Here is a 72089-nt window from a genome sequence, read left to right as displayed (position 1 = left end):
GAGTCAGGTATTATTTTGGCATGTCAACCAACCTTTCTATACCAACAAAAAGGCTTGATAAATAAGTGGTTGTGTAATGTGAAAGATCATCATATTTTAATTTTCTCTTCACTGGATAATAAAAGAAAGTGTTTCTTTGTGGATGTAGCCCATATTAGGTGGACCACGCTAAATCTTTGTGCAATTTGGAATTGTTATTTTTTTTTGTGTATTTCATTCATTTGGTAGAGATTTAATATTTGAGTGGGAGCAATGACAAAATAAGGCAAGCTTAAGGTTGAGAATGGTTGAGAAGTAAGGAGGCATTGCAACTAATTGTTTCATTTCCCATTATTTAACATATCCATCTCTAATTTCTCACATTGTAGAATATTTGCATTGTTCTTGATGCAATCAACACAAAAATATGATTTTCTCTCACCTGAACAGAATGAGGCTTGCTATGTCGTGTAGTCATGACTCGATACAAACTTTTAACACCATTAATTGTTTGACAATTATAAGGATTTGATTGATCAACATATAAAAATATGAAAACAAATTTATTTAGTCTTTAATATTAAATTTTAGGTTTCATCTAATTAACACTTGTGTATTCAAAATTGTATTCATACATACTTGAATTTAAATAATTAAAACAAATGTAAAATTTAAGAAATATAGTGTACCTTTAACTTCCCAAAATGAATTTTGTACCATCCAATAATTTCATTTGCATTCTATATGGTGTTTCTTGTATGTCAATTTTAGCAAAGTCGACCCATAACCAAGCATATAAATCAATAAACCATCATACAATACAAGAAGGTTTGTGCATGTGTGCAATAATTTTAAAACAATGCAAATATCCCATATGTTGAACAAACCTACAAGTTCATATTGGTGAAGTGCACACTTCACACATGCTCCAACTCCATCATGATCTGCCTTTCCATGTCCTCTCTCGATAAAATTTCACAAAAAAATTATGTTACATCTATCATGTTGCTATGATAACCAATTAAATGGTCTTGCAGACTTAAATTGTCTTGTGAAGTTATAAATAAATCCATTTGAAAATCACATTAGTTTAAAAAACTAAATACATACATGCATACATACATACATACAATTAAAGTTTTAATTCATATTAATTAAATTTATAAATTAAAATAGATTTGTACTTACTAACACATGCATCTGACCAAATCCAATGTTGTGAAGCGTCCATCCCATGTTGTCTCATATCTTCAAAAAATATTCAAGAGCAATGAGCTACATGTTGCTCCTATCATTACTTGTATCATTACTAATATAAAAGTGAACCTCCTTGATGATAATGCATTTGTCTTTGCTACTTTCTACACCATGCATACAAAGCTCAACATGTCTATAGAAAACTTATACAAAGATGGCAACTTGCTCGGAATGATTTTGACTTTAAATCTCAATTTGAGGACTAAATGTATAGTTGGAGAAATCTACAATCGAGAGAATACAACCTAGTGGAAAGAAAGTAAAATATTTCTTGCTACTACTTCTAGATTAGATCGTGTTTGTTTATTTTGCATCAAAGTTTTAGATCACACTCTGTGATCTATCATCGGGATGATAGAAAAGCTCCAAAAGCAAAAAATTAAGACAGTTGTAGATCTGAGGGATATAAAAAGAGGGAGGAAAGAGAAAAAAAGTATAAAATAATAAAAGGATAAAGAACCAAGCAACTAGATAATTAAAGAAGGAAAAAGACTCAAGCAAGCTAAAGAAAGCCAAAGAAAGGTACAAACCAAGAGAAAACAAAGAAAATAAAGAAGATAGGATAAAATAAAATAAAAATGAAAGGTTGAAAAATAAAGAAAAGAGAGACAAAAAAGTAAGATGAAATTAAATTAATAATAATGGGGTTCACCCCATAGGGCAGCGGTATAGCTGTGAGCCTCCCGTAGTGGAGGTCATGAGTTCGAAGCTCAAGGCTTGGCCCCTCTCTGCCCCCGCCGGCCCCCGCCGCTGATCGCCCCCGCTGGCCCCCACCGTTCATTGATGATCGTCCATTCTGTTGACTTGGCCAGAGAGGTTATTCACTGTTGGTGCACACCGAGGAGTGAGTGAATGATAAATTTGGAGCGTGCTCTTGGTCCCTCTGATGCTGGTTGGTCAATTACTCTCCGTTCGTTGGTTAGGAAATTAACAGTTGTGCTCTCAAGCTGTGTAGGGTGCTTCAAAGAGGATGCCTAGACCCTCAATTCGGAGATGAGGTCCTCCTTGTGATCTCACTGGTTCATAGCTCCAGTCAAAAGCGCTTGATCTAAAGAAATTTTTTTTAAAAATAATAATAATAATAATAACAACAAGAACAAGAACAAGAACAAGAACAAGAATAAAAAGAAACCCAAGATGGAAACATCAAAGAAAAATAAGACAAAAACCAAAAACAACACACAAAAAATAAAGAAAAAGGAAAGAAAGAAAATAAACCACAAAAATATAAAAATAATATGTAAACATATATGTATGTAAATCTCTCTCTCTCTCTCTCTCTCTCTCTCTCTCTCTCTCTCTCTCTCTATATATATATATATATATATATAGTACAAAACAAAATGAAGATCAAAATGTTGGAATCAAGGAACACTGAGAGGAGGTGGGGGGTGAATCGGTGTTCTGCAATTTTTAATCTTATTAACTTGTTCTTTCAACCACTTGATGCAAATGAACAAAAGGAAAATGCAAAAACACAAAGAAATCAACAACAACACCATACCACCAAGATTTTTATGAGGAAACCTGGTTAAGGAAAAAACCACAGTGGGGATGAGACCCACAATATCAATATACTCTATAGAAGTATAGAAATATTACATAGGGGAATGCACACTACCTAGAGATCACTGCTCAAATGAAAGATGGGCAACAACCGCGAAAGGCTCACTGTCGTACAATATCTTTTACAAAAGATAATTGGAATGTATGAACTGAAAAATAGCATCTACAGATGCCTAGGTATAGTTTCGGTTAAACACAAAACTCTTGATCTCACAATGCTCTGTTTTGCTTTATTTTGGAGTAGAAATCCTTCACTTGCGCACGTGAAACTGCGCACAATCGATCTTTAGCGTCCTAAAATTGTGACGCTTGCAATTTCGACTACATTTGGGTCTTCACGATGGCGACGCAACGTTGAACCTAAATGGAGACCCCGAAACCTGTTTACGACATCAAAAACTGCATCTTTTTGCACCTTGGCCTGATTCTCCTTGCACCCTGCTGTCCTGGGAGGTGGGACCATGGCGCCCAGCGCCCTGGTCCCTCAGGACCATGGCGCCTAGCACCCTGGTCCCTTAGGACCATGGCGCCTAGCGCCCTGGTCCCTGGCCCTATTTTGGGCCCGGTCTCTTGTTGGGCATCGGATCTTTAAGTTTGCAATTTGGAAAATAATATTCCTAGGTCGGCCTAAGGTCAGAAAAATCAGTCTCCTAACCCTAATTGACAAGTATATAAACTACATTTCCCCTCCCAGAAAAGGGGAGGAAAGATATATGTGTGCAAGAGGTGGAAGCGCTAGGCAAACATTCAAACATTCAAGCATTCAAACATTCAAGCATTCAAGCATTCCTTCAAGCAATTGAGCATTCTAGGTCTCCATTCAAGGCTAGGTGTTGCATTCAAGACAAGGATTCAACCATTGAAGAGGAGATCACCTACAACATACAACATACAACATCATTACACCTTCACATGTAAGAATACAAACATTCTTACAACAGGGTATCAATACTTGATTACATTACAAACACTTACATTTACATCATTCTCATCTCTTGGTTAATTCCAAAACCGGTGTTTGACCTGAAGGCAAACCCCTAATCCCTAACCCCCCAACTGTCCTCTCTTTTCTGTGTGTAGGTTGCAGGTACGCGGCTGTAATTGAAGATCTGGAATCCTTGTGCAGAGACAAACAGATCCCCCTTCGTTTAGCGGATTTTTCGGAGGACCGTGTGCACTCCGGGCGCCATCGTCCCGTCAACTTTCGCTCAAACTTGTAGGACAACGTCGTCTCGACATTTTATTGCTAATTTCAGGTTCGTAGCTTCATCCCGTGTCCCTATCTCCGTTTATAAGAGAATCTTCCTTACTTTACATGCATTCCTAGTTCAATCCTTCTATCTACATTCTTTACAAAAGAGGGTATCCTTGTTGTCTCAACCCTTGAAACTCATTTAGAATTCAATCTTGCATTGTGTGGGATTGGATCTTGTGGGTTTTAACCCCTCTTTTGAATGTAAAGTCTCTCCTAAGTGAAAACCGTCAATCCTAGTGACCTCCTTTCTCTCTCCATGGAGTGGGGGAACACTTAGGGTTCGATTTTCCGCTTTGCATTTTGGTGAACCCGACGTGAACATCCTAATTTTGATTATTCATGGTTAGATCTGAAAAAAAATTTGCTTCCTTAATTACATTTCCATGTTTGAAATTTTGCAAATTTTAGAGGTTAATTGCATAAAAAACCCTAAATTTTCTTTTTAGTAATTGAGCTTGTGAAATGTTTAATTGTTAATGCTTGTTTCAGATCTACCCGTCTATTGCAAATTGTCAAATCATATTTGTGCTTTAATTCTGAAAATTAAGTGGTTAAGTGTCAAAACCCTAATTTTTAAAACCCTCTTGATTCAACCTTTGATTGACGATTTCACTGATCAAAACACCTCCAAATCGACTGTAACTTTGGATTCCGCAACAAAATCATAATATCTCTCATCCCTGAAAATTTTGAAAAAAGTTGCAAGGACCGTGTGCACCCCGAGTGCCATCGTCCTCGACATTTTTTCTGAAATTTCGGGAGCTAGATCTTACTGTATTTTTCTGCTAGAATCCAGAATCTTGCTTGATTCATCAATTCTAACACTTTCAAAATTAAAGTCAAAGTTGGTCTAGTAATTGCTTGGATTAAGGCTTATAATCATTCAAAAATTGTTGAAATCAAAATTTTGTGTTAAAATTGTGTTTCTTACAGTCCTAAATCTGAAAAGTGTGTTGGCATTCATTCAAAATTTTAGTGCTTTATTCAAATTATTGCAGTTTGTGACTTTTGAAATTAAGTGTTTAATTGCAACAACTTTGATTTCTGCTTTCAAATTTGAATTTTGCATGAAATTGAGTCAACTTTTAAATTTCAAAGCTTGCATTGCTTTCAGTATTCCCTCTAAAATCATAAAATTCAAAATTTCAGTTTCCCTCTCTTTTTCAAAAGTCAAATTTTGCATTTTTCAACAATCTTGGTAGGGTTCAATTTTGAGATTGCAACTTTAATTTGGCCTATCTACAGATCATAAAATCACTCAATTTTTTCAGATTAGCTTTAAAATCACCACAACTTTCATCTCTAAAAATTTCGAAAAAAGTTGCGAGGACCGTGTGCACTCCGTTCGCCACGGTCCCTGACATTTTTTTTGAAACTTCGGAAGATTGTTATGATTGCATTTAACAGCTTAAATCTAGGAGATTGGCTTATTTTATTGAAATTTGCTACCTCTAAATTCAAAAATAAATTCAAAAATTCAAGATTTCAATTTTCAAGATAACAATTAAAATTAAGTGCTACCCCCTTGGCCCTAATTTTCATTTGTGCCTACCTTTCTTGGAAGTTGTGCATGAGTTTTACAACAATAAGCCCTACTTACACTATTCCCGTTAGACGAAGCCTTAGAATTAAGTCTTTCCAAAATTTAATTACCGAGGAGATGGAACTTAATTTGAATGGCCTTTTTAACGAGGACATGGGTAATTCCTCTAATCCTCTTAATGATGAAGAAGCTCTCCATGAGGTTTCTGTAGAACAACTTTCAAAATTGGATAACCAATTTGATGATTTTCAGCAATGGATGTCTCAAGCATATCCCGATAGTCAAGCTCTTTCATTAATTGAGGGTCTAAAACGTATGGTTCAAAGTGATAAGAATGGAATTGATATTTTGCATAGTATTGCACACATCGTGGATTCGAATGTGATGCCAATGAAGAGTTGTGCTGAAACTTTAGGTTATACACAACCTCCTACTCAAGTCAACCATTCTACCCCTTTGACAACTTCTATTGCTAGTATACCTACTTTTACATCAAACATAATGACTACTTCAATACAAAACATTCCACCTATGATCACCAGTCATGGGGGCAATCCTTCTTCTTCAATCAACCCTCTCCCTTCATTCAATCCGACTTCTTCATTCATTCCTTCAATGAGTGTCCCTATTACATCTCCACAAATGAACATGACGCAAGGGGGCAATTCATTTAACCATTCCATTCCTCCTTGTAGTGTTCCTTCTTTCCAATCATCTCCTATGACTAACTATCATAGTGTCCCGCCACCTTACTCTCAATCAATACCTTCTTTCAATAACATAATACCTCCATCACAATCTTACATGTCTAATATGAACTCATCGACTGAAGTGACCATTAACAATCTTGCACAAACTATCTCTTCTTTACAACAACAAATTGCCTCTATGAATCAATCTGAGTTTAGTGTGCCCACATTTGATGTTGCGAGCCCACTTTCTCTTGACATTGTTCAAGCTATCCCCCCTAAGCATGTTGAAATCCCGCAATTGGAGCTTTATAATGGTAAAGGTGATCCTCTAACACATGTTAAGACCTTTCAAACAATATGTACTGATTTTGCTCATGACCAAAGGTTGCTTGCAAAACTGTTTACTAGAACATTAAGAGATAAGGCTCTACAATGGTATTGCTCGTTGCCTTCCTATTCTATTACTTCTTTCCAACAACTTGCAAATGCTTTTATTCAACAATTTCAAAACAATATAAGTCCTAAAGTTACTTTGATTGATTTAATGCATTGTAAACAAGGTGTTAAAGAAAAAGTGACTGATTTCATTGGTAGATATAAGCATTTGTGTGCTCAAATTTCTTTTCCAGTACCTGACAATGATATTCAAATAATTTTTATTTCTAATTTACAAAAAGATATTAGAGAAAAACTTCTGTTTTCTGAGTTTACTTCTTTCCAACAGTTGTGCGCAACTCTTCACAATTATCAACTGACTGTGAGTCAAATGGAACAAGCAAATCCTATGGCTCTGAGTGATAAGGGTGATAGTAGTCAACAACCATTTGGGAAGTTTAAACCGAACAGAGAGTTCATTAAGCTCAATGAAAACATCACCAACAACAATGTGAATGCAGCATCAGGTGTGCCTCCTATTTCTAAATTTTTCAAGAAAGAAAGAAAGTTTACTCCTTTGAATGAATCATTGCATAGTATTATGAATAAGTTATTGGAACAAAATGTGCTCACTCTTCCTCCTATAAAGCAAATAGATCCTACAAAGATTAATTCACCCTATTTTGATAACAAATCTTTTTGTCAATTTCATCGTCAACCTGGGCATGATACTGAAAAATGTTTTGCTTTAAAGGGTAAAATTCAAGATTTGATTGATAATAATACTATCTCTGTTTTAGGTGTGAATGATAAAGGCAACACATCTGTAGCTCCTCCTAACCAAAATCTTAAGATTTTTACTGATCCATTACCTTCTCATACCTCTAATGTGATTGAGACTAATGATTCCTCTTTCTCACCTGATGGTCTTGTGTCTATGACTCCGAATGTGATTAACTTTGTAGAGCAGTAGAAAATCCCTAAAGAACCTTCCATCACATTTGATTCCAGTGAAACTATCAGGGCACCTGATGGTCCTTTATATATAGTTGCAAAAGTCAAGAATACACCTTGTCGTGGAGTGCTTATTGATCCTTCTTGTATGGTTAATGTCATTACTGAAGAATTTCTTTTTACTTTGCAATTGAATCAAGAGATCTATGACAAAACAAATGTGGTTGTGAAATTATTTGATGCATTTTCTTCTCCTGCAATTGTTTCTATTACATTACCTATTGAGGTCCATAACAAATCCCTTGATGTGAGCTTTGCTATTATTCCATCATCCGAACAATTTCGTGTGAAGCTAGGCTATCCTTGGCCATCTTCCATGAAAGCTATTGCTTCTCCTATTCACAAGTGTTTGAAATTTCCCCATAATGGTGAAGTTGTTACTGTCAATCATAGTCTCTTTAAACCGGCTGAAAGAACTTCTAGCGTTCCTATTGATTATTTTTGGCCTAAACAATTTCAATCTCTTCCACTGCGAAGTGATCACCTTTTCAAATCTTATCAAAAGTGGAAAAAAGATATGATCCTATCTCTAAGTGAACCTAGAACACCCAAACTTGATATTCCTATCATTCTTGAGAAGGAAGTTCTTCCTTTGAAAGATAAAACTAATGTCTTTCCTCAAGAAGATTCCCAACCCATCCCTATGGATGTGACTACGTCTATGTCTAATAAACTTTCTAAAGGTAGACCTATACCTCCTCGTCATGATGGACTTGGTCTCCTTCCTAAACTAGATATTCCTCCTTTATATGGAGTAGTTCCTCCTCCTTCCTCTTATAGAGAGAAGAGACCTTCCTCTTCTCCTATTATTCAACCTAAGAGACCACAACCTAAACACCCAAGTGATAAGGATGAGAACATTCCTCCTCCTCAATCTTCTCAACTTCCTACTAAGACTAGATGAAATCGTTCTGCGCGTGAACACCGACGAAAGCGTCGTCTTAGAGCTTGTGCAGCAGCTTCTCAAACTTTGCAATCCCCAAAAACACCTTCAGCTAGTATTATTCCATTTTCTCCTCAGCCGAAATTGAGCCAAAATCTCCTAAACATAAGATGCATGATGGTTTTGATCCTTTGTGAGTTAAAGATCCTATTTTTATAAATCTTGATGATGATATAGATGAAAATGTTATTCATGATGAAAATGTTACTTCTCTTTCTTCTGATAGTGAATATGAATATGTTGATGTTGATAACCATTTATCTAACGCATTTTCTAAAGCACTTATCCTAGCTCCTAGACAAGAACAACGTGGCTTGGAACACGAACATAGCCCTTGTTTGGATCTTGTGATAGCTCCATCTGCTGTGTTGGATGTTCCTCCTCTAGCGTGTTTCCTGCCTTCCCGAAATTTTGATCAGCAAGATCGGGGGGTGGATGACGTGCTAGACTAGTTTCATTAGCATAGCAGACTCTCTCCTCCTCTCTTGATCTCTTTTGTTACTTCTTCTATGTGTTATTCTCATTCTTCTATTTGTTGTCCTTAGTGTTGTTTACTTGAGGATGATGCAAAGCATTGAAATCTCTTTTGGTCTCTCTCATGTTGACTCAAAAGACACAGGTGTTCTCTTCTTCTAAGTGACCTTCGTTGATTGGGGAATGAAGAACAATTATGCATACATACATATGATATACATGAATTATCATACAACATACTGACCCCAAGGAAAGCGAAGTCACCTCGTGATTTGTGTTTTGTGTCTATTATCCTTGGGTTTATCTCACACTTGGGGGCTAAATCTTTGTGATAACGTGCTCCTTTACCTTCTCATTTCTTATGTGTATCACTACCTTAAAGCCATCACCCCCGATGAGGTGTGTGCAATCACTTTAACGTAGGGGGCATACACTCCGTTCATATCTCTTCAAGATACTTAAAAATTTCTTGGCGAACTTAGCTTTGCCTTGAAAATTTTTGGTATGTTTCTTGCATAACTCATAGTGAGGGAACCTTACTACTGACAGTCATGGTTCTCCGTCGTGATCTTCCCTTTTACTTTGTCAATCAAAGTTGTAAGATCCTTAGTCCACTGGGGGCTTGGTGTATCTTGCCCCCTTGACATAGTGAAAGTCTTTCAATGTTGTTTCCTTGTACTTTACCGAAAGTATGGGCGTACACTTATACTCCTGCTAAAGTGGGGGCTAAATGTAGCGTCCTAAAATTGTGACACTTGCAATTTCGACTGCATTTGGGTCTTCACGATGGCGGCGCAACGTTGAACCTGAATGGAGACCCCGAAACCTGTTTACGACATCAAAAACTGCATCTTTTTGCACCTTGGCCTGATTCTCCTTGCACCCTGTTGTCCCGGGAGGTGGGACCATGGCGCCCAGCACCTTGGTCCCTGGCCCTATTTTGGGCCCGGTCTCTTGTTGGGCATCGGGTCTTTAAGTTCGCAATTTGGAAAATAATATTCCTAGGTCAGCCTAAGGTCGGAAAAATTAGTCTCCTAACCCTAATTGACAAGTATATAAACTACATTTCCCCTCCCAGAAAAGGGGAGGAAAGATATATGTGTGCAAGAGGCGGAAGCGCTAGGCAAACATTCAAACATTCAAGAATTCAAGCATTCCTTCAAGCAATTGAGCATTCTAGGTCTCCATTCAAGGCTAGGTGTTGCATTCAAGACAAGGATTCAACCATTGAAGAGGAGATCACCTACAACATACAACATACAACATCATTACACCTTCGCATGTAAGAATACAAACATTCTTACAACAAGGTATCAGTACTTGATTACATTACAAACACTTACATTTACAGCATTCTCATCTCTTGGTTAATTCCAAAACCGGGGTTTGACCTGAAGGCAAACCCCTAATCCCTAACCCCCCAATCGTCCTCTCTTTTCTGTGTGTAGGTTACAGGTACGCGGCTGTAATTGAAGATCTAGAATCCTTGTGCAGAGATGAACAGATCCCCCTTCGTTTCACGGATTTTTCGGAGGATCGTGTGCACTCCGGGCGCCATCATCTCATCAACTTTCGCTCAAACTTGTAGGACAACATCGTCTCGACATTTTATTGCTAATTTCAAGTCTGTAGCTTCATCTCGTGTCCCTATCTCCGTTTATAAGAGAATCTCCCTTACTTTACATGCATTCCTAGTTCAATCCTTCTATCTACATTCTTTACAAAAGAGGGTATCCTTGTTGTCTCAACCCTTGAAACTCATTTAGAATTCAATCTTGCATTGTGTGGGATTGGATCTTGTGGGTTTCAACCCCTCTTTTGAATGTAAAGTCTCTCCTAAGTGAAAACCGTCAATCCTAGTGACCTCCTTTCTCTCTCCATGGAGTGGGGGAACACTTAGGGTTCGATTTTCCACTTTACACAATCACAAACACTTTTCACACACACACACACACACACACACACTGATATCCACAATGATCATATTTATCGGTCTTTTATATCTGCATCATCAAATTAGATCTTCTACATGTTGGCTTCAAGAACACTTTACAAATAAGGAAACGTGTATACCAAGTTGGCTCAATTCAAACTCCAATGTATATGTGGACCAAAAAGAATTGTCCACACACTACCAAAATTGTCTAACAACATGCCATGATCACATAATTGAACACCAAAATCAATCCACACAACGATTATTTACACAATACTGCTAAATTGCTCTGACAAACTCAGAACCAAAACACCGGATCATCTAACTCAACCATGAGTCAACACAAAATGCCACAAACTTTGAATATGGTAGATAACACATCCATAATGCTTCCCTAAGATCCGCAACACAAGATATAAACTTGTATAGAAGTATGGATCGATCAACCTATTCTCTATCAAATAATTTGTTTTCCAATCTGTCGGACTTAACCAAAATCAATCACTCTTCTGGTATGAACAAACTGATCTATGTGGATTGGTGCATTAGCATTAGTTGCCATCAATGACAACATTGGATCATCTATGCAACATCTCTTGCCAACAATCTCCCCCTTTGGCATTGATGGCAACACTTAGTGGAAAATGACTAAGTGTCGAAACCAAAACCAAAACACTACACATTGCAACCAAAAATCTACCAATCGGACTCCAAAAGTAAAAAATTCCCCCTAAGATCAACATTTTGCACTATCCTACATTCCCGCTTTGACATCAATGGCAAAGATGGGGTTCTAGAAATGAAAGATCTCATCAACAGACTGTGTATATTTATATGAACTTAAACAAATCAGCAAAAAGATTATTCAACAAGGTATAGTCGCTATCCCAATTCTTCTTCATGCCTTCTAAAATGGACATGACCATTGAAAAATAAATCTTGTAACTCAGTTGTTTGCAAATCTTTCGGATCAGATGTGATTGCTACATCATTAGCTTCGCTTAAGGCACTCTTCATTGTCTCCAATTTAGGTGTAATAAGACACCTAAGTTCACTTACTCTACTAATCATCTTGTCCTTCTCATACATTAGATTCTTGATTTTGTCAAGTATTGGAATCACTTGACTCTTCTGAGTACTCATTGATGTTGTTGACAAAGGATCAAAGGATTGTGATATGGATGCCAATTTGTCTTCATTGTCCTTGATCTCCTTATCAAAATTGCCAACAAACTTAGATAATGACAAGCATGACTTATATACATTTCCAGCTTCAATCAAAATTTATTCAATAGTATTAATTAATGTATTCAACAACTCTCTATCATTTACAATTTCATTTTTCATCATATCAAACCATTTGATGTCAAAATCCTTTCAGACTAAGGCTTCTGCTGATTTTTCAAGTGCTTCAAAATGTGTATTTATAGTGCTAATCAAGGATTTCAATTGGCCAGATGAAAACTTAGATGGATCCTTTACAAAGGAGGGCACCAGTTTCCACAAAATATTGGATGCTTGACTCAATAGTTCACTATCCTCAATGTGAGATTTTAAAATCTCTTCTCTTGCTTTAGCCTGTGTAAAAGATGCAAACTTCAACTTTTGGATTGGAGGGAGAGAGAGGCCAAATTTACCAAACCCTATGAGAGTTCAGGATCAATCATCCAACATCTCTTTATCCTTCTCTAATAACTCCTTTACTGCATCGACAATGTCTCTTGCCTTAGTGACTTTAGTCACTTCATCATCATCATCCTCAGCTGGAATGCTGGTCATCAGAGGCTGTACGGGAGGATTTTGTGTATCCTCAACTTTGCTTTCTTTAACTGCCTCACCTGCTTTCTTACCTTGCTCATCCTGCGTCCTTTTATCTGATCCTTTCTCTTTCAGAATAGAGGAATCAATTACATCAACCCGTGCATCATGTGCTTGATCTTTTTGCACTTTCAGAGCTGATGACACAACATTGTACTGATTTTTTTGCAAAATTGGTGTAGACACCTAAAAATGTCTCATTAATTCTACACTAATTATTCGTTTATTTAATTAAGAATTCTTTAATTATTTGATTAAATTAAATATTTCTTCTGATCAGAACATTTAACATTTCTAATTATTGAATTTCTATCATTTCATCATTTAATCAATTAACCCTATCTCAATTATTAATTAAATATAAATTATTTAATTAATTGTGATATTTTCCTTAGTTAAATAATCTTTATTATTTAATTAATTCAATTTCCTATGATTAAATTATTTCATTTAAATTATTTAATTAATTAATTTAATTCTTCCAATCCCCAAATTCTAATTCCAATTAATTTCATTTCTTCCAAATTCATATTTCACCAAATCTGAATTTCAGTTAATTTCACGTGCATTTCAGCATTCGAAAGTCCAAATTCAAATCCAAATTGAAAATGAAAATCAAATTCAATTTCAAAATCCTACAACACACGGTAAAATTAGAACTGATTGTTCAAATCAGCTATCTAATTAGTTAACTCAGTTAACTCATCAATCTCCCATTTTCACTCAAAATCAACTTTTTATGACTAATCAATCATTTCAGTCTTCTAATATGTTGACTCTTAATTTTACCTTAAACGTTAACAACCTTATTGGAAATTCAGTGATGGGGAACTTTTTGCACAAAACTCACTGAATGACCTCCGGGTTTAAGAAGCCGACTCTTCATATAATTGGGGAAGAAAAGGGGAAGAAGAAGACTTAAGATAAATGATCTACACTACTTAGGCGATACACCAAAATATTTTGGAAAATCATTAACAACATATAAAACCCAGAGACATGAGACTTTAAAGCTCATTCAACAATCTACATGCTCAGAATCATTCGAGAGAGTAACTCAACAAAACTCTTTCAACATAAAACGATATTAACCATTTATCCAACATATAACAAGTCTCGAAACATAGTTTAATCCGTGGAGTCTCACAACAAATATCATAGAAGTTATTGAACTTGAAAACAACACAGAAGTCAATATATTAAGCTTCAAATAAAATAATCACAAGGGCCATAGGCACAATCTGACATGCCTATCATTCACTATAATAAATCAATATAAAGGCTTCTTTAATGAGCGAAAGTTTTAAATCTCTCTAAAAGTTTGAACCCCTCTAAGCAAGGAAAAGAAAGCATAAATAGAGCTCTCAGCTCCTAACTAACAACTCGCAACATCAACAACATCCTAGAAACCGCTTCTGACAATTAGACCTAGCATGGCACACTGCGAGATACTACCCAGCAAAACAACCTTCAAAGTTGTTATCTCCACCGTATCGTGGTGATCCCTGCACCTGCCCAACAAGAAAATCGCAATGCAAACCACATCCTAGTTCACAAACTACCATGGAAGACATGCGGCGGCTCGAGGGACATCCGAAGTCGAGCACAAAAAGAGAACCAGATCGGGCAACGCGTGGACACCAAGTGTCTTCACCTTAACATGATGGATGGTGGGGCCAAGAAGCGTGCAATGCTATAAAAACCCAAGCCACGTGGCAACTCTACGTTCTCTCAACTTTGAACAAGAAAAGCGAGCGCCTAAAGGCAACACCAAGACGCCACCTGGTGCTCAGGCTGGCGAACGGGAAAATGGCCGAAAATAAAAAAGAATCGCTGCCACTTGATCAAAATGCCACCTACGAGAAATCCCAAAATAATGTTAACATTTCTTGGCAACTAAATGGGGAATTCTGCCTGTGGAATGCTAGAACCCAAAATTGTTGGTTTGAAGACCAGACTTCATGTTAGAATGGGGCAAAGAAAATCGAAGACCTACTAAAATGGAAACCATTCATCTTCAAAGGGCAACACCTGCGCTTCCAGATTCTGGTAGTGTTGATCTAAACAAATTACTTCATTGAAACGGAAACCATTCATCTTCGAAGGGCAACACCTGCGCTTCCAGGGGATGCAGGAGATGCTCGAGCTCCTCCATCGAAATAGGATTGTTCAGGTGTTGTAGGAAGGTCCTATCTTGCTGTAATTTCTCTATCTGGTTCAACACTTGTTCAATCCCTAACACAGAACCATCCACAGAAAAAGGAGAAAGCAGACCCAAGGAAACAAACCTCTTTATGCATTGCTTGATATTTGGAACCGAAATCTGTAAAGGCTCAAGCGCTACTGATACATGCATGATCACCCTGTGTTGGTTGATGAAGATATTAGTCCTCTTGATTAATTGCTTGCGTTCTGTAACCCCTTTCTCTCTCAACTCTTCATCTTGAGTAGCATACAACATCTGAATTAAGCCCTGGGCTACGGGGAGCTTGGGACCAATAAAAAGCATAGAGTTGTTAATGAGAGTGCCCACTTCAGTATAGAGAGATTGCGCTTCTCTTAGAAATCTCAGCACAGGTTGTAGCGAAGGGCAATACTGCTTAATTCTTTCCCAATGGGAAATGTACAACTCCACCAAATTTGGAGAAAAATCTTGAGGAACCTCCATGGGGGGGGGAGTGATTGACAACCATGAGACTTCCTCATCCTTTGTTGTTATCTCATATTGCAGCTCCTTGCACTTGTCTTGTTCAAGGACCACTTGAATTTCTAGAGTGAGGATTCTGGCACTTCCATCTTGTACAACTTGTTGAAGTCACGACATGTGATCTCGTTCTTGCTGCAACAAACCTTCCATATCCAGGAATTTATTTTCGACTTGCTCCAGGCTACTCCCTTTTTCATGCAACTCTATTTCAAACTTTACTTTCTCCTCTGAAAGCATGACCTGTGCATCACTCGGTTGCTGAGCATACGCTTCTTTTAGGTGGATCTCCTCACACAGCTATGTATGCATTTGGGTAGCATCTCTGGAAGCTGCATTTAGCTACTGTATTTCTCACTCTCTCTCCTACAATTCTTTCAAGGCCACATTCCTTGTTTCCTCATGTCCTTTCAACTGAGAACTCACATTGTTCAAGGCAGACTGAAACTTTCCTTTTTAAGAGTTAGCATGTGTCAACAATCCCTACAAGCGGTTGATTTCAGCATTCCTAACTTTGTCTTCTTTTCTCTATTGGTCCAAATATTCTTGGAGATTCACATTCTCTGCTTGCATTTTCTCTAGGTGATGACTCTTTTTGATGAAATATGAAGACACAGCCTTCAAAGTTTCTTCCATCATTTCAACTTTGTCAGATGTCGTAGCATTCAGGAGATTGACCCTGACAACATGCAAAGTGTAATTGTTGGGTCTCATTTGGGCCTCTAGCTTGTCAACCTTGGGGAACATGGTCGCAAACAAAAGACTATCTTTTTCCTCACTAAAATATGTCTGTATGTGCAGACGGGCTAGCCTGGCACCATCTTTCTCTTTTCTCTTACCGGTCCTGCCAATACATGCAGTCTTGGAATAGGTAACCTGTTGTTGATAAGCATCTGGGTTTACAATAGCTTGCCCCGCAAATGCTGTACCAAGAGGGATTGCAAAGGGGAATTGGGAAATAGGGCCACCAAAAGAGGTCTGAATGGGGTGTGCAAGCGTGGTTGGAGAAAACAACGAGACGAAAGGAGAGGCTTCTAAAGAAAATGGATCAGTGGATGCTGCCCCAATATTTTGGAGAGGAGTGGACTCTCCAAAACCAAGCCTATGCGAGACAGTGGTTGCATCAAGCATCTGCGAGGAAAATGTTGTAGGGATAAAATTGGGGGTGGGGAGTGAAATGGAGACCTGCAATGATGCAACTTGAGGGTCGATCGGAGCCTGAGTGGGTGCTAATATGAGAGCAGTGGGAATTTGGGTAGGCATAGCTACGAGATGGGGAGCAACAAAAGGTAGAGACTGAGCAGAGAGAAAGGGAAAAGAAGGGCATACCTGAACCGTGGAAGTCACCGATCATTAAGAGATTGAGGGAACCTTTGGGACCCGAGAAGACGAGCCTTTCTTTGCATAACCCAAATATTTATTTGTACTAGAAGGGGAGTCAGGCGCCTGCTTCTCAGTCGGTGTCTTGGCAGTTTGGGAACGAGGTCTTCAAATTGAATTGGTAAGAGGAAGAGGAATATTAGGCTTGGTCTCTTGCTCTTCTATACTTATAAGTTCTACCTCTTACTATTGGGCCACCTCGGGGGACGAGTCACCACGTGGGGACTCATCACTTGTCTCTTCATCTGACTTATTGTGCTGATGCCAATCAATCTCAAAATGCTCATCAAAAGGAGTGTTCCCGATGTTAGCTCTATGCTGATTCACTTCCTGACGGTAGATCCAGAAATCCTCCCTCTTTTTCTTAGGCCATGAATCCAACCTCATTGCTTCTATCATACTTTGGGGAATGGGCTTTGTTGGATTGTAGTTTTGCATGATAGAGTAAAAATTCAACCATGAGGGTCATTTTAAAATGGGAAAAATCATTGAGACCCACATAGATATTTTGGTCATCCACTTGTGGGTTAGTGTGTTCTTCCCATGAGCTTTGTGGTTCATGCTTAACTACATTTTTCCTCTTAGACAGGCACCCATCTGGATCATAACTCCACATATCATCAATCACTACCAAGCCAAGTTGCAACAGCTTGGATGTCAGGACATTTTCAACAATGATTCTCTGAACGAGAGTAATGGGGCCAATAGATTTGTGGTCCTCTGAAATGGAGGTATCATATTTTCTTGCCCCTATAGATTTGTCGATCTTCACCAACTTTCATGAAATTTAAAGGGCGAGGGTTATTTCTATGACATAGGTAGGTAGGTGGAAGGGCTCTTCTTAGAAGCCATGCACTCAGATAAAGGAAAAGTCACTACCTAAAAACTTGTCACAAGGAGGGTGCTCATTATACATCCAATTCATCTGTATCTGAGAAAAGTGGGGAAGAGGCTCCTCGGGGATTAAACCAAGATCTCTAAGGATGGGAGTTAAGAAATAGTCTGAAAATGGGTAGGCATCGTAAGAAGCCAACATGATGGGTATCCAGGGCGATACAAGCATCTTGTTTCCTAACTCATCATAGGTAGCGAATCGCATGAATTGGCTGAAAAAAGCATCATTTTGGTGCAAGAAAAGGTGAACTAGGACTGAGGCAAACTTGAACTGCTGAAAATGATGGAATTCAACTAGCTATCTTACCATCTCTCTAGCTATAAAAATAGAGAATTCAAAATGAAATGGCCCTTTCTGCTTCTGGCATTTGAACAAGAAGCCCATCATAGGAGCAGTGATCTCCCGGTCATTGTTGTGACTGCATAGTCATGCAATAGTCAAGGAAATATCCTTGAGGTCATCATGCCTCAAATCACTATAAGACAGAGGGAGTCTTGGAGGTCCAGTAGATGGACTTTGATTCAACGGGTCGTGATAGAAAGAGATAATATCTCTTCTAGTGCTCCAATATTTCTCCATGGCACTTTTAGTGAGCACCTCCCTCCCATCAAAAATGGGACAACATATCATATCCCTCATAGCCTCTGTGGTTATAACTACTTTCAGAAAAGTGCCCTTAATTGAAAAAGAAATGGGGTCAAACCTGTTAGCGCACGCAGCCACAAACTCTGGATAGTGAAGGACCATGGGGACCATGAACTGAGGAGCGCCACTATTCCAGAAATTAACTATTGTAGATTGCAGCTCCATTATTTGATTTATCATTATGTTGCAAGCAGCCTCTCTGAGGTTCTTAGGCTTCTTGTGAAGTTCGGGCTCCATAACATTTTCTAGAGAATCTATCACCGTTGTCGGGTTGTAGGTGGCCGTCTTCAATTTAGCTTTAGTCCTTTGATATTCCAGCTTTGAGGGAATGTCGTGAGAAGAATATGAGAGCTCCCCAAATACATCCACCCACAATCTTCCTTGGACAGAACCTGGGGGAGTTTCTTCTATCTCCATCTTCTACAGGAGAACTTCTCTTTCTGACACTTCTAAAGATTTTCAATGCTCTAGGTTGTAAAATGAACAATATGATGGGCACTTGGTGACCTTCTTCTTTAAATGCATCGCATGCCTAGATCTTCATGAAAGAAGGCATTTAATGATGAGTACCCATTTGCATGTATGCCAATTCATTTTCTAGTTGCAATTAATTCTAAAAAAGGATGAGCGTCACCATCTATGATTCCCAAGAGAATACCTATTCAGTCCACTATTAATTAGAGACACTTGAGATGATCTTCTTGTCTAAACAAATCTCCCCATTAAGGAGAGTATTAGCAACCAGTGGGGCTCACACAAGTTATAACAGACCTGTGGGTGTTATGGCTTAAACATGATGTACCTATACATATGTGTGGCATTCGAGGACATCACTGCTCTTTTCGAGGCACAGAGTAGGACATTCGCCACCTTTGAACCAGACTTTGCCTACTTGTGCGAGTTGATGAGGGAAGATAGATGTGTCAAAAATCAGGAGCACTGGATTTTACTTCAATTATCATCTAGAGCTGAAAATCCACTATAAATATGTCTTTTCTGACATTCCTTTGTACAATATCCAGCTCAATGATGAAGTTTCTTGAAGAAATGGATACTCCCGTCAGGCTCACCAGCAGTAAGGAACAGGTCCCTTTTTTAGGTAATATTTCAGATCGGAGGCTACGAGGGATGACACGACGGAAAAATCCCTTGATCATTGCTGCCATCAAATGGGTGCTTGGCGAGGATTTTATTGATGACATGGACAAATATCGTGTAAACATGGATATCTGCTTAAGTTTTGTATAGCTTCGTTACTAGATACTTGACCTCAAAGCTATCTAAAGCTCTCTTCTCCCTAGATTATCTGGGTGGCTTAGAAGATGTTGTGGGTACCACGTCTCTTTCAGAAGCTTACCTTTGGCCTTAGATTTATGACATTTCATCACCTCTAGTGAGGAAGTGACCTGACACCCGCTTATCAGTGGTTTGAAGACCATGTCACTGTCATCTCATCGCTTCCAAGCAGAGCTTGCTGCGGAGTTCCTCCTCCGAGTCCATTTGATAGTGCCAATTTCGACTAGCACTGAATGGTATACTAAGTTCAGGGACTATATATTCCCACGGATCTTGATGCCACATGTCCAACCCAACCTGGTGCTCATGTCAATAGCTCAGGAGCCTGGCAATGACTCTTGCCATGAGTGGTCAGAGGGAGAAGATGTCGAAGATGAACCTGACGACTCCGATTTCCAGATGGATGAGGATGAAGATGAAGAAGATTCTTGAGAGAGTACCACCCTGTCTTTAGAAAGCTTTGTCTCCCTCTTTTTCTTAAAAACTATGTCGTAGGCCTTCTATATGTATTGTAACAAGATACCTATAATATAATGATTTCTTTTTGTTTGATCAAGGTGTATCTTATGATTCATTTTTACTTCAGGAAGCATGAAGAAACATAATTAGATAAATAAGGCACACAAAATAAATACCATTTACATTATGCACATTAGGAAAAAGCTACTAGTGAAAAGGTTTAAGGTGGAACCCGTTGAACGGGATTCTGAGAGAATCTCCCTGCATACCCTCAAGATCAAAAGCATTGAAACCTTTGCAATTTATAATGCGGAAGGGTCCCTCCCATAAAACATCAAATTTGGCATGCTGATCGGGCTTGGCTGCCCTCTCATTGTATTTCAAAACAAGGTCACCTTGTTTGAATCCTGGGTCAGAACTTTTCTTATTATCAAACCACCTCTTGACAGTTTGTTGATAGTTTTGAAGGGACGAAAAATGTTGATTCCCTTGCTTCCTCTAGTTCCATAATTTCCACCAATCTCACCTCCATGGGACCATTTTCTGCCACCTCAATAGATTTGGGTAATTGTAAGGTGGATATCTCCAAAGACATAGGGAGTAATGTGTCCTTGTCGTAGACCATCTTGTATGGAGAATTCTTTATGACCGGTTTGGGTGTTATCTGGTCTGCCATAATGCACTCCTCAAGTGGTGATGTCACTCCCTTTTTTGCTCAGATCCCATCCTTTTAATGAGCCTTATGAGATTCTTGTTAGTGGACTCAGCTAGGTCATTTTCTTGTGGATATTAGTTTGAGGAGGTCTTCAGGTAGATACCTCTACTGAGAGTGAACTAGGTGACTTGTGAGCCTATGAATGCTCGTGCATTATCTGATATTGTGGTCTTTGGCGGACCATATCGGCACACTAAGTCTTCCAGAAATGTTAATATTTTGGCCTTTGATGAATTCCTCAGGGGAACAACCTTAGACCATCTGTGAAGTAGTCAGTCGCAATTAAGATCCACTTGTGTCCAACTGAGCTTGGGGGGTTGATCATCCCTATGAAGTTGAGACCCCACTGAGAAAAAGGTTCTTCCACCATTATGGGCCTGAGCGGCATTGCCGCCTTTCTGTACCTGCCATAGTAGTACTGGCATTCTTTGCACTCTCTTACCAGGGTGTGCACATCTTTAAACATAGAGGGCCAGAAGTACCCAACACAAGTGATCTTAATGATGGTGGTTTGTGCTAAAAAGTGGCCTCCTAATGAACCATAATGAAATTCATGTAGAATCTTACTAGCTTGGCCCTGGTTCATGTAGCGGAGCAAGATTCTATCAAAATTTCTCTTAAAAAGCACTCCATCCACTAGTCAGAAGCCACTATGATGCATCCTGTAAAATCTCCACTTTTTGGGAGGGAGGCCTTCAAGAAAAATCCCAGTCTTCATAAAATGTTTCCAATTCTCCATCCAACATGTTTCTATTGGTTCGGAGGTGACCATTACAACTTCCCCTGTAGCAACCTTAGTTTCTTGGGGTTCAAGCTCTTGGGCTATGTACTCACACAAACCTTTGTCATGGGTTACCTTGGTGGGTTTGACATCAATGTCATATTCTAGGATTTTGGTAATCTAGTTCGCCCTCTTCTCTGTAATGTCGCCTTCTATGATATATTCTTTGACTGAAGGGTGGGCGACATACACAGTAGTCTTATTATAGGCGATAAAATGCCTAAACTTTTTTAGGCCTTTGACGATGGCTAAAGCTTGCTTTTCAACAAAATTGTACTTAGCCTCATATTCCTTTAGAGTTTTGGAATGGAAAGCTATGGGGTGTTCACCTCTTTTGTCTACATCTTTTGTTAGGACCCAGAGGCAACTAAGAGGTGGGGGGGGGGGGTTAGTCAATGGTTTATTAATTTCAACCCAAATATAACTTAACCAAACTTAGTGTATAATACCGGTGAACCAAACTTTAATGTCGGTAGACAGTTTAGCAGTTAATAACAGTAACAGTAAAGTTTACTACATGAAATAGAAAGATAAATAACATACTCAACACATAACATAGTTATTTGTACGTGGAAACCCTGTAAGGGGAAAAACCACGGTGGGAAACCTTACCCATAATTAGATGATACTAATGCAGATAGTATGTGTGTACAAATGGGGTCTGCACATGCAGAAAGGCCAACTGCCTAGAGCTCACTGCTCAATCACAAAATGGGAGTCACACTAACTACAATTGGATAGTTAAATCCAATAAAAATGTACTGCTCAAAATAGCATCTTCATATGCTAGATTCAATACCGGTTAAGCTCTGATTGTCTTCCTCATACCTTCCTTGAATCTTCAAATGATGTTTGTGTGTATAGCTCTACTTATATTCACATATACCTTATTACAATCCTTTTTCACACTCCTCTACATAATCTCACAAATGAGATCTTACATATATACCACAACCTAAGACCAAATGTGTAGGTTGGCTCACTAAAATATTACAATAAAATTAATTACAAATGAATCAATATGTGATGCATGATGTCGGCTCAATGCATTTACAACAATAACAAATCATCTCCATAATGTGTCATGCTGATCTAGAATAGATAATACTTGTCAGTCCATAACCTAGACCTATTTGCCGATAACAACAAATATGCAAACTCGATTGTACCAATAATCAAATCACCAAAACCAAGTGTCCAAACAATGTCTTTGACATAACCAAGTAATCTCCAGATGATAATAGATCATCCTTAGTGACGGTGAACAATATAACCTGCCGGTGAACCAGATATCGGTGACTGTGCATAAGTCACTGAACATGCCGGTGAACATAACCAAGAATCTCCACAAGGTTAAGTGTTGACAAGTGTTGACATCAATGACAAAACCAATGCAACACATTCATAATACCAATAATCTCCCCCTTTGGCATTGATGGCAACACAAGATGGAAAAACCATCTAAGTGCCAAAGCAGAAATGCCAAAAACCAAAAACCAACAATCTCCCAAAGAGATCATTAAAATACAGATACAGAGAGTAACAATCTCTCCCTAATGAATAATCTCCAAAAAATAATGTGTTTTTCCATAGATATCTCTCCCCCTTTGACATCAAATGCCAAAGCAATACAAAACCAAATACAATCAGTTCATAGAACTTGTTACAAATACCAATTGTTATAACCAAATTTATTCAATCTACTCCCCTTGAGAAGTAGCTCTCCTTCATCAAAGCTGGAAAAAGGTTTCTCTATTAATTATGTCGGTCTGATGCCATGCTCCAACTGTCTAAGTTTCTACCGGTGAGGGTATAACTCCAAGATGTTCTCTTAGATATTCAAAAGTTTCCTTAGGCAAAGGCTTAGTAAAGATATCTGCAATCTGCTCTTTAGTATTCACATAAACCAATTTCACTTCTTTTGCTTCAACATTCTCTTTCAGAAAATTGAATTTGATAGAAACATGTTTAGTTTTAGAGTGAAATACCAGATTCTTTGATATATCAATTGCTGCCATATTATCACAGTAAATGATTATAGGTTCTTTGCATTTTACCTTTATGTCCTTCAACATTTGCTTAATCCATAATACCTATGTACAATTAGTTGTTGTTGCAACTTATTCTGATTCTACTGTTGATAGTGATGTACAACTTCGTTTCTTGCTCAACCATGAAATTAGTCTGCTGCCAAGAAAAAATGCTTCACCGGTGGTGCTTTTTCTGTCATCTACATCTCCTACCCAATTTGCATCTGTGTATGTACATAAATCAAGATTTTCATCTTTAGGATACCATAAGCCAAGATTTGTTGTGCCTTGTAGGTACCGAAAAATCCTTTTCACTGCTGATTCATGATTTTCCTTAGGATTACTCTGAAATCTTGAAACAATACATATTGCATTCATAATATCAGGTCTTATTTGTGTCAAATACAATAAACCTCCTATCATAGACTTGTATCTTGTTGGATTAACAGGTTCTGATTCATCCTCAATGATAGTTTGTCAGTTGTAGTCATAGGTCTACATACCGATTTAGAGTTTTCCATGCCAATGTTCTTAAGTAATTCCTTCAAGTACTTTGATTGATTTATGAATATACCTTTATCAATCTATGAAATCTGCAATCCTAAAAAGAATTTTATCTCTCCAATCATAGATATTTCAAATTCTTCCTGCATCTTATTAGAAAAGTCTTTACACAATCCATCTTCTCCTCCAAAAATGATATCATCAACAAAAACTTCAATAACCAAGATGTCATCATTAGTCACTTTGTAATATAAGTTGTTGTCAGCATTACCTTTAGTGTAACCAAGTTTCAAAAGATATTTGTCCAATCTAGCATGCCAAGCTTTAGGAGCTTGCTTCAATCCATATAAAGCTTTCCTTAACCTACAAACCATATCTTTGTCATCTGTCAAAGAAAATCCATCAAGTTGTTCAATGTAGACTTACTCTTCAAGATCACCATTCAAAAATGCACATTTAACATCCATTTGATATGCTTTATAGTTCTTGTGTGCTGCAAAAGCTAAGAATAATCTGACTGCCTCAATTCTAGCTACTAGTGCAAAGGTTTCATTGTAATCAATTCCATCTTTCTATGAATATTCCTTACACACTAATCTTTCTTTGTTTCTGATTACCTTACCATCTTCATTATGTTTATTTCTGAATACCCATTTAGTTCCAATTACATTTTAGTTTTTAGGTCAAGGAACCAATGTCCATGTGTTATTCTTTTCAATTTGTTTCAATTCATCTTGCATAGCCTTAATCCAATGTTTATCTTCACATGCCTCATTAATAGTTGCTGGTTCAATTTGAGAAATTAGACATACCTCTTCATTTGCCAACCTTCCTCTAGTCATAACTCCTTGATACTTATTCCCAATTATCTAACTTTCAGAGTGATTCAATCTTACATACCTGGGTGTATTCACTTGCTATTGTTCTTCAGTCACTGTGGAAATCTCAGATGATGCCGGTGTGACTAGATCAAAATTCTATACCAGTGTACTCATAGTAGGTTCATTTGTGATTATCTCAACTGCTGGTTCAAAGTCTATAGACCTTCTAAACTGTTCATCAATCTTCACATTTGCACTTTCAATGATTTTCTATAATCTCTTATTAAAACATCTATATGCCTTGCTCTTAGATGAATAACCAAGAAATATTCCTTCATCACTTCTAGGATCAAATTTTCCAATATAATCATCTCTCCTAATATAACATTTGCTTCCAAATATTCTAAAATATTTAAGAGTAGGAGTATTACCAAACCATAGTTCATGAGGGGTCTTATCGATTTCACCTTTGACGTGAACTCTGTTGAATGTATAAACAACTGTATTGACTGCTTCTCTCCAATACACATGAGGTAGGTTTGCTTCTGATATCATGCTTCTAGTTGCATCCAAAATAGTTATGTTCTTTCTTTCCACAACTCCATTTTGTTGGGGTGTCTGAGGTGCTGATAATTGTCTTCTGATTCCATTCACTTCACATAATGTATTAAATTCCTTAGATGTGAATTCACCTCCTTGAACTGATCTCAAACATTTGATTTTCTTACCAGTTTCATTCTCTACCATCACTTTGAATAGTTTGAATTTCCCAAAAGCTTATGATTTCTCCCTGAGAAAAGTAACCCAACACATTCTAGAATAATCATCAATGATTAGCATAAAATATCTATCTCCTTGTAAACTTCTAGTTCTTGCTGGACCACATGAATCAATATGAATTAAGTCAAGAACATTATTGGATTTTTTTGGAATACTCTTAAAAATTGCTCTAACTTGCTTTCCAAATCAACATTCCTTACATATCGGATTGTGAGGTTTAACAATCTTAGGCAAATCCCTTACTGCCTTAGTTGTACTGATTTTTACAATGCAATCAAAATTTACATGACACGGTCTCTTATGCCATAACCAACTTTCAACAATATGTGCAATCAAGTATATCTTCTCATTGTTTATTCAAATGAAAGATATTACCTCTAGTCTAATTACCAGTTGCAATTTCCGAACCAGTTCTATTCATGATTTTGCATTTACCATTCTTGAATTGTAATTGAAATCCCTTTTCAACTAATTGACCAACACTCAAAAGATTATGCTTCAAACCTTCAACATAGTAAACATTATTAGTATTTTGCTTACCATCAAAAGATATAGTGCCTTTTCCTCTGATCAAACAAGCTTTGTCATCTCCAAATCTTACTAGACCTCCATTGTATTCCTAAAAAGTTAAGAATTTACTTTTATCACCAGCCATATGATGTGAACATCCAGAATCAATGATCCATTCATCATTTTCTTCAATTTTAGATGCTAGGGCCTACTCTACCGGTTGCATAGTAGGTGTCGGTTGATATTCTGTTATTGCAACAAAAGGCCATCCATTGTCTGTCGATTCCTCATCAGAATCATCAGTAACTCCTTCATCAACATAGTAACATGATTTGTCTCGATTCTTCTTAAATCTGTACCTTTGATATTTAGGGTTAGGCTTATATGTTCTTTTAGCTTCTTCTTTCAATCTTGCATGTCTATCAGGACACCTAGATGCCATATGACCAATTTTATTGCAGTTAAAACATTTAAATGGTGCTTTACCTTCATACTTACTTCCAACTGGACCTTTAAGCATTTTCCTTGAAAATAGTGCTTCAAGTTCTTCAAGCTCTTCATTCTCTCTTCTGATTTCTTCAAGTTCTCTAGCATAGAGTGCTTTCCAATTAGATCTTTCAGATGATGATGATGATGATGTTGCAGATGATGAAGCTTTGAAAGCCAAATCTGTCTTAATTGTAGCAATAGGACCAAATTCCTCAAGTTCAAAAGCTGAAAGTTTTCCAACCAAAGTATCTCTAGATACTGATGCATTAGGCATTGTTCTCAATTCATTAATAGCAGTTACTTTCATTTTGTATGTCAGTGGCAAAGCTCTTAAAACTTTAGATACAATTTCATCTTCACTTAAGGATCCTCCACAACATTGTATACCAAAAAAAATTTCATTAACTCTTTCCATAAAAGTAGAAATCTTTTCATCTTCTTCCATTTTTCAGGTTTTCATACCTAACCCGGAAGCATTCCAATTTTGCAACTTTGACAGTGGTATCACCTTCATTCAATGTCTTTAATTTATCCCAAATAGCTTTAGTAGTAGATCGGTCTAATTATCCCATGATTTGTTGATCTGACAATGCACTCAAAAGTACTTCTCTTGCTTTGCAATCATTCTCCTGATCTTTAGCCAAGGTTGGTGGATTAGGCTAACTTTGTGTAGGACCAACATAGCCATTCTTTGTAACATCCCATATGTGTTTTCCAATGCAATTTAGATGAGTCTCCATTCTGATCTTCCATATACCATAGTTAGTTCCATCAAGCTTTAGACCATCCTTCCTAAAATAGTTAGTTGCCAATAGAATCTCCTCAAGCTGTTAAACTTCTGCAAAAAGAGGACTAGGCTCTCATACCAATTGTTAGGACCCAGAGGCAACTGAGAGAGGGGGGGGGGGGTGAATCAGTTGTCTATTAATTTTAACCTAAATATAACTTAGCCAAACTTAGTGCATAATACTGGTGAACCAAACTTTAATGTCAGTAGACAGTTTAGTAGTTAATAACAATACCGGTAAAGTTTAATGCATGAAACAGAAAGACAAATAACATACTCAACACATAACACAATTATTTGTATGTGGAAACCCTGTAAGGGGAAAAACCATGGTGGGAAACCTTACCCACAATCAGATGATACTACTGCAGACAATATGTGTGTACAAATGGGGTCTGGACATGTAGAAAGACCAACTGCCTAGAGCTCACTACTCAATCACAAAGTGGGAGTCACACTGACTACAATTGGATGGTTAAATCCAATGATAATGTACTGCTCAAAATAGCATCTTCATATGCTAGATTTAGTACCAGTTAAGCTCTAATTGTCTTCCTCATACCTTCCTTGAATCTTCAAATGATATCTGCATGTATAGCTCTGCTTATATTCACATATACCTTATTACAATCCTTTTTCACACTCCTCTACATAATCTCACAAATGAGATCTTACATATATCCAAAACCTAAGATCAAATGTGTAGGTTAGCTCACTAAGATATTACAATAAAATTAATTACAAATGAATCAATATACGATGCATGATGTCGGCTCAATGCATTTACAACAATAACAAATCATCTCCATAACATGTCATACTGATCTGGAATAGATAATGTTTGCCGGTCCATAACCTAGACCTATTTGCCAGTAACAACAAATATGCAAACTCGATTGTACCAATAATCAAATCACCAAAACCAAGTGTCCAAACAATGTCTTCGACATAACCAAGTAATCTCCAGATGATAACAGATCATCCTTAGTGACGGTGAACAATATAACCTGTCGGTGAACCAGATACTAGTGACTGTGCATAAGTCACTGAACATGCCGATGAACGTAACCAAGAATCTCCACAAGGATAAGTGTTGACAAGTGTTGACATCAATGAAAAAACCAATGCAACACATCCATAATACCAACATCTTTTTGGGTTAGAACCACAACAATGCTATAGTGGCTAGAGAAAACATACATTATAAAATCTTAGACATATCGGGGTTGGATAAAACGGGGGCTGAAGAGATGACATCTTTGATCTTCTCAAAAGCCTCTTTAGCTTCAGAAGTCCATTTAAAATGTGTTTCCTTTTTAAGCATTAGAGTGATAGGCCTCACCATCCCAGCTAAGTCTAAGATAAAACAGCTAACGAAGTTAACCTTGCCTAGGAAGGACTGAATGGCCTTTTTGTTGACAGGAAGAGGAATCTCCTTTATTGCCTTCACTCGATCAGAATCGATGGAGACTCCTTCCTTTGACACTACGTGCCCTAGTAATTTTCCTCATGGGACCCCAAAGATGTATTTCTTTGGGTTTAAGGAGATGCCAAACTCCAGACACTTCTTGAACATTAGCTCAAGATGATCGAAGTGATCTTCTTTGTGTTTTGAAAACACGGTCAATTCATCCAAATATATGAGGATGATTTTATTAATGAGCTCCTTGAAAGCCAGATCCATAGCTCTTTGAAAAGTTACACCACCATTTGACAACCCAAACGACATTTTCTGATAAGCGAATGTTCCCCATTTGGTTGTGAAGGTTATCTTATGTTGATCTTCTGGCTTCACCAATACTTGGTTGTAACCCGAGAAACCATCCAACATTGAGAACATCTTTGACCCTGCTACCATGGTTAACAACTATTCCATTGGTGGCAAAGGATAATGGTATTTTAGAGATGCTTGGTTTAGGTCCCAGAAATCTACACAAAGTTGAATATCTCCATTCTTTTTTCCTGACAGGCACCAAATTGGATATCCATGTACTATGCTTGATGGGATAGAGGATCTTTTATTCTATCAGCTTCTTCAATTCTTGAGCAATAAGGAACTTAATTTTTGGATTGACAGGTATCTGATCTATCGGATCAGCTTGGCCCCATCAGTGAGCTCAATGGTGTGTTGAATGATGCTAGAATTGTACCCTTTCAAATTTTCATATGACCATGCTAGCATGCCCACATATTCATCACAATATTGAATAGTATCTATAGCATAGGAAATTAGGAATCATCACAAACAAATCAAAATACTAATCATTATCTCAATCACGAAAGCAAAATTGCAATGATCTATCCTAGACACACTCAATAGAGACATAAAGACAAAACATTCAAAAGTAAATACTATGCAAACCATATGTAGATCTGAATGCTTCCTTCATGCGGCTCCATTGTTCTTCTTTCCTCTCCAAATAGTTTTTGTTGTGGATCTCACCTACAAGTGCACACACATAATTGAAAGCAAGTAGACAAGATTTTTGATCAAGAGTACTAGAAATGTGATTGACTAGAAATTCGATAGTCTGATTACCAATTAGCTTTGATTGATGAAGATCATCCAATTTATAGAAGAATTGGAGAGATGACAAGATTAGCATGATTCAATTCAAATGGAAATTGCAAATCAATTATGTCAATTATGACAAATTATGACAAATTATGCACTTTCTATGCAAAATTTGTTGATTGATAATTTATGACAAATTATGACAACTTCTATGTCAAAATTGATTGATTGTCAATTATGACAAATTTATGACAAATTGACATGTCATTTCCATGAATTTAGGAGAGAAATAGGAGGAAATTGAAATTAGGAATTAGAAAATTAAGAAATAGAAAATTAAGAATTTAGGAATTAAGAAATTGATGAAAATTAGAAATTAGGTAAATTAATTAATAATTTGTCATTTATTAATTAATTCACAAAGAGGAATAATTAGCCAATTAAATAAAAATTTAATTGCGATGAGAAGACTTAGGATAAATAAATAATTTATTAATCCTAAAGGAGGAAATGACAAACCAGGTTAAATGATTAAATCACGAAACCCTAGAAGATGAATTAAGTCTTGATGAAAGATAATTGACTCGATCATGATTTGATTTTGGATTGATAAATGACCAATGTGATAAATGATTTGATTGAGAAAATGTGCCAATTGATGAGGAACAATGACAAATTGATCCAAATTGACATAATTGAGACAGACAACGATCGATGACAAATTAATCGCAAAATGACAAGATTGACAAGATGACAAGGGTTGATGATAAATAGATTGCAAGATGACAGGATTGAAAATGACCACGATCGATGACAAATCGATCGCAAAATGACAAGATCGAACATGACAACGACCAATGACAAATCGATTGTTAATCGACAAGATTGAAAATGATAAGGATTGATGATAAATTGATCGCGAGAGGACAGGATTGACAAGAGGACAACGATCGATGACAAATCGATCGCAAGATTGACAGGAGGACGAAACCCTAATTAGGATTGACGATGTCCAAAATAATGACAAATGAGCATGCACAATGATGCAATAAGATAAAATCGATTAAAATCATGACTGGATAGCGTTGTCGACAAGACCAAATTCAAGAGCAAGATGAATGAAGAATGTAGAAGAATGACTCAATGCTCGCAAATGATAAAGACCAAATGCGAAACATGGAAGAAATGTTAATGCGACGCAAAAACCTAAAATGAGGCAATGCGCAAATGTTAAAGTATGACTCCGCAAGCGTTGACCATTTTTAGGTGTCTACAGTATCTCTTGGTCTTCCAAGGGAACTTCCTTTTTGACCTTGAGTATTCTCCTGTTCCCTACTGATATTTCGGTGTACTCATCCTTATCAGTCGTAAGTTTTTGCCTGTCATTTTTGGCATCATCATGGTCAAACAAATTTTCTAGGGTGATCAATCCATTTGGGAGCTTGTTGGATTTCAGTTGAATGATCTGATCCCCATAAGCTTCCTTTACCTTAGGTTGCAATTGATCAACAAACTCTCCCGAGTTTTGAATGAATAAAGTGATTTTCTCTTTGCTTTCAAAAACTTGCCAGTGGGTGTCATTGTCAGGAATAGCTGGTCAAATGATCACACAGACAACCTATGGATTGGTGAATAGGTCCATAGCAGGATCAAATTGTGATCCAATAGTAGCCATCCGATCAGTGAATGCATTTGTCTTTTGAGGAATCATTTGGATGTTGAAAGCATCAAAGATTTCGATCAAATCCCATGTCCTATGGCGGTAGGATCTCATACGGACGTGTTTGGTGCTACAAATTCCTCGGACCTAGTGTACGATCAACTCAGAATCACCCAGAACTTTCAACTACTTTATACCCATCCTTTCTGCCAAGCTTAAGCCTTGGATCAGTCCTTCATATTCTACTTCATTTTTGGAGCAAGCAAACTACAGGTGAAAGAATTCAGAATCTGTTCACCTGAAGGTGAAGTAAGGCAAATCCCAGCCCCTGAACGTACTTTGCATCTTGCACCATCAAAGTGTAAGGTCTAGAGCACAAAAAACAACTCTTCTTTGGTCAACGGTTCTTTAGTTAGTTTTGGGATGACTTGATCTTCATCAAACATGTAGTAAGTACCAAGACCTGTGGCATGATAGTTGGAGTATGGATCATAATTTATGAATTCATTGAGAAAAACCTCCTGCTTTGGTGGAATATCCCCAGTCACCTCCTCATCCTCAAGAAGTTCTACCATTTTTCTCTCTTCATTACAGATGGAGGCATGAGTTGCCTCAAAATTGAGCATAGCCTAATCCGCTACGTGCTCGGTTTGAAGGGGTTTTGAAAGAAGTTTGAGTTTAGCACTACATTGGGTTTGAAGGATAAGGTGGGACTAGTCTAAGGATAGGTAACCTCCTATTTTGGCGGTGAAGTCTTGAGAAAGGCAGAGGCCGAAAATAGGCGGGATGTCAATAACTATTACTTCTTGAGACACGGTGACACTAGGACATGCGAACAACATCAATGGAAGGTTTTTGATAAGATCCACAATTTGGAGCTTATTCCTGTTTAGTTGCATAACACCCCTATTTAAAGGCTCATATTTGATATTCAAAACCTTAACAATTTTCTTAGGCATGATGGTGGTGCTGGCACTAGAATCTATCATAGGATTGTGTAAAAGATTATCTCCTACTATGAGGGTCAAATAGAAAGGATTTGGTTTAGGTTTACCTTCCACTTGGGATTTAGGAGGTGTAACCTCATTTTTCAATACGGTCAGTGAGCACGATCTTTCTGCAGGAGGCTGAAATCTTTCTTCGTTGACCCATAGAGGATTAGTAGCATTTCTGCCTGTAGTTTCCCCACCTCAGACAGAGCTTCTTTCAAACAATTCTTCTTCTCTGGGATATTAAGGAGATTGTCGTGCCCAAACTTTAGGGCACAAAAACAGAACAACAAATTTTTTTTTGACATCAAGAACTCGCAATATACCCTAATAATAATATTAACTTTATTAGAGTTTTGTCTTATCTAGGGTGAAAATAAAATTGTTTACTAAGGTTGGGTTAATTAACCAACTCGAACGAGTGACTATTTTAGTGAATATTAAATTAGTATCACAGATTATTGGCTAGCTCAATTACCTAACTCAAGTTGTCGCTAATTAAAAACAAAGGTTAATTGGTTATCTTCGTGAGTTTAATCATTCCCATTCATATAATGAGAATACCAATAATTAATTGATGCTCATGCAAAATTTATTATTTAAATCCAACCGATGAGGGTTCGAATTTCTATAAGGTCATTTGCCCACTAAGACTGACAATAAGCTAAAGCCAATTCTAATTTTTCTAACCCCTTAATTATGATGATTTAATTAAATTCAGCCCAAACTGGTCACCAAGGGCTTATGGTCCATAAAATTAATTCTACAATTTCTCCTTTTAAATTTTCCTAACGTCCAAATATATTGGGGAAAATCTATTGATTAATTAAATAAATTAATCATTTTAATGTATGGTGTATCCAACTATAATAACCCCTTCATTTTTAAATCCCTTTAATTTTACTATATTAAAATTTTAATCCCCTAAAGAATAAATGGACATATAATAATTCCATTATTAAAATAACCCCAAATATATATATTAAAATCAAAGTTTAAAATTCCCATTAAATAAACTCCCCTCTCTAATTTTAATTTATTTTTCCCCTTTAAATAAAGAAATCCTTTATTTAAAAATGCCAACCCTAACCCAAAATTGGGTTAGGGTTGCATTTCTATTTATTTACCCTTTGTTTAAATTTCTTATTAATTTATACCCTAACCCGAAATGGGTTAGGGATTATTATACTACTTTTTTTTGTTTAGTATGAGTGCAGGTACGGAGGCGGATTAGGGCACGACAGCCATGGCAAGGCGGCGGTTTTCGCAGAGGGGGGGGATGAGTGGAGGAGGCGGCACGGGGCTCTCCCGGACGCAACTGTGTTTATACACAGTGACGGCGGTGCCGTCCACTGTGTATAAGCACAGTGGCGGCCGCGGACCGTCCACTGTGCTTACACACAGTGGCGGCACCTCCCGTGCCGTCCACTGTGGGTAAGCACAGTGGCGTGGCCCAAGCGCCGTCCACTGTGTTTACACACAGTGGCTCAGCATTTCCCGTGCCGTCCACTGTGGGTAAACACAGTGGCACGGCCCGAGAGCCGTCCACTATGTTTACACACAGTGGTTCGGCCAGTGCTACGATCCCTTTATTTTTTAATGATATTTCTTTTTTTTTTTTAAATTTATCATTAGGTAAATATAAATATATATATATATATATATATATATATATATATATATATATATATTTATAAATCAATACACATATTTTTATATATGTATTTGTATATCTCCATTGTCATGTTTCAAGTCTATACATATATTTCTCCCACGCAGGGATATATATATATATATATATATATATATATAGGGTTAGGATTAGGAAGTTTATTCTGAATTATTTTTAACACAGCAGTATATAATCTTTTATATATTCTGTAACAGGGATGCACAAGTTCAGAATACATCTCTTCTTTTGTTGTTGCAGGGGTATGCACATATAGCAGTTTATATATATATTTATATATATATATAGGTATATATTTTTCAATATATATACTTATATATTTATAGATATATATAAATAAATGTTGAAATAATAGGGCTGAAAACCCTTATATGGTTTGAGATTTTAACCATTAAACATTCTGTTCTTAGTCTTCTAACATCATTAAGAATAGGTCTTGTTTATCTTCTTATTTAGCAGTCTTACATACTACTTTCTACAGCAATAAAAATACTAGTTCTCTTTTTTTTTAACAGTAATTTGAACTATGCAAGTGAATCATGAAACCTAATGCATTTTTTTTTTCCTTTTCTTTAATTTTGCAGTAACTAAACAAGTTAACAGACCAGATTTAGATGTAGTCTACAGCAACATCATAGACATCAAAAATTAAATAAAAATTACGTTGCCTTCCAGAATAATAAGTTACAATAGCCCATATATAAAAATGGGTGAATAATCTAACCAGTCTTCCCTTTTCTTAATCTTTACACAGAGAATAAAAGAATACATTTATTTAAACAGAAAAGAAGAATCAACTTAAACCCTATATTTACATATGCACTTTCTCTTTCTTTTTTTTTTTTGCTACAAATCATAAAGTTACATTTTCTTTCTTTGCTTTGCTGCATTTAAATAGAAATCTGAATCTGAAATATCTGCAACCAAACCAACTGCAACTCCTAGTCTTTTTCCCAAGCCACCTGCATGTAAGATTTAGGACTGTGACCATGGGATGCTCACCTCCCAGCCTAGGCTTACCAGAAGCCACCCCCGAGCTAGGAGAATCAAGTTCTAGACAGGTTACAAACAAGTATACAACACAACAATAGGGCAAATACTCAAACATACACCTTCCCATCCCAAGCTACACTTTCACCACATTTTGTGATGATCAATCTACGGGTGGAAGTGGACCAAGTACCATTGGGGAGACTGCAGCCAAAATACAACCCAAGCCACCTCATGGCAACACAAAATACACAACAGATTCATCTGACACACCTTATGCCCCCCAAAGGCTCAAAGCCATATTCTCTCCCCTTATGACCCCCAAATGCATACACAAGGCTATGCAACAAGGGTCACAAAGGACACCCTTGAGATCACTCTCCTTAAGGAGAGCCTCTCACCCAAGGCTGTCATGCTTCTTCCACCCCAAGATCATCCTACTCCCCCAAGAGTAGGAGATCTTGGACACTCCCAAAGCAAGAACACATAAACAAAAAAAAAAACATAAAAATGAAACTTACATTTCTCTTTTTTTTCTACAACAATCTACATATACACAACTCTTTTCACAAGCATTTCTTTCAAAAGAAGGAACAATTTAAACAACATAAACAAAGAGATACAACCAACCTTAATCTGCCAATAGGTATGTTAGACTTAGTTGGAGATGAGCTGCCCAATCCACACAACTTTCTGCAATGTCTTGGCCCCCAAATTCCTCTATTCCTAAAACTGGTTTTTCCTCCAAAGTTTTTCCCAAAAATCTCCAAGGATGGAGAGTGGGTGATTAGCTCACTAAGCTTCCATTCTTAGCCTAAGAAGGCCTCTCTCACTCCTTCCAACCTCTTGGATAGAGTGAGGGATCCCCCATTGGATTGGTCTTCCCTAGGTCTTACATCCTCCCTAACCTAGGTACCTAGAGAAGGGAAATGGAAATGGGGAAGAGGGATTACTATCTCCAAGAAGGTTATCCTACCAAGGATGGCACTCCTATAGATGGAATTCGTCCATCTTGGGAAAACCACTTTTTTGGGTGGTTAAACAAGTCCTAAGGGAAAGACACATGGCCAATTTTGGCCTTCACCCATAGGTACCCCATGAGGCCTAATAGAAAAGCTCTAAAATTGACTCTAGGAGTTGATTTGACCTTCAGAAAGTCCACCTGAAGTTAACCTACGGGTCAACTCTGAGTTGACCTTCCTTGTGGCTCTCTAACCTAGATTTCTTGGTTCCTTCAAGGATAATTAGGAGATATAACAATTAACAAAAAATAAAACTCTCAAAAAGGTGACATTACAAATTGCCAACACAACATACTACATAGGTGTCAAGTGACACTACAAAATAATTCCACATCACAATACACACATGGAAATTGTCCTTTAAACAATTTAAACAATCCAATAAATACCATTTACACTCATGCAACATTTTACATTTACGAGTAAAATACAGTACATACGGGGTGTTGTCTCTCCAAATAGACAACCCCTGGTTTTACTAACGCACATTGGCCTAGGCTTGATTCTCCATAATATTTCCATGGTCACATGGATAATTTCCTGCACATCTCAATTAAAGCATTAGTACTTCCCAAATAACCTCATATAATATATAACACATAATCAAAATACAATACATTCATTCTGCAAAGGCTCGTCATTATAAAATACGATTTATCACAAATCAAAGCAATTTATTATAATCCTCAAAATTTGATCCATCTACAAGATATGCAAACATTTTTCTAACATTATAACAAATTCTGAAATTCAGATAATAACCTGCATCATCACAATATTACCCTAATCTAGAATCATATAATATTCTATAATCCACAAGGCATAGAAATGAAGCATCCATATATATCAATGTTACCAAAATCATGGGACCATGTAAAGTTCTCTATCCATAGTGTGTCAAAACTAGCATCTAAAATAGTTCCAAAATGAAAATAGCTGAAGAGATAGGATGGATCGGGGTAGGGCCTCACAGAGATGTTAGTCCAGGCTTTCTTTAGTTTCTCCACTACATCCAACACTGACGACACCGACGTCTTTGTCTCTCTCAACTTATAAGGGATAAATTCCTTTCTCGGGAATGTGGTAGTGACTTTGGGTTGTTCAGGAGCTTTATCTATGGTAAATCTCCCTTGCATGCCTATATTCTCTCCCATGAAGCACCTTTTTGACCGGAACTTGTAATTTGATTACATTTGAGGAGCCCCCGAGCTTGATGTGGATGTGCCATTTGTGAGCATGACATCTTTGTCCTCCATCCAAGAGAATAGTGTATGGTCTTGAGCTATCTTTGTTTCCTGCTCCATTGACATACCTTGCATCTGGGCAATGAGAGATGTATTGTCCATGCCAGGGGATGCATAAATTGAATCATCTAAAGCCATGCCTAGGTTCCGTTGATCTGCAATTTTTTGTTGTAAATTGCCTCTTGGACAATTTCTTGGGGCATGGGTGTTGTTACATGGAAAACACCAAGAATTGGTATCATCCGCTAGATTATTTTATCCCATGGTCAACTCTTTATTGATGTTAGAATAGAGAGTCTGTAAAGGATTGGGTACCAGAACTATCTGGCCATTCGACTGACTCGGGGAAGTTCGGTTATTTGCATATTGGTTTTGTTGATATGCGGGTCTATTCCCTTGGAAATTTTGTTGGAAAGGGGGTCTAGTAGGTTGGAATTGGGACCTTTTTAGATTGACGATTTCATTCGAGAAAGTTCTCAACAAATTTTCATATCGCTAACCTCCACAGCTAGAGATGAGGGTGGAGGCGAATTTGCTTGTTGGGGTCCGGGGTACACGTACATAGATTGGGGAGAAGATGTATTGGACATGGTTGGTTTCGAGACCTAATTTGATAGCTCAAGAAAGACCGACATGAGCAATCGTGGCACAAGCTTCCCAACATCGATTAGATTATTTTCTGCTTGGACTGCCAAATCAAATGCTTGTGGGAGGGTATTGCCTCCTAGAGATTGAATCATCATAGATATATCAAAGTTGAAGGCCTTCAGATAAAAGATGAATGCCATATCTGCAGGAGGACGGGTGGACAATTATATTCTTTACCAGGTCCTCTAAAACCTTAAATTAAATTCTGTCACTGATTCCTGAGGGGCTCTCTTTATGTTAATCAATTGATACATCAAGGGTGACCTATCAGCCTTGTTGAAGAATCTCTGAAAGAAGCAATCACCCAGCTGATCCTAATCGGCTATAGAATTTGGACCAAGGGATATGTACCAATCTAGAGCTCTCCCTTTGAATGATGCCATGAGAAATCTCAAAGCAATATTTTTCTTAGTGATGTTATGGACGGTGCAGACATTGGCTACATCTTATAGGTGCTCCCCTGGTGTCTTGGGACATTCTTCGGTGAATTTAGGGACAACTTTTAGTGCATCAGAGGGAATTGGCCCCCATACTACATGTGGAACAAGAAAAGTGAGAGGGCTTCCATTGTTCCATGTCACAAAGTTTCTAGGAGGAATCTGAGCCATTATTATAGGAACGATTGTAGGGAAGATATGTGGGTTCTGGGAAGAAGAGGTGGGTGAATGGACGTTTACCAAGGGTGGAAGGAGCAAACTGGGATTCAAAGTTGTCTGACTCCTGATAATGGGTCTATGGCTCATAAACTAGCTGAGGCTTATTCAAAATTTGGGTCCCACCGGGCATGTCAGAAAAAGAACTATTGACTCTTAATTTTACCTTAAACGCTAACAACCTTATGGGAAATTCAGTGATGGAGGACCTTTTGCACAAAACTCACTAAATGACCTCTGGGTTTAAGAAGCCGACTCTTCATATAATTGGGGAAGAAAGGAGAAGAAGAAGACTTAAAATAAATGATCTACACTACTTAGGCGATATGCCAAAATATTTTGGAAAAGAATTAACAATGTATAAAACCCAGAGACATGCGGCTTTAAAGCTCATTCAATAATCTACATGTTCAGAATCATTCGAGAGAGTATCTCAACAAAACTCTTTCAACATAAAATGATATTAACCATTCATCCAACAAACAACAAGTGTCAGAACATAGTTTAATCCGTGGAGTCTCACAACAAATATTATAGAAGTTATTGAACTTGAAAACAACACACAAGTCAATATATTAAGCTTCAAATAAAACAATCACAAAGGCCATAGGAACAATCTAACATGTCTATCATTCACCAAATTAAATCAACATAAAGGATTCTTTAATGAGCTAAAGTCTAAAATCTCTCTAAAAGTCTGAACCCCTCTAAGCAAGGAAAATAAAGCATAAATAGAGCTCTCGGCTCCTAACTAACAGCTCGTAGCATCAACAACATCCTAGCAACCGCTTCTGACAAGTAAACCTAGTCTGGCACACCGTGAGATACTACCCAACAAAACAACCTTCAAAAATCATTATCTCCACCATATCGTGATGATCCGTGCACCTGCCCAACAAGAAAATCACGATGCAAACTGCATCTTGGTTCATGAACTACCATGGAAGACACGCAGCGGCTTGGGGGACATCTGAAGTTGAGCGCAGAAAGAGAGCCAGATCGGGCAACATGGGGACACCAAGTGTCTTTACCTTCACATGATGGATGGTGCGGTCGAGAAGCGTACAATGCTATAAAAACCCGAGCCACAAGAAAGCTTCACGTCCTCTCAACTTTGAATGAGAAAAGAGAGGACCTAGATGCAACACCAAGACGCCACTTGGTGCGCATGCTGGTGAATGAGAAAATGACTGAAAATAAAAAAGAATCGCTACCACTTGATCAAAATACCGCCTAAGAGCAATCCTGAAATAATGTTAACATAATCCATCATTTCAATCATCTGATTCATCAACTCAATCAACTGACTAGTCTATTCAGTCTACTGGTTAATCAATTGAGTTCGCTCTCCAATCAATTCAGTTGACTCAATCTAATGAGTTAACATATCAATCAATTTAAGTTATCTATCAATCAACACTTGAGTTCAAATTCTCACATCCTTTGTGCTGAAAATCTATAAATTCAACCTCATTTTCTCAAATCAATCTAGAGAATCACAGTCTTCAAATTTATTGTCCATCTTATGTAGGAGATCAAGTGCAATACTTGAGAGCCACCTATATCAACAATAATAGCAAAGAGCAATGGACGCTCCATCACATCAATTGAGGGAGTCTAAATTAGATTTAATTTCATCGTGCAATTGATTTGATGTTATTTCATTGTAATTTAGGAGTAATTTGATTAAATTAGAGTTGGTGATTCACTCTAATTATGTTATTTACGCTTAATTTACCCCTGGATGCATTTGGTGAACCCAACGTGAAATAGATCTAGCCTTCATTTGTTGTTTTAGTTGATTTTGTAGATCCGTACGTGCCCAAAAAATAAGAATCCGCAATTGACTAGACAAAAATTTGCAATTGCAAATATTTTTCCGCACTTGCTATCAAAATCCATTGCAATTGATAATAAAATCAACCACAATTTCTAAAATGATCCACAATTGCTCAAAAAATGGAAAAAAAATAATTATTTGTCGTTTCTTAATTAGTTGATCTTGCGCACCTAACCCATAAAAATCTTTCAATTCTAGAAATTATCATTTTTTGCATAAAATGTGTCTAATCCAATGGTAGGATAGGTAACCTTCAAAATCTTAGGTGCAAGGAGGGAAAGACAACATAGGAGAGAACATAGAGCATACCAAAGACTCCTAAAAGCAGAAAGAGAGCTTTGCGAAATTGAAGAAAAAGAATAAATCGCCCAATACCATAGAAGAATCCACCGATTCATTGCCAAATACAAATTTTATGATGACATTAATGTGATGGCTTGTGTGATTTGGGATAACATCATTGCAGAATAAAATCTTTGTCTTCTACCTTTTGCTCCTGTATATTTAAAAAAAAAATCTTTTTGCATTTAATTGATGAGCAATTGACCTAATATTGCTACGTAATTGCTCAGACATCAATTCGCAATTGCTATCAGAGTAATTCACAATTGATAGCATATCAGTTCGCAATTGATCAGATATCAGTTCACAATTGCTCAGTAGTTAGTTCACAATTGCTAGTTTAGGTTTTTTGCATTTTGTCTTTATTTAGTTATGGTTTTTAGTAGAATTGCTCTCTGTTTGTGAAAAGACAAAGCTCTGTAACTAAGAAAATCAGGCTGGATAGCCCACCATATATCTACTAAAATTATTTTCTCTATAGGGTTAGAGTAGAAAATTTCTTTTGGTGCTATTAAAAAGAACATTACAACTTTCATCATTGCTATGACGGTTAAAATGAACCCCATGCCTTTTTGGAGCAACATCTCCAATAGTTTAGAAAATATTGCAATGAAGGTTTAAAAGGAATCATTATTCTTCATGTCTTCAAGGTGATAGGTATATGCTCTCCTCTTTTTGGGTGATAAAAAATCCAGACCCACCTTTTTCATTCTTTATTTTATTTTTTGCATTAGGATAACACCTTTAGAAGGCCTTCCTCCCAAGTAGCCCATAAGGCCAAGTGAGAGGGAATGACCTAAGTGGCAACGAATAAAACCAAGTAATCCAAGACACTCTAAATAAATGCGTATGTGATGAAAATAATATGCAACGAGTGTTGCATGTTGTCATAACGATGTTATGCATCCCTCAGTGCCTATACGGTACGTTAAAATCTGTAGACCGTAACCTCTACAGACTGGGAGACCTCCCTCAACGGAGTGTAAAATGCTACTGATTGTGACCACTTGAATAGACCCCTTTCTAAACACCTTAGAAATTAGAATCTCAACTGAGTCAGTAACCAAACACTTGGATTATCATAGTGCAAGGGTGGGGAAGAATATGCCCCCAAGACACTCACCATATAGCTCCTAGGATAACGAGCCAATTGAGGAGCAATCTTCTTTGGTCTAATTTCCAGAAAAAGGCAAAAAAATGGGGTGCACCCTAGGGTGTGACAGGGTTGTTTGAGCTGATGGGGTATCAAGATGTGGGTTGTGGTAATGCTTGTAAACTTTTGACCATTAGGAGAATCTGCATGATGTGCTATTGATTGACCAATTACAGCGAACACAAAATGGGTTTTTGAAAAAGACTCCAACGTTCATGAGAATTTGAAAAAGTTCTTTAAACAAGTATTCTTTCTGTGTTATTATTCTTTTTGATGTGTTTGATGTGTCCTTTGCTACATTTAACTAGATTCAAACATTTTAGAAAATACCAAAAACAAAGTGGAATCTCAACTAGGTTTAGTCAAAAACGTCAACAAGGTCAAGCCCCTCAACAAAGTCAAGTGTCAACATCAACGTTAACATCAAACCAAAACTTTTGCAAAATTCAAAGATGAAAAACATGGTATTATCAAGTGATCTTAAGTCCTAGATATCTAGTTCATGCATAAGTCCTTTAGTGTCATCATATTGCATAAATTTTTTTCACAAGTCCTCACATCACAAAAAAAAGTAGTCTTCAATCAAGATGCATCCAATCATATAGAATTCAGTATTGTATCAGAGTCTAAGAAACATACCTCAATACATGGGTCTGAAAGGAGATGGTGAATTTTCATTTGAGCAGCCTGATCTTGGACCAAACAATGACCAATTAGCAATAATTGATATTTTGGATGACCTTGCTTGGAAACTAAAAGTTGATCATGCTCAGTACGATATAGTTGAAACCGTCATAGATAATGAGATTCAAAAATCTGTCTGTCTTGATGAAAAATTGAGGAAAAAGATAAAAAAGGCAACACAAAGGGAAGCCATCAGACAATTGGTTGGAAAGACCATAGCAGAGTTTCTAAATCCTCATTAGAGTCCTTAAAGAAAAGTAGCAATCATTCATAGGTTTTTCATATAGTCTGCATTGTAATCTTTAGCATATGGGTCTAAAAAGAAATAACAAATTCCCATTTGAGCAACCCAATCTTGGGTCAAACAACGTTCAATTAGAAATAATTGATGGGTTAAACATACTTGCTAAGGAATTGATAGTTGATCAAGACCAATTCGACATAGTCCAAGATATCATAGATGAGGAAGTTTGGAAGTCAGTACAAATTGACATAGACCTAAAAAATCAAATCAAAGAAGAGGTGGAATTTGAAGCATTTCGGCAATACACTAAAGATCTTGTGTTTGAATTCTGAAATCCTTGATAGGAAGTCTTCACTCATAGATTGTATTATTTTCATTTTAGTCTTTAGAAAGTCTTAGAAGCATACCTAGCTATATTTAGTTGAGTCTTGCATTCACATTTTAGAGAGTCTTAAAGAGTCAAGATCACATTGGAATAACATTCATGCCATTAACACGTGCTCAAAAGGTGAAACATCAGATGGAACCTAACAACGATCCTTTGGTTAGCCCAACATGGAATATGAACTTGTCCACAAATCAACAAAAATTGGGTTGGAGACCCGCAACCTTATCAACAAACAAAAATAGGATGCCTTCCATTGATTAAATATATCATAATCTAACAAAAGAAGAAATGGAAGCAACCCAACAAGATCCTGCAATGCTTATGATTCTCAACACTTTCATCAATAATGATATAGACAGATATCTCGCATTATTAGTCCAAAATAGAGCCAAATTACCTCCAGGGGTGGACATTTTGGCTATATTGCCACCAGGTGTGCCATTGAGTCAAAATGTTCCTCAAGTACCTACTGTTACACAGACTCAAGCAACACTTGCTACATCAACCTAGGGTGTATCTCAAGATACTCAAGCGACTACAACTTCAGCATCGTCAAGAATTTCATCAAGTACTAATGTTACATCTCAGACAATGCCCAATGTAACAATGCAAGCTACAATAGCTCAAAACCCTGCTTCAACAAGTATAACTCAACCTTCAGTTTTAGGTGGATCCACCTAGTGGCCAAAATGTGAATCAAGGAATAACTAGCTCAACTCAGTCAAACGTCAATGCACAATTTGCATACTTTACACCACCTAGTGGGGCTTATGGTACACAACTACATGGTCAATCTACATTTCAACAAGGTCAAAGGTACTCCAATACTATCCCTTTTGTGGGAAACACTCATCAAGTCAATACACCATTGACGCAAATAAAGATCCTAACTCAACAAATGGAGAATATTTGGAAACAAATGACTAGTATGCAAACAATCAATGATAAAAAGAGCTATACAATGGAGGACCTTTGTCCATATTCTTTTGACAAAAAAATATACATGCCACCTTTTCCCATGCATTTTGAAACTCCAAGGTTCGACAAATATAGAGGGAAAGGTGATCCTCGAGATCATGTCAGAGAATTCTTCATGGCATGTATCGAGGTATCCCATGATGATACATACTTAATGAGGCTATTTTCCAAAAGTCTTGGAGGGACAACATTAGAATGGTTTTCACACCTCCCACCTAAGATTGCTTTGTGGGATGAATTGGTTGAGTTATTCATATCAAACTTTGCATTCAATATAGATAATCCAGTTACCTTGATGGATTTATGTGCAACAAAGCAAAAGGAAGGAGAAACCTTTGCTACATTCTTGCAAAGATGGGAGGTTTATACCGCAGATGTCTTAGTCACATCCCTAAAGATGAGCAAGTAGACATTTTCAATGAAAATATTGTACCTCCAATTAAGTATCCATTACAAATGCAATGCCTAAACAATTTTAAAGACATCACTAAAAAATGCATCAAATGTGAAAGAGGCCTATTAGAGAAAGGGATACTGAAACACCACAAAGATAATGGGCCAAACACAAGTACAAACAATGAAAGGCCAAAATTTTGGCCTAGGAATAAGAATGTCACAAATGATGGAATTGTTGATGCCCGTGTTGTAAACAAAGCTCAACCAACAGTATCTCTACAAGGACCAGTTGATCTTGTGAGTAAGAATCAAACTCAGATAAACAACACCAATAAACTGAAATCAAGCAATCCAAGACCACCAAGGGCAAGCCCACCTAGAAGAAGCTTTACACCCCTTGGTGAACCTATTGAATCAACACTCACAAAATTGAAACAAAGTAATGCCATAACTTTACCAGAAGTCAGGCCCTATGAACCAAGTCCATTTAAGCTTGCTTGGTGGAATGGCAATGATTTCTATGAATACCACTACAATAAAGGTCACAAGACAACAAGTTGCTACAAACAGAAGAGCCTCATACAAGATCTCATTGATCAAGGCGACATTATTGTGGGTGCTAGTAAGACACCAAATGCAAATCATACCATCTTCAAGGATCCCTTTGTCAAGCATGACAAAGGAAAGGCTTCTAGTTCCAATGCACAAAATAATACTGCCAATTATACTAATGTCGCATTTGATTATGCCATAAACGCACTCAGTGCAGGAGATGACATAGTGACTACAATTACAATAAATCCTACAAGCAGAGACTATGTTGTCATCACTAGAAGATCAAAGGTCACATTGCAAGGGGTACCATCAAACCCCCCTTCAACAACTAGTAATTACAATATGGTGGATTGGTTGAAGCGAACTCTAGCTCAAATTTCATTATTTGAGTTACTGTGCATCTCGCTAGCTCATAAGGGAGTCCTTGACAAATAATTACAAGATTGAGTTGTTGCTAGAGATATTGTTTGAACATAATGTTGTAGCGTAGAAATTAGGAATCATCACAAGATAAGTAGATCAATCAAAACACAAGACATGATAACTCAATCATGAGAGCACTCATTGCAAATGATCTAATCCTAAGCACACTCAATAGAGATATGAAAACAAAGCATTCAAAATGAAAGATTATGCAAACCAAATGCAGAATTGAATGCTCCTTCCATGCAGCTCCATTGTTCTTCTTTCCTCTTCAATGGATTTGTGGATCTCACCTACAAGTGCACATACAATTGAAAGCAAGATTGATGAAAAGCTCAAGAGTACTAGAAGCGTAAGTTTGATAGTCTGATCGGAATTCACGGCTAGGGATTGATTGAAGAAAATCATCCAATTTATAGAGAAATTGGAGAAATGAACAAATTAGCATGATAGTGATTCAAATGGAAATTCAAATCAAGAATAGCAAAATTATGACATGTTTATGACAAATTGCTATGCAAGGCTTATGACAATTCATGACAAATTTCTATGTCAAGAATTTATGACAATTTATGACAAATTCTATGACAAATTTCTATGTCAAGAATTTATGACAATTTATGACAAATTCTATGACAAATTTCTATGTCATTTCCATAAATTTAGGAGAGAAATAGGAGGAAATTGAAATTAAGAATTAAGAAATTAGAAAATTTAGAAAAAGAGGAATTAAGAAATTAGAAATTAGGGAATTGATGAAAATTAGAAATTAGTGAATTAATTAATAATTTTTCATTTATTAATCAATTCACAAAGAGGAATAATTAGCCAATTAAATGAAGATTTAATTGTAATGAGAAGACTTAGGATAAATAAGTAATTTATTAATCCTAAAGGAAGAAAATGACAAACAAGGTTAGATGATTAAATCACGAAACCCTAGAAGATGAATTAGAAATGCGAGAATGACAATTAGGTCTTGATTGAAGATAATTAATGTCGATCATGATTTTGATTTAACAAAGGACCAATGTGATAAATGATTTGATTGATAAATGCGCCAATTGACGAGGAACAATGACAAATTGATCCAAATTGACATAATTGAGACAGACAATGATCGATAGCGAAATGATCGCAAAATGACAAAATTGACAAGAGGACAAGGATTGATGACAAAATAGATTGTAAAACAACAGGATTAAAAATGACCACGATCAATGACAAATCGATCACAAATGACAAGATTGATAATGATAAAGATTGATGACAAATCGATAAGAGGACAAAACCCTAATTAGGATTGACGATGTCCAAAATGATAAGATTGATGATAAGATTGATAAGAGGACAAAACCCTAATTAGGATTGATGATGTCCAAAATGATAACAAATTAGCACGCACATTGATGCGATAGGATAAAATCGATCAAAATCATGATTGGATAGTGTTGTCGACAAGACCAAATTCGAAAGTGAGACAAATGAAGAATGTAGAAGAATGACTCGATGTTCGCAAATGATAAAGACCAAGTGCGTAACATAGGAGAAATGTTAATGCGACGCAAAAAAACCTAAAATGAGGCAATGCGCAAATGTTAAAGTATGACCTCGCAAGCGTTGACCAAGGTGTCTACATTTTGCCCCTCTTTGAGACAATGCGATTTTAAGCGTTGTTTCAAAGAACAATAACTAAAATGCCCCAGACAACGATAATGACATATGCATGCCCCCTCGAGGAATTGGCTGGAAACATGCGGAAAAGAGGCCAATTGATCGATAAAAATGATAGAAAATGATAGGATCAAACGGACTGACAATTGGAGATCGGATGCATGAAGGACAAGCAATTTAAGGTGCACAAGACCACGACCAACATAAGATGGAGAGGATGCACGTCCATCTATGCACTGACAAAGAGCTATAAATGAGACCAAGAGGGTGAAAATTGCTCATTTGTACTAGCTAAAGAGGAGGATTTGTTGCTCTGGACAAGGACACATGCAGAGAGATGGCGAACATTCCAATGGTGGATCACCTTGGGGAACGTGTAAGCACATTCAGATGACCAGAGGATGCAGGAGCAGCGGTATGTATCTCGAAAACCCATGTTTTGAATTTCATGAATTTTGATGGCTTACGGGACATTGCGGGGCCCACAGGGGATGCAAAAATGGACTCCTACGCTCGTGTCATCTAGTTCTGTGCTTGTGTAGGGAGTTCTGCACTTGTGTAGGAAGACACAAGCGCAGGTCACCTAACACAGGCGCTGGTTAGAAGACACAGGTGCAAGAGTGCATGAATGACTCAATTTTGATGCGAAACGGTATGCAAATGACCTAAAAATGGGGGACAAGGGTGGGATAAGTCAATGCAGATGAAAAACACCTTGATTGAGACATGAAAATGAGGATATGCAACGCGTAGGAGCAAACCCTAGAACTGACAAAATGATGCCCCGATTGTGATGCAGAGTCGACAGTATCCGTTGATCACGTGGGAGAATCGACCTGACTGCTTCATGCTACGACACAGACTCAGGAGCACAGAGAGAGACACATTAGCTGGACTGGGGATATATTACATCACATACATGCCCGAGATTAGGGCAAACACAGGATTGCTTACCGCATTGGCAGAGCGATGGCATTCAGAGACTTCCTCATTCCATTTGGCGACTGGCCAGGTGACGGTGACTCTAGAGGATGTATGGCGCATCCTCCGCATTCTGATACATGGGGAAATGATAGAGTACGACCTAGTGACAGGGAGAGACGCGTTATGCAGGCTATTTGAGTGCGACATAGATGATCTGGACATTGTCGAGAGGGAGATTTGCTGGGAGACTATGGCTGCTGAGTATGATCGACGATATGTGGTGATAGCAGTTGTGATAGCATGTCTTCTAGCAGGAGATAGATGAGGACATGGATTCCCTATTGGATGGGGAAGAGTGCTAGAGCAGATGGTGACAGAGGGGACAGTGTATGCATGGGGACCATGTGTACTGGCGATGCTCTATTTTCAGCTGCATCAGATAGCGTATCAGGGAGTGCAGACATTGAGCTGTGGAGTTACATTGCTTCAGGTATGGGCATTTGAGCATATTGCCATATGTCGGCCGATTACAGATAGACAAGTTGTACCACACCGACCATATGTGTATAGCTATGGTGGAGCACTGAGACAGGGTCCGTTTGGATACATATTATACTGGCGACATGAGCTAGACAGACTGACAGAGTTCATATGGAGGCCATATCGAGATTGCCCCGGATGGTCAGATGATCATGAGGAGTTACCATATTGCAGACAGGAGAGGTACTTGATTGGGCGACCAGTGAACCGCCAGAGAGTGATTGAGTTGTACCTACCAGAGAGAGTTAGGCGACAGTTTGGAGAGCGACAGGATGTACCTAGGAGGACTGCATGCTTTGCCCGATCTCACCGAGAGACGAGTCAGTGGGGGAGTATGATTCAACCACGTATAGCATATGCCGACTTTGCACAGCTACAACATAGATAGTGGGATTGGTGGTCAGATGTGGTAGATGCTGGGATGACAGAGGAGTATGAGATATGGTTTGCACCACGACGGCCAGTGCCATTGACAGATCCAGATATTCCAGTACCAAGGAGACAGGAGGACTTCCCACTCACAAGAGAGGAGGGAGATGATGAGGATGAGGAGGAAGACGAGGATGAGGATGAGGATGAGGGGGATGATGATGGTGATGAGGATGATGAGGACGAGGGAGATGATGAAGATGGTGGAGGGGAGGACGAGGAGGAGCCAGACTTAGTGGATTAGGAGACATTGCAGGACATTCCTCTAGAGCCGGAGACAGCTAGGACAAAGGAGGTGGAGATGTGCAGGGCTACCATAGCGAGTCAGTAGGACTATATTGCGACATTGGAGAGGGAGCATGAGCAGTTCAGAGCGGAGATAGCCAGACTCACAGCAGCTCGAGATACAGCCATAGCTCAGGCACAGCAAGAGGGATAGAGAGTCACTGAGTTCATTGGGTCGATTAGGGATGCCAGTGCACGGGAGATGGCACAGATGCTGGTAGAGACCGGCGAAGAGAGACTGTATTGGAGGACACTATATGAGGGTGTTGTTCCACTAGAGCAGAGAGCACCTTCATATCGGGCACGATCGAGGACAGAGAGCAAGTCATGCTCTCAGAGGTCATTGAGCAGTATGGGGGTGAGTGGACCTGTGAGACCACCACAGCCAGGACCAGGAGGGACATCATCCGCGAGACATGGCAGGGATGAGGAGGACAGAGGGAGCACCCAGTGATAGAGGCACATACTCCTTATGACAGACAGTGGACATTATGTAGTTTGCCATTTTGTAGTCAGCCTGCGGGCCATACTTAGGACAGACAGTCCGATTTTGTATTTCGATATGATTATGACATATGATATGATATGCATTGATATGATGGGATGCAATGTGTTATGATTTGTAGTTATGGTTCATGTATGGATGACTTATGCACTTGTTTATGAACATGTATGGATATCTTTTTATGTATTTTTGATGTATTTATGAAATGAAATGGATAAAATGCTTGATGTAATATGTGATGGAATGCAAATGTACTAACCAATGAATGTAGGATGCAGCATATACGTTTGGAGATCGGAGCACTGGACCGAACTGACTATCCGACCGGACGGAAGAAATGTTAGTAAGAAGAAAATGAGACAGAAGACAGTTAGAGATGAAGAAAAACTTGCTTTCAGTAATGCACTTTGTAGGTGAGAACCTTTATTTTTATGTAGCAAAATGGATGCGTAGCATCATGGCATTGAAGGCCAGAGCTAAAATGCAACCCTTTTTGCGAAAGACAGACACATCGTAGACAAACAACAATCACAATCAAAAAAAGAAAAGGACCATGAGCCATCCCGGTCACTCTAAATCACTCAGTGACATCATCGAGCAACATAGGAACATGATCGAAGCCAAAAATAAATCAATAAAAAAGATAAGATGCACAAATTCCAACAAATCAAACAAACACCTTGATCTTCATTGTCAAAAGTTGAAAGTGCTGATAGGACGATCATGTTGTCTGGTTTCAGGAAATGCAGTACCCCGTCTAAGACAGGACATAGTCTGGTTTCGAGTATACCACACCCTGTATAAGACCCATGATAGTGTGACAAGGACAGATGATTTTGATGTTGATGTGCGATTGATACGACAGTTTGGATCAGTTTGAATGTTTGGTTTGATTGAATAAGTTCATCTGGTTAAAGCATAATTTCATTAAAGCATAGTGTGAAATAGATTGCGAGTGTCATTGGATGAATGCTCAGTGATTTGTCGATGCATAAAGGGAATACTTTATTGCAAAATGCGTGTTTTTGTTTTTTTGAGTTTTTACAATTTTTTATTTTTTTTTGTGTTTTCATTTTTTCAGGACTTTATATGACTTTTTTTTTTTGATTTTTTTTGTTTTTTTTCAAGACAGTTATTCGATTTTTTTGGATTATTTCAGGACATTATTCGATTTTTGATGAATTTTTTCAGGACATTTTTCGATTTTTATGAGATTTTTTCAAGACTTTATTCAATTTTTATGGATTATTTCAGGACATTTTGGATTTAAACGCTCCAGTGATTGATCATGACGAGGGAAAAGCACCCAATGCACACTTGAAAGACACATAAACCAGGACCAAAACATATGTACAAGACACTGGAGTAAGCAAGATAGTGATGTTGACCAATAACAGGCCTGGAATACAACATTGGGTTGAGACAAAGATAGACATGATAACTGGCCAAGAAAAAGCATGGCTAGAAGTCATGATAGATGATGGAGCAATAATCTCATTACTCATGGCACCTGATTGCCAGGTTTTCACCATGGTACTTGCCCAAAGCGCCTGTTTGCCAGGTTTTCACTAGAGGGCGAATCATTTTTTTGCTCTTTACTTTTTTCTCTTTTTTGCTTTTTTCATTTTTATTTTTTTTTGTATTTTTTTTTTGCTTTTTTCATTTTTTTGTATTTTTTGTGCTTTTTTCATTTTTTTGTATTTTTTCAGGATCATATTTGAAGAAATATTTGACAGAAAACTATGCCCAGTACTTGCGAAGATGCATGCTATTAATAGGATCAGACAGAGGTTCACCTTCTGGAGTCGCAAGCTGATATGCCCCCGAGCCATAGGCTGAAGTTACTATGAAAGGCCCAACCCAATTAGGTTCAAACTTGCCCTTGATGACGTCAGTAGACTGTGCATTCTTGGGATTTGCCTTTAAAACCAGGTCTCCCACTTTGAAGTGTCGCCCTTTGACCTTCTTATTATAAGAGCGACGGAGATGGTTTTGGTATGCTTGCAAATGTGTCAGAGCTGTCTGATGCTTCTCATCTAACATCTCAAGCTGATGCAGCCGAGAGACTTTGTGTGTCTCATCATCAATCAGGTGTTGCAAAGAAACTCGCAAGGAAGGAATCTCCACTTCCAAGGGTAAAATGGCTTCCGCACCATACACCAAAGAATAAGGTGTTGCGCCAGTAGGTGTGCGGACAGAAGTACGATAGGCCCATAGTGCTGGATTTAACTGTACGTGCCAATCTCGACCAGCGTCATTGACAACTTTCTTCAGGATCTTGATAATGGTTTTATTTGACGCTTCAGCTTGACCATTACCCTATGGATAGTATGGGCTAGAAAAACGGTGTTGAATATGAAATTTTTCACAAAGCTCTTTAACATCTTTATTCTTGAAGGGTCGACCATTATCTGTGACTATGGCAAGGGGAACCCCATATCTGCATATGATATAATTTAGCAAGAATTTTGAAATTTGGACACCAGTGATATAGGTCATGGGGATGGCTTCAATCCATTTTGTAAAATATTCTGTAGCTGTAATAATGAACTTGTGTCCATTTGCAGATGTTGGCTAAATCTCGCCGATAAGATCCAAACCCCACTAAGAAAAGGGCCATGGAGATATAACAGAATGAAGCTCTTGAGCTGGTGCATGAATATAATTTCCATGGATCTGGCACTTGTAGCACTTTTTAACAAAATCATGAACATCCTTTTCCAAAGTGGGCCAATAATACCCAGCATGAATCAACTTTTTGGCTAAGCTAAGACCATTGAAATGGCCCCCACATATACCATCGTGAACCTCATGTAAAGCCGTTTGTGCTTCGTCAGAATCCAAACACCTGAGGAGGGTATGGTCAAAAGAACGGCGGTAAAGGGTGTCGGCGATGATGACATATTTGGCTGTTTGTCGAATAAAGGCTCGGCGTTGGTTAGCGGAAAGGTTAGGTGGTAAGGTCTGGGATTTCAAATACTGATATATGTCATTGTACCAGGGGGAATTGGGACCAACAAGAATGCACATCACGTCAGCTGTCGGAATGTCAAAAGAGGGGACTAGCAATTGTTCGACCAGGAATTCACACTTGTCCATATTATGAGGTATATTCAACATAGAAGCGATTGTAGCCATCACATCTGCCGACTTGTTTTGCATTCTTGGAACTTGACTTAAATGGATAGCTGTGAATTTTGTTTTGAAGAAGTCTACCATGTGCTTATAATGAATAAGCTTTTCATATTTTGTTTCGTAGTCATCATTCACTTGTTGGATGACTAGTTGAGAATCTCCATAGACTTGCAAATGCTTGATATTCCAGTGGACTGCCACTCGAAGTCCTGTAACCAATGCTTTTTACTCTGCAATGTTATTGGTACATTGGAAAGTTATTCTGTAGGACTTTGGAATAGCATCACCTTGAGGGGTGACAAACAAAATGCCTGCATCGGATCCGAACTTGGTGTGGGACCCATCAAAGTATAACTTCCATTCATTAGATGGTGTGAGAGCAAAGACTGATTCATCTAGGAAATCAGTCAACATGGGATGATCGTCCGAAATAGGAGCATCTGCCAGTTGATCTGCTATGACTTGTCCTTTTATCGCCTTTCGCTCCATATACTCAATGTCAAATTCACTGAGAATCATGACCCATTTTGCTAGGCGACCTATCAAAGCTGCTCGGCTAAGCAAATATTTTAAAGGATCAATTTTGGCAATCAACAATGTTTGGTGGCTTAGCATATAATGTCGGAGCTTTTGTGTTGCAAATACCACTGCTAAGCATGCCCTTTCAATAGTTGAATAATTTAGCTCATAGCCTACCTGTGTCCGGCTGATATAGAAAATAGCTCACTCTTTGCCGTTCTCATCTTGTTGGGCCAAGAGAATGCCTAATGCTATTTCAGTTGCAGAGATATACAATAAAAAGGGCTTTCCTTCGATAGGAGGCATTAGGATGGGTGGCGACAACAAATAGTCTTTGAGAGCTTGAAAAGCTGATTGACATTGCTCAGTCCATTTAAAAGCGACACCTTTGTGCAGTAGATGTTGGAATGGATGACATTTGTCAGCCAACTGAGCTATGAAGCGACGAATTGACTGGAGCTTTCCTTGCAGACTTCTTAATTGCCAGAGGTTGGAAGGTGGAGGCATATCCATGATTGCTTTGACCTTGGCGGGATCGACCTCGATGCCTCGGTGAGAAACAATGTATCCGAGTAATTTGCCAGCTGTAACACCAAAGACACACTTTTTTGGATTGAGCCTGAGTTTGTAGGTCTCCATTCTGTCAAAGATTGGGCCCAAGATGGCCAGATGACTATCTCTAGTAACAGATTTGCATAACAAGTCATCCACATAATCCTCCATCAAAGTATGCATGAAATCATGAAAGATTGTCATCATTGCTCTTTGATATGTTGCACCGGCATTTTTGAGACCAAAGGGCATCACATTCCAGCAATAGATGCCCCAAGCACATGTGAATGCGGTCTTATGTTGATCTTCAGGTGCAATGCGGATTTGGTTGTAACTGGAGAAACCATCCATTAGTGAAAGCATCTCATATCCAGCCGTCATGTCCACTATGATGTCTATGTTTGGCAATGGAAAATCATCCTTAGGGCATGCTTTATTGAGGTCCCTAAAATCTGTGCAGATTCTGATGCCCCCAGTTACTTTGCTAACTGGTACTAGATTTGAAATCCAATCTGCATAATCAATAGGTCTGATGAAGCCCACATCTAGTAATTTTTTCAATTCCACTTTGACCAAAAGAGCCACCTGAGGATGCATCTTTCTAAGCTTTTGTTTGACGGGCTTAGCATCTACTTTCAATGGCAAATGATGAAGGACTAACTCGAGATCAAGGCCAGGCATGTCTGCATAGGACCACGCAAAGCTGATCTTCTTCTCTAGAAAGAAATTAATAAAATCAATCTTCTCTTTTTTTGACAAGGAGGCAGCAAAGTAAATGACCTTAGGGTTATCAGGTGTACCCAAATTGATTTCCTTGGTCATCTCTACCAGCAATGTGGATTTGTCCTAAATTGATAGGGGTACGTCCACTCTTCCACCTTTGGGCGCCTCAGAAAGGTTTTCACCCGCAAGTACGTCTTTTATTTTTACTTTTGTATGATCAGAGAGTGCCTTACGGTTTTCACTCAAAGATCTATTCTTTTGACTTTTTTTCTTTTCTTGTTCTTTTTCATGACTGGAAGAGGGAATTGACTCCCCAAAATATGCTGTTGAATCCAGGTCAATAGCAAATCCTGCCTTATGATCACCTTGTGGTATGCCTTCCTGTAGTCCCAGGAACTCTGCAATAGCCTCATCATTTTGAAAACAGTCCAATGTGAGCAGTTCTTGTTGGTCATATTGGATAAGTTGGGGATATATGAGGGGCATGTCATCATCGGTTGTAAGGATAGAGAGGGCTGATATGGTAAAAATGTGAACATCTGTGGTGTCACTATCCGAACTGCTTGTATCGGATTCGGAGCTTGGATCCCAAAATGACTCTATCCAAGCATGAGGACATGTTTTAGGAAGAGGAGTTATTTCATGTTTGTCTTCCATAGGCAAATTATCAGGGTCAATGAAGATATTGTCAAGGGCATAGGAGCTAGAAGAAAAAGAACTCCACTCCCATTCATTAGAATCAGTCTCGGGTCGGGTATCCTCAGGTGTTATTTCATCGTCAGAATCACGCCCTTTTCGACACGTGGACGTTTTGGTAGACGTGGATCCAATTCGTAATGGTACAAAACCTAACCCTAAAGTTGGGGGTCACCTCTCAGGTATGACAGGTTCTAGCCTTCCATTGTTGTTCAGACCTAATCCACTGCAGCCATCATATCCTTTCTTCTGCAGCATAGTAAATCCTTTGCCATACAATTCCACTGGCAACTTGACAGGTGGGGTTTCAGTTGGATCTTTATAGAGCCAATCTATGACATCATCGTCTACAGTTTCTTTGTCAAGTTCTCCCCATCTTGCAAATGTAGTAGGAGGCTGATATTGAATAATGACCTTGGGCTCCTTTTGCAATAAATGCGGTTTTCCATATGATTTCGGAGATATTGGCAAATTCCCGATGAGGAATGTTTGGTCCATTGAATATTCTCCACACCCTTGATCCTATATCTTCATTTTTCCTTTGACAGCATCTAACAATGCATTGGGATCCACATAACTATCTAATTTGGCCTCTCTATTGACTGGGACTTGCTGCCGAGGAGTATCCTTTAGGGTAGCACAGAACTGGAACGGATTAGGATCTCCTGGAATTGTTACCTCAGTTCCATTGTAAGGATATTTTACACATTGATGATAAGTGGATGGAACCACTTTCATGGCATGGATCCATGGACGACCAAGGATCATATTATAAGGGAGGTCAAGGTCTAGGACTTGTAGGAAAGTGTTTTCCGTCACGGGACCTGTTAGAGTAAAGTAATTAATTAACTTTGCTCTCCTCTTAAGATTTCTCTTTATGCATACATTAGTCATTTAATAATTAATATTTAATTATTAAATGCTCACACCTTAGGGTTAGGTTTTCCTTTTGGTGTTGATCTCCTTTATAAGGATTGATCTCTTGTATTATTCATATTCTTGATTCATTTTTCTCTGATAATACATCTTTTCTCTTTGTCAGAGCCAAAACCCTTGTATTCGTTCTCTCTCTTTCTCTGTGATAGGTTTTTTGCATGCAGGTTTCTTTTGGGTTCTGTGGATTTGTATTTCTCAAATCCTACATGGTATCAGAGCTGGATCTGCTGCAGCTTGTTCAGAATTTTGAAAGATTTTGAGATCCAGGTTTTGGTTGCATCAGATCTGTGTTTGTCTTCTGTTTTTTATTTTGGAATAGGGGGTATTTTTTTTTCGGTGCACTTTGAGCCCAAACGGACCTCACCGTTGAGCTCGTAGCGCCCAAAAACCCCTATTTCCATATAAAATTCATCCGATTTGGACACAGTTGCACCAGGAGGCAAATTTTTTTTGGCCCCAAGGCCGTACGGCCCTAGGGCACGAAAACCGAGGCGGATTTTCAAAAATAAAAAAAAAAAAAAAAATTTAAAAACGCAGTTTTTTTGTTTAAAAAGTGCGCAGCCTTTTTTGGAGGGACGCGCAGCCCGACGGCCACCGCCGCAGGCGGTCACCACCGGCCGCGGCCCGGTCTCCACCGCCGCGCCGCCGGCACAGCCCCCGCCCGAGCGCCGCCCGGCCCCAGCCCGCTCGCCGCCTGCGACCACCCCGCGCAGCGCCGCCGCCCCTGCGCCGCCCCCTGCGCCACCAGCCCCAGCGCTAGCCCTTGGTCGCCCAGAGGACTAGGGGCTTATTTTTTTAAGCCCTTGAGGGCTTAAAGGGCCTATTTGAGCTTTTTTGGAGCAGTTTTACTAAATCGGGTATAACTCGGGCATTTTAGCTCGGATTTTTGAATGAAAATAGGCGTTGGAAAGCTGGTTCCGAGCCCGATCTAAAAGATGCAGATCTTTTTTTCTGATTTTTCCGTTTTGTAGTGTTTTTTGCCAGTCAAAGTCAGAACAAGTTTTTTGCACTCCAGGAGCCATATCTTTTGCATACGGACTCTGTTTTTCGAAAGCGAATAGGCGTCGGAAAGGTGGTTCTGTGCTCTTTTCAGATCTATAGTCTATTTCATCAGAAAAATCTTCAGGTGCTCCAAATTTTGTCTCAACCCGTTATTACTTTCTATCATTTTCTGGCTTTCAGTTTGTACTGGGGATTAGTTTTTTGCATTGTGGGGGGGTGTTTTCTCTTGCTTTCTATTATTTACATCAGAAAACTAGAATTTACAAACACCAATACAAAAAAAAATCAAACCCCCTTCTGCATCTTCTGTCTAGTTCTGAAAGACCACTTAATAATAATTAAAAATTCAGAGCAGTTGAGGCACAGTTTACAGGATGGCAGATAGACCTATTGAATCTCTCACACCACATAATTACCACACTTGGAAGGGTCGCATGATGACTCTTCTCCAGTCAAAAGGGTTATGGTCCTGTTTGGATGAGGTTCAGCCTCAGTTGACACGTCCTTTTGAGATTATGCAGCACAGGAACAATATGGATCAGGCTATGGGATTGATGGCTTTACACATTTATGACAGTCTTCAGTTTCATCTTGAGGGTTGTCTCACTCCTCGAGCCATTTGGACCAAGTTTGAGGGACTTTTTGGTACTGTCAACGAGTTCAGAGCTTTGCAGCTTGAGGCAGAGTTAACTTCCTTGGTACCTGATTCATTTCCTTCTATTGAGGACTTTCTGATGAAGTTCAAACAGCAAAGATCTATCTTGCAGGGTTGTGGTAAGACTAAGACTGATACAGAGTGCATTTTCCTGATTCTCTCCAAGCTTCGGGGTCCATTTCAGATCTTCTCTTCGACCTTCTATTCCACCATGGATGCCTTGGGTGCTCGACATGTCATGCCTTCTTTTGAGGTCTTTTGTGATCGTCTAACTCGTGAGCAAGCTAAGCTTAAGCAGTTGGATTCACTTTCAGGTTCACAGAACCAAGCATTGGTAGCCCAGTCCTCCAAAGGAAAACAGAAGCAGAAACCGAAGCCTAAGAAAGATTCAGAGGCTAGTGAGAATCCCTCCAAGCCACCACCTAAGTCTGATTCAAAACCACAATTCAATTCTAAACAGGGCAAATCTTCAAAGTCTGGTGAGTCTTCCTCCAAGACTAAGAAGAAATCAGGTGATCCTTACAGTTTTTGTGGCAAGGAAGGACATCCCGTTTCCAGGTGTTGGAAACGTTTAGAGGCTTTGGAGGAAGCCATGCAGCAGCATAATATCAGTGCACCACAGCCTCCTTCACAGCCCACAGGGAAAGGTCATGCTCTTTCTGCATGAGCATTGTCCTCAGCATCCACTTGGATTCTAGATTCTGGTGCCTCTCACCATATGACACACACACAAGATTTGGTCACCGCTCTTGCTCCTACATGCACTAGACATATTGCAGTTGGTGACTCAGCACAACTTTCCGTTCAGGGTTCAGGTACTGTTTCATTGGATGGTGGTTGTCTTCAAGATGTGCTTTTGGTTCCTGACATTTCGCAAACCTTCTATCCGTTTATCAGATTTGCCACTCTGGCTCTGGTAAGACAGTTGAATTCTCTCCACATGATGTGGTTATTCGAGATCTTCATGATCCTGACTTGGTTGTGGCTACTGGGAGTGTGGATTCTGCATCTCACTTATATAGTTTTGATGGCTTTGAGAGTTCAGACACTGTTGGTTCCTCTCTTATAGCACATGCAGATTCAGTGAGCAGGCTTTGGCATGAGCGTTTTGGTCATGTCAATTACAGATATCTACAACAGATGAGTACACAGGCACTTGTGATTGGGCTTCCACAGATTTCTTGTACAGATGGTGTATGTCGTGGTTGTGTCCTTGGCAAACATCATCGAGATCCTTTTCCTAAGGGTCGAGCCTCTCGTGCTAGGGCAGCCCTAGAGTTGGTACACAGTGATCTTATGTCCTTTCCGACTCCTTCTTTTTCAGGGGCCCGTTATGTACTCACTTTTATTGATGACTTCTCCAGACGTACATGGGTGTACTTTCTTAAGTACAAGTCTGATGTCTTTGACTCTTTCAGGAAGTTTAAGACATTTGTGGAGAAGCAATCTGGACTTTCTATCAGGAGGATATGCACAGATAATGGGGGGGAGTATGTAAATCAGGCTTTCAGAGATTTTTGCACTGAGCATGGTCTACAGCATCAGTTTACAGTTCCTTATACCCCTCAACAGAATGGTGTTGCTGAGAGAAAGAACAGAACCTTATGGGAGATGGCAAATTGTATGATACAGTCTCGAGCTATGAGTTCTTCATTTTGGGCTGAGGCAGTCAATTGTGCCAATTATATTCAGAACCGGATGCCCCATAAGGCATTACGACATATGACTCCTGAGGAGGCTTGGACCCATGTCAAGCCTGATGTTTCTACATTCTGAGTTTTTGGTAGTGAGGCTTGGGCATTTATTCCTGATGCTCAGCGGATAGCCATGGAGAGGAAGAGCCAACCATTCATATTTGTTGGCTACTGTGAGGATGTTAAGGCATACAGGTTGTTTGATCCTGATTCTAGAGAGGTCTTGTTTCGGCGGGATGTCCAGTTTGATGAGTGCTATCCTCAGATGGATTCTCCATCACCAGCTTCTCCCTCATTGCCTACTCCTTCCTCTTCATCTCTTGAGGATTACTTATCTCTTGAGGATGATGTAGATCATGACCCACCATCTCCACCACCACCAGTTGTTCCGTCTTTGCCGAAGTGGGCCCGTGATACTGTTGATGCAGCTGGTTCTTTGGCAGGTGATCCTTCAGATACTCGTCGCACTCGTGCTCAGACATCTGGTTCTAGTCTTTTGAGTCATACCCTTTCAGATGATCCTCAAAAGTTTTCAGAGGCGACAGGACACCCAGAGTGGGATAGGGCCATGGATGAGGAGTATTCTTCTTTGATGAAGAATCATACTTGGGATCTTTGTCCTCTTCCTAAGGGAAGAAAGTTGGTTCGGTGCAAGTGGGTGTATCGTACCAAGTATGCTGCAGATGGTTCTATTGATAAGTATAAGGCCCGTCTTGTTGCGAAGGGGTTTTCTCAGGTAGAGGGTATTGACTACTCTGAGACCTTTGCTCCTGTCGCCAAGATGAATTCTATACGCCTGGTACTTTCACTTGCAGCTTCACAAGGATGGACAGTGTTTCAGATGGATGTGAAGAGTGCCTTCTTGCATGGAGACCTACATGAGGAGATCTATATGGAGCAGCCTCAGGGTTTTGTGCAGGACACTTCTTTGGTTTGCAGACTTCGACGTTCATTGTATGGTCTCAAACAAGCCCCCCGGGCTTGGTATGAGAAGATGGACTCCTTCTTGCTTTCCTCGCACTTCACACGCTGTCATTCCGATCACACAGTCTATATTCAGCGTCAGGAGGGTGATCTTTTGATTCTAGTGCTATATGTAGATGATCTCATCATTACAGGTAGCTCATCCTCCATGATTCAGAGTGTTCAGAGAGCTTTGATGGAGCAGTTTGAGATGACCGATCTTGGTCTCTTGCACTTCTTTCTGGGTCTACAGGTTATTCAGTCTTTGGATGGGATTTCCATTTTTCAGGAGAAGTATGCTCTTGATATGCTTCAGCGATTTGGCATGCTTGATTGCAAGTCTGCCCCCACTCCATTTCAGTCAGGTGTTGTTTTGTCTTCCACTTGCTCTACTCCTTCAGTAGACCCCACTTTATACAGGCAGTTGGTTGGCAGTCTATTGTACCTGACACATTCTCGTCCTGATCTTTCCTTTGCGGTTGGCCTTGTCTCTCGGTTCTCCCATGATCCTCATGAGAGCCATTGGCAAGCAGCCAAACGTATTTTGAGATATATTCAGGGCACCACACATTATGGCATTCACTACTCTTCAGGATCCCCTCACATCATTGGCTTCACTGACTCCGATTGGGCTGGTGATGTCAATGATCGGAAGTCTACTTTTGGCTTCGTTTTTTGCCTTGGTTCTGGTCCTATCACATGGTCTTGCAAGAAGCAATCTGCTATTGCATTATCATCTACAGAGGCTGAGTACCGTGCAGCAGTGTTAGCCAGTCAGGAGGTTTTATGGCTTCGGCAATCGATGACAGAGTTTGGGTTTCCTCCAGATTGTCCCACTATTCTTTGGTGTGACAACTAGAGCACCATTCACATTTCACGCAACCCAGTGGAGCATCAGCGGACAAAGCATATTGAAATCCACATGCACTTCATCAGACAGTTGATTCAGGATGGTTCTCTCATCTTGGAGTATATTCCTACAGAGGAGCAGGTTGCTGACATCTTCACTAAACCTTTGGCATCTCCGCGCTATCTTCAGTTGCGCTCAATGCTTGGGGTGAAGGAAGTTGTCCTTGGGGGGTCTCAGTGAGGCCTTCCTTCCTTCATGTTTTCTTTTCAGCATGATTCTTTATCTCTTTTTGGAGAGGAGTTTTTTCCCACTGGGTTTTCTCCTTTACTCCACTTTATAGAGATTTTCTTGTATTTGGGTACCTCATCAGGCCTTGTTGCCGGGACCCTCTTTTGCATTGTAGTTCCTTTGCTTTCTTCTGCATTGTTTGTAGCTGCATTGTAGCTCATCTTAAGGGGGGGTGTTAGAGTAAAGTAATTAATTAACTTTGCTCTCCTCTTAAGATTTCTCTTTATGCATACATTAGTCATTTAATAATTAATATTTAATTATTAAATGCTCACACCTTAGGGTTAGGTTTTCCTTTTGGTGTTGATCTCCTTTATAAGGATTGATCTCTTGTATTATTCATATTCTTGATTCATTTTTCTCTGATAATACATCTTTTCTCTTTGTCAGAGCCAAAACCCTTGTATTCGTTCTCTCTCTTTCTCTGTGACAGGTTTTTTGCATGCAGGTTTCTTTTGGGTTCTGTGGATTTGTATTTCTCAAATCCTATAGGACCAACTCTGATAGGCAGTGTAATTATCCCTTTGGATGGGCGCTCAACATCATCATAGGCTTTAATTGTTATTCTTTTGGAAGCATCAATGTCATTCTCTATATATCCGAGGCCAATGACCACTCTCAAGGTGCAGATATTAAGACCTACTCCATCATCTATCAAGACTCGCCGGATTTTGCAATTATGGACAAAGACTTCTAGGTGCAAAGGGTCATTATGGGGAAGCTTATCAGGTGAGATATCACTATCAGAAAATGCGACACTTTGGGAAATGGCTAAATGTCCAATCCATGCTTGAAATTGGTCAACATCAATATCTGTTGGGACAGTGGACTCAGTCAAAGCTTTATCTAGGACTGCACGATGCATGGGAGACATTTTCAACAACTCTAGAATGGATATTTGTGTAGGTGTTTTTCCTAGATGATCCAAAAGATTATACTGACTTGCAGGAATTGGTTTGGGAGGAGCGGCAGGAGCTCCTTTCAAGACTATTTTGGATCGACGAGTGGTGACCGCACAAAAAGGATCTTATCCTTTTATTCTCAAGGTGGATACATACTCATTTGACGCATGAAAACAATTAATAACATTGTGATAACCGGTATTTGCATAATTGGTCGTTTGAGCAGAATTAGAAGAGGATGCTTTGCCCTTGTCATGATCAAGCAAAGGAGTTTTGAAAATGGTATGATCAGTGTTGGAGGTCGGATGGGGTGGATCTACCTCAATTACCCCTTGCTCTAATAAATCTTGAATCATGTGTTTTAATTGAAAACATGAAGCAGTTTTATGTCCTTTGGACCGATGATACTCACAGTATGCATTATCATTCCACCAATGCGGCTTTACCGTTGGTTCTGCTTTAATATCTGGTAGCTTGATAAATTTCACTTGTATTAATTGCTTCATTACTGATTCAATAGGCTCTCCCAATGGCGTAAACTGTCGAGGAGGCCCATCCCGCGATCGGAAGAGTTTGCGTTGTTGATTTTGTTGTTGGCCTTGTTGTTGATTATATTGTTGCGCATGCTGTTGTTGAGCATTTTGCTGATATTGCGGCTGTTGAGCATGCTGTTGATATTGTGGCTATTGAGTAACATTACTCCTTGGTGCTTGATTTTGTTCCATAGTTGACATGTTAGGAACACTCAATTTCTTAATTGTGAATGGGGGTTGATTTGCATGCACCGCTCTCGCATCAACAACACCATCATTAGTGACGTTCTTGTTCTTATACCAAAATCTGTTTCTGTCCCCTGAATAATTTGTGTTGTCATTGTCCTTATTGAGCTTGATAATTCCTTTAGCTACAAGAGCTGTTTCAATACTCATTCCTTTCTTAATGAGTTTTTCTATAGTACTAGGACTTTTCAATTTTAGCTCATACATCATTTCTGGGACCAGATTCTGGATAAATAGATTCACTTGTTGTTCTTCAGGTATATCGAGAGAAGAACGACTATACAAGCTTCGCCATCGTTGCAAAAAGGTCACTAATGGTTCACCTTTCTTTTGTTTGGTATTGCATAAATCCGACATAGTCACATCACTGTCGATGTTGAACGCAAAATGAGATATAAACTTTTGCGCCAGTTCTGACCAAGTCTTTATATTTCCTGGCAGATGTGAATACCAATCCATAGCTTGTTTAGTGAGACTTCATGCAAATAATCGCATTAAATATGTCTCCTCATAGCTTACTTCCGTGCATGCCGCGTAAAATGCTCGAATATGATCTTTTGGATTGCCATTCCCTCTATATTTCTCAAAGTTGGGTGCCTCAAAATGCTTAGGGAATGGAGGCACGTATACACTCTTGTCAAATGGATTAGGACATAAATCTTGATCTGTATACAACTTCTTTGTTCCTTTAGTTTCTAATGCATCAACTTTTCGTTGTAACTTCTCAAGTTGTTGCGCAATTGTATCAGATTGTAGAGGTCCATCATTAATCCCAGTTGGTATTCTTTGTTGATATATTGCATTTTCGATCGGTTGTTGATACTCTGCAATGGTCATTTTTGGCATCTCCTGCATATAAAGTTTTTGGTTCATCTCTTGTTGTTGCGGTTGTGCTATGCCTTGATATTGACCTTGTTGTTGTGCTTCTTGGAGCCTAGGTTGATATTGCAATTGAGTAGGCTATTGATATTGCATAGGCGCCAATTGCAGTTGTGAAGTAGGATAACTTGTTTGCCTTGGCACATATTGTGGCACATGTTGTTGGTGCTGACGAATCAGAATTTGTTGACTTTGTGCCAATTGTTGTCGCGGTGTATATCCCATCAATTGTAAAAAACTTTGTTTAGATGGTTTTCATTGCTTCTCCTTAGGATGAGGTACGACACTTGCATTAACTTGCTGTGTTGCTTGTCCAATCCATTGTGATGGTTGCAAGTTTGCATTAACTTGTAATGGTGCCGAAGGTGCTGCAATTTGTTGTCGAATGCGAACTTGTTGTTGTGGTACATCATTTGTTTGCACATTCGATCATACCTTTTGTGTATTACTCAATTGTTGCAACAATTGCTGGTGGTGCAAACCACTACCCGCAGCTCTTTGTGTAGCCATTATCGAAGGATCTGTCACAATAGTGTTTGGCAAAGATATTGAACTTAGCAGGACATAAGAACTTTGTTGCATCGTGGAATTGCTTTGGACATTATTGACATTAGGCATTCCAGTTGTGAAACTTTCTTGTATCTTAGATGTTGATCCAATTTTATGCATGTGAGGAACCACTTCTTGTTGAGGAACCATTGTCGATATTTGCATGGTCTTCATTTGATCTTGTATTACAAGCGTTGTATTGAATAATGGATTATTTATCATCTCAAATGGTGACTTTTGAGGAATAGTCACTGTCAATGCCTTTGAAGCACGTTTGCTCATCAAGGTAGGTTGAGTTGCTTGTTGTGCATTTTCTTCATTTGGATGCGGAGAGAAACTTAACAACTCAGCGCCTTGTTGTTCTTGCACATTGATTTGTTCACTTGAAGAGGTCACATTACTCATCATGTTAAGATACTTTTGTGGAAACATCTTAAAGACCTTGTTCAAGAACTTATCCATCTTTTTTGTCATTTTTGGATCTTGAAAGAACACGTCAACATCATCAGAAGCATCAAAGTCAGATGAAGAATCTGGTTGGACATTTGGATTCGCTTCTTATTGGATGCCTTGATCTGAACCAAATCCTTGCGAAAGAGTTTGTTCTTCATATAACGTTTGAGTTTGAATGTCATGTTGCAAGTTTGGTTGATTCCAATCGAAAGGTGGACTTCCTCTTAGAGTAGGTGGGACACTCCCATGTCCTGGTTTCATAGGTACAAACACCGGTTCATATAATGGTGGTGGTCCGAGTTGAACCGTTCCATATGGTGGTAGAGATGTGTTTGATGAACCTTCAACTTGAACTATCTGACTAGTTTGAAACTGCGAATTTGCTATGTTGTCCATGGGTTGATACATTGGTTCACTCATCTTCTTAGATCTTGATCTTGTCTCAACAGGCATGTCACTTATGCAAATGTTTTTTTTTGAAATTTTTCAAAGACAGTATATGATATGCAACTAAATGCCAACTAGACAAATGAAGATGCAATCTATGTTTTTGGTTGTTTTTGAAGATTTTGACAAACTTTTGAAATGCAAATCTAAAAAGAGACCCTTAGGAAATTGAAATGATGTCTAGACCTCAAAGGACAAAAGGACCAAGTGACAAAAGGACACAATGACAATGTCTCCCCTATATGCTTGGATACTAAGCTAGGTTTGACGAAATGATATTGATGACATAAAGAGAAAAGGTTTGATAAGGTCTAGACTTCCTAACAATGACTTAGGGTTTATCAAAGATTAGGATTACTCAAGTATGACAAAATCTAATTTTGGCACTATATGCAAAGGGACATTACTATGCAAGTGACCTTAATATGATATGATAATGACCTAAGCTTAATGAAGAGACTTAGGGTATGCAAAGTATGACAATGATATGACTTTAATGCAAGAAGACACATGCAAATGGATGACCCTTATTGATATGCAAAGGAGTATGACTTAGGTGAAACTTAACCTTGGTACTTGACAATGAACTTTGCAAAATGCAACCTAGGATGGACCTAAATGTAAGTGACATAAATGTTGAGACAAGTTTTTGAACAATGTTGGATAACCATGTTTGAAGAAGATGATCTTTGAATCTTGTTGAATTTTTGTTGGATGAATGTCTCTTATGTTTAATCTTATGTTAGATCAATTTGTTTTGCTTTTGAAATGGGATAACATTCAACTTTTGACAATCAAAGAATACAAGATGTTACAACTTAGACTCAAGACAATCATGCTCATTTCCACATTCCCTAGGGTAGGCAAAGACATTAGGTACTTGAGAGGTAGACTCATTATGGGATTCAAGGAGAATACATAGATGCTTGACCCCACGGGCTCCCCTCCACGGCACTCACTTCTCACGGCAGCCAAGCATCAGTCCCCATGGAAATCTCCCCATGGCGAACTTAGTATCTCTTCCAAGTATCCGAATTTGTCCTTCTCAAGCAACTAGAAGGGTTTTTGGCCTTTAAAAACAAGGTATGTAGTAAGGATTTCTATTAAGCATTACTCCTTGATGTCATGCAAGCATGATTGAGATATTAAGCCCATCAAGATACCAAAAAAATGTAGTCGCGCAAGCGCGATTTAGACCAAGAGGCCCTACTTAGATGTTGATATGAGAAAGAGTTCAAGGGTCATCACTTCCCAAGTAACTGCAATTCCCACGTAACACTTCCTTCAAAGCTTTCGCTCATCGGGTATTTTTTTATAGTGAGTTAGAATGCCAAGGAATTCTAGCCATACTCACTTTGGGTCGTTCCCTTCTCACGATTATCACTTGCTTGCAAAAGCAAAGTGGTCGGGAAGGCAGGCCCTCTAATGGAGACACTCAATCAACAACACAAGCATGGTATCAAAGATCTGGATTTCTGATCACCCTAAGAAGGATGAGAGCATACTCTCCTACTCCAATGTCACACTTAACAATCAAAGCAAGCAAATGTTCATTCCCACCTATTTATAAATCACTAAGTGCCTAATTAAAAATCTCAAGCACACAATTTGGTTGTTTTTCCAAGGCAACCTGCAAAACCCAAGTTAGAGGTTTGATTTGTTGTCTTTGACCATCGAATCTGCACAAAACATGTTAGTAGTTTGATTTTTAGTCTTTGCCATGCGTATGCCAAGATTCTGCACAAATAATTAGTACCAAAATCCAAAACACAGAAAACAAAATGCAAAAACATCAAAAACTTCAAGTAAACACTACATTTTTCACCTCTGTTCTGGACTTTACACAAGCGCAGAACTCATGACACAGGCGCAAGATGTCTGACACAAGCACAGAATGTTGCATACACAGGCGCAAGATGCTCAACACAGGCGCAGAATGCTTCACACAAGCGTAGAAGTGTCCAGAATGCACTGCACGGCCCTGTTTTTGGGTTTTTCACCTGCAAATCAACTTAGAAGCACTCCAAAACACAATAAAAGGGTTAGAAGGTTAGTATTCACATCGGGTTCACCAGTTAATGTAGCGTAGAAATTAGGAATCATCACAAGATAAGTAGATCAATCAAAACACAAGACATGATAACTCAATCATGAGAGCACTCATTGCAAATGATCTAATCCTAAGCACACTCAATAGAGATATGAAAACAAAGCATTCAAAATGAAAGATTATGCAAACCAAATGCAGAATTGAATGCTCCTTCCATGCGGCTCCATTGTTCTTCTTTCCTCTTCAATGGATTTGTGGATCTCACCTACAAGTGCACATACAATTGAAAGCAAGATTGATGAAAAGCTCAAGAGTACTAGAAGCGTAAGTTCAATAGTCTGATCGGAATTCACGGCTAGGGATTGATTGAAGAAAATCATCCAATTTATAGAGAAATTGGAGAAATGAACAAATTAGCATGATAGTGATTCGAATGGAAATTCAAATCAAGAATAGCAAAATTATGACATGTTTATGACAAATTGCTATGCAAGGCTTATGACAATTCATGACAAATTTCTATGTCAAGAATTTATGACAATTTATGACAAATTCTATGACAAATTTCTATGTCAAGAATTTATGACAATTTATGACAAATTCTATGACAAATTTCTATGTCATTTCCATAAATTTAGGAGAGAAATAGGAGGAAATTGAAATTAAGAATTAAGAAATTAGAAAATTTAGAAAAAGAGGAATTAAGAAATTAGAAATTAGGGAATTGATGAAAATTAGAAATTAGTGAATTAATTAATAATTTTTCATTTATTAATCAATTCACAAAGAGGAATAATTAGCCAATTAAATGAAGATTTAATTGTAATGAGAAGACTTAGGATAAATAAGTAATTTATTAATCCTAAAGGAAGAAAATGACAAACAAGGTTAGATGATTAAATCACGAAACCCTAGAAGATGAATTAGAAATGCGAGAATGACAATTAGGTCTTGATTGAAGATAATTAATGTCAATCATGATTTTGATTTAACAAAGGACCAATGTGATAAATGATTTGATTGATAAATGCGCCAATTGACGAGGAACAATGACAAATTGATCCAAATTGACATAATTGAGACAGACAATGATCGATAGCGAAATGATCGCAAAATGACAAAATTGACAAGAGGACAAGGATTGATGACAAAATAGATTGTAAAACGACAGGATTAAAAATGACCACGATCAATGACAAATCGATCGCAAATGACAAGATTGATAATGATAAAGATTGATGACAAATCGATAAGAGGACAAAACCCTAATTAGGATTGACGATGTCCAAAATGATAAGATTGATGATAAGATTGATAAGAGGACAAAACCCTAATTAGGATTGACGATGTCCAAAATGATAACAAATTAGCACGCACATTGATGCGATAGGATAAAATCGATCAAAATCATGATTGGATAGTGTTGTGGACAAGACCAAATTCGAAAGCAAGACAAATGAAGAATGTAGAAGAATGACTCGATGTTCGCAAATGATAAAGACCAAGTGCGTAACATAGGAGAAATGTTAATGCGACGCAAAAAAACCTAAAATTAGGCAATGCGCAAATGTTAAAGTATGACCTCGCAAGCGTTGACCATTTTTAGGTGTCTACAAATGTTATTAGGGATCACATCCTTATAACATTTATATATAATATTCTAATATAAGGTTATAAAACGTTATATATTATATGCTTTATAAGCATATCCCATTTGAAATAATTATAATCTAATTATTATTAGATTATTAATTATTTATGAGTGGGGGTTATTGAAAAGGTGTGACTAGTGAAGTCACCCTTCCTCCTATATTTAAGGAGGTTCTCTCTCATTTGAGAGGTGTGTCAATTTGGAGCTTTATGGTGAGTTGTATCACTATGCACAAGAGGTATTATTGGCCATGTGGAAGTATTGGAGGAGTATCCCCAGGTTCAAGTCTATTTTATGATAGACTATATTTGTAAGGGTGGCTGCAAGAAGTTGAGTCCCACTTTTGGGCAAAAAGTGGAAGTGTTTTCTCTGTTTTTCAAATTTTAAGTCGATTGATGTCAAAATTTGATGCACTTAGAGATTGAATCTCAAAAAACTTCAGTAATAGAAAATGTAGTGCTCAGAGTCTACTTTTCAAATATGTAATTTATTTTAATACCCACATGGTAGAAATCCCTTTTTAGTAGGCATGTTTAAAAACCTTTTTTTCAAAATGCCTATTTCAGGACCATACCACGCATGTGTACGACCACCCTTTTTTGATGCAAATAAATGAATTTTTGCAAATCCTTCTGGGAAATTATACCTAAGACACCAAATATAGATGAGAATATTTTTGCTTATTTTTTTATTGAATATATTTTTTTTTATTAATTTTTAATTGACAATAAAGTATATTTTCAAAACATCGGGTGTACGACCACCATAATTTAATGAAAATTTCATATTTTTCCATTTTTTTTTTTAATATTCAAAAGAATTGTATGTAGATTGATGCCATATAATTTATTTTTCTAAAATCCTAAAAACCAAAAAGTTATTAAAGTTTTAGTGAACCTTGGTTATTTAGGTTTAAGTTCCACTTTTGATTAATAAATAATACAAAAATAGTAAAAGTAATCTTATCACTATAAAATTTACATTTCTGAATTCAGGACGCTGAAAAATCTAATGGGTTTTTGTTTCGTCAAAAAATTCAATCAGAAAGACCCTCAAAAAATTAGGCCAAGGTAGAAATCTGATGTCGATTTACCTTAGTCATTTTTTTGGAGGTCCAAGCATAGGCTTGGTGAGACCAAGCCTATCCTGAAGCAAAAAACAAATCTAAGGAATGTTTCCTACCCCTAATTTTAAAAAATGGGTGCCCATTTTTTAAATTCAAAAAACGGGTGCCCATTTCGCTCTGTAGCATTGAAAGCGAAATGAGCGCCTATTTCTAAAAAGATCCGTTGGGCCAAAGTCTGACCCACAAGCACAAATCCCAATGATTGAATGATTTTTCAATCATTGGCTGACAGGTACAATCTACAAAGAGAATGTTTTGATTAATCATTCTCTTTGTTTGTCTTATTGTCGATTTGGTAAGGAGATTGATTCAAATTCAAATTTTGGTGTAGCCATGGGATCAAATCAACGCAGGAAGAGGCAAAGGAAGGTTCTGACAACTGAGGAGATTGCAGCAAATAGGGAGAAGGAGGCAATGCGTCAATGAGAGAGAAGATCAAGAATGAGACAAGGAGCTTCAAGTTCCACAATAATTTTAGAAGAGGAGAACATCAATGAGACCATAAATGCTGACGAAGGAAACACAATAGAACCATTTAATTTAGGTGCATCTTCTAATCCATTATTGGATATAGGTATGTCTCCACAACCCTATGTTTTTTCTCATGAAGAAATTGGTGATTTAGTAGAAGCAGGTTACTTATTAAATGAAATTCTAATTGAAAATCAAACCCCAAATGAAATTAGAAGTCAAGTTGAAAGTGAAATTGAAATCCAAATTGAAACCCCAACTGAAACTAGATCTCAACTTGAAACTGAAATTGAAACCAAATTTGAAACTCCAAATGAAATTGAAAATCCACCTGCAACTAAAACCAATAA

The sequence above is a fragment of the Cryptomeria japonica genome, chromosome 10 (genome assembly GCF_030272615.1).
Source record: "Cryptomeria japonica chromosome 10, Sugi_1.0, whole genome shotgun sequence".
In the NCBI taxonomy this organism is placed as follows: domain Eukaryota; kingdom Viridiplantae; phylum Streptophyta; class Pinopsida; order Cupressales; family Cupressaceae; genus Cryptomeria; species Cryptomeria japonica.
The sequence above is the reverse complement of the archived record's forward strand: the minus strand, read 5'-3'. Positions refer to the sequence as shown.